This window comes from Triplophysa rosa, unplaced genomic scaffold, assembly GCF_024868665.1.
Source record: "Triplophysa rosa unplaced genomic scaffold, Trosa_1v2 scaffold438, whole genome shotgun sequence".
In the NCBI taxonomy this organism is placed as follows: domain Eukaryota; kingdom Metazoa; phylum Chordata; class Actinopteri; order Cypriniformes; family Nemacheilidae; genus Triplophysa; species Triplophysa rosa.
Genome location: NW_026634441.1, coordinates 3,329 through 74,677, shown reverse-complemented (window position 1 = coordinate 74,677; position 71,349 = coordinate 3,329). Strand labels below are relative to the sequence as shown.

The 71,349-nt window shown below is 36.8% G+C and overlaps 7 protein-coding genes across 13 annotated transcripts in view; 4 read left to right on the top strand and 3 right to left on the bottom strand.

Annotated features, from left to right (window-relative positions):
• LOC130550830 (uncharacterized) overlaps positions 1-1,475 on the bottom strand; it is an 8,562-nt gene extending 7,087 nt beyond the window's left edge. For both annotated transcript variants that reach the window (XM_057328331.1, XM_057328332.1), the window contains exon 1: positions 1,124-1,475. In XM_057328331.1, the coding sequence (XP_057184314.1) occupies positions 1,124-1,166 (43 nt within the window). In that variant the 5' untranslated portion in view covers positions 1,167-1,475. The remainder of the gene's footprint in view (positions 1-1,123) is intronic.
• Positions 1,476-2,427: 952 nt separating this feature from the next.
• Positions 2,428-14,679, bottom strand: LOC130550829 (uncharacterized). 3 transcript variants are annotated; one of them, XM_057328329.1, is made up of 11 exons: positions 14,380-14,679; positions 13,749-14,072; positions 11,542-11,874; positions 9,992-10,306; positions 8,825-8,980; positions 8,509-8,607; positions 8,290-8,424; positions 5,996-6,298; positions 5,039-5,341; positions 3,812-4,124; positions 2,428-2,851 (listed from the first exon to the last, which is right to left on the bottom strand). In XM_057328329.1, the coding sequence occupies exons 1-11, from the start codon at positions 14,423-14,425 to the stop codon at positions 2,827-2,829; spliced, it is 2,352 nt and encodes a 783-aa protein (XP_057184312.1). In that variant the 5' UTR covers positions 14,426-14,679; the 3' UTR covers positions 2,428-2,826. The 3 variants fall into 3 exon arrangements, with proteins under 3 accessions (XP_057184312.1, XP_057184311.1, XP_057184313.1); XM_057328328.1 differs by having other exon boundaries at positions 8,290-8,607; XM_057328330.1 differs by lacking the exon at positions 5,996-6,298 and having other exon boundaries at positions 8,290-8,607.
• Positions 14,680-15,320: 641 nt separating this feature from the next.
• On the top strand, positions 15,321-22,886 carry LOC130550827 (elastase-1-like). The gene is made up of 5 exons (XM_057328325.1): positions 15,321-15,324; positions 15,631-15,725; positions 22,184-22,348; positions 22,486-22,635; positions 22,805-22,886. The coding sequence occupies exons 1-5, from the start codon at positions 15,321-15,323 to the stop codon at positions 22,814-22,816; spliced, it is 426 nt and encodes a 141-aa protein (XP_057184308.1). The 3' UTR covers positions 22,817-22,886.
• A 1,943-nt stretch (positions 22,887-24,829) lies between these two features.
• LOC130550831 (uncharacterized) lies at positions 24,830-40,396 on the bottom strand. The gene is made up of 7 exons (XM_057328334.1): positions 40,035-40,396; positions 33,198-33,518; positions 31,229-31,570; positions 30,296-30,400; positions 27,026-27,337; positions 26,206-26,517; positions 24,830-25,604 (listed from the first exon to the last, which is right to left on the bottom strand). Exons 1-7 carry the CDS (start codon positions 40,108-40,110, stop codon positions 25,522-25,524), a joined length of 1,551 nt encoding a protein of 516 aa, XP_057184317.1. The 5' UTR covers positions 40,111-40,396; the 3' UTR covers positions 24,830-25,521.
• Positions 40,397-41,409: 1,013 nt separating this feature from the next.
• LOC130550828 (uncharacterized) lies at positions 41,410-47,426 on the top strand. 2 transcript variants are annotated; one of them, XM_057328327.1, is made up of 4 exons: positions 41,410-41,536; positions 42,035-42,361; positions 42,545-42,829; positions 44,522-47,426. In XM_057328327.1, the coding sequence occupies exons 1-4, from the start codon at positions 41,491-41,493 to the stop codon at positions 44,680-44,682; spliced, it is 819 nt and encodes a 272-aa protein (XP_057184310.1). In that variant the 5' UTR covers positions 41,410-41,490; the 3' UTR covers positions 44,683-47,426. The 2 variants fall into 2 exon arrangements, with proteins under 2 accessions (XP_057184310.1, XP_057184309.1); XM_057328326.1 differs by having other exon boundaries at positions 42,032-42,361.
• A 2,979-nt stretch (positions 47,427-50,405) lies between these two features.
• On the top strand, positions 50,406-54,784 carry LOC130550824 (natural killer cell receptor 2B4-like). Of its 3 annotated transcripts, none has more exons than XM_057328322.1 (6): positions 50,406-50,551; positions 50,874-51,203; positions 51,431-51,724; positions 51,912-51,937; positions 52,044-52,111; positions 53,621-54,784. In XM_057328322.1, exons 1-6 carry the CDS (start codon positions 50,506-50,508, stop codon positions 53,661-53,663), a joined length of 807 nt encoding a protein of 268 aa, XP_057184305.1. In that variant the 5' UTR covers positions 50,406-50,505; the 3' UTR covers positions 53,664-54,784. The 3 variants fall into 3 exon arrangements, with proteins under 3 accessions (XP_057184305.1, XP_057184304.1, XP_057184303.1); XM_057328321.1 differs by having other exon boundaries at positions 51,836-51,937; XM_057328320.1 differs by having other exon boundaries at positions 51,797-51,937.
• Positions 54,785-58,888: 4,104 nt separating this feature from the next.
• On the top strand, positions 58,889-60,376 carry LOC130550826 (vascular endothelial growth factor receptor 2-like). The gene is made up of 4 exons (XM_057328323.1): positions 58,889-59,019; positions 59,199-59,504; positions 59,727-60,005; positions 60,141-60,376. The coding sequence occupies exons 1-4, from the start codon at positions 58,959-58,961 to the stop codon at positions 60,308-60,310; spliced, it is 816 nt and encodes a 271-aa protein (XP_057184306.1). The 5' UTR covers positions 58,889-58,958; the 3' UTR covers positions 60,311-60,376.
• Positions 60,377-71,349: the final 10,973 nt, after the last annotated feature.

Genomic DNA, 71,349 nt, shown 5'->3' with positions numbered 1-71,349 from the left:
AATACAAATCCAATGATATTTAACACATTTAGTTATATAATATCAATGTGCTTGCCAGCGGCGTTGCGAGGGTGGGCTTTGGCGGCTTAAGCCACCCATCTTGCCAAAAGCCCCTCATCTTTTTGAAGAGTTAAAACGTTTCATTTCACAAATAAGAAGAGTATAATTAAATGACGTTTAATATGTTTTTGCGACGCTGGTTTCATTAAATGCATCTGAAGCGCTCGTTGTTTTGAGCTGGTAAACAGTGCCTGGTCCTGTCAGCAGGTGGCACTGTTTCAACAAACGTAATTTATTCACTGAACGGTGGTCTGCGAAATTAACAACTTCTTTCTAAATTCTAATAATACAATTTTACTGTTCTCAAGGTATCTTTGCAGTTTTGTAGTTTTTGTGCAAACTTTAATCAATACAGTGTAGGCCTTTGTCATGGAGTAGGCCTGAAGTGGGGCTTCCCTTTTTGATGTATACATGAATAAACTGAATTAACAACTAATGTTGTTAAACTGGCTCTTTAGTTGGTATAAACCATCTGATATAAACAGATAATCTGCAGATGATCCGCTGTGGAAAAAAGTAAGAGACCATTTCAAAGACCAATTACCTTTTAGTTTTATAGGTAGGCTATGTGTTTAGGTAAAGTGATTATCTTTGTTTTATTCTGTGAACTACTACATTTCTCCCAAATTTCAAACAAAAATATTGTTTCTATTTGCAGAAAATGAAAACTGGAGAAACAGGTCAACATAACAGAAAAGATGCTCTGTATTTTTTCAGACCTCAAATACTGCAAAGAAAATTCATATTCACTTTTAAGCAATACAACAGTCATATTTTTACATGTATTTAGGAAAAGTTCGAACTGTATTTTTTAGGTCTCTTAATAACAATTTTTTTTTTGCAGTGTAATGACTTAGAGAATTGTGCTTAAAGTGATGTTTTTTGTAATGCAAGATGTAATACTCTTTAGGCAGTATTGAGAAAGCAGATGTATACGTGTATATGTCAGGAGTTAAAAGTTCTTTTCAGCTAAGCCCCCTATCCCTTCCAATCGTAGCAACGCCCCTGGTCCTTGGTGTTTCCGGGTTACAATGTGAAAGTGAAATTAAACTGACACACTTACCGCACAACAGCAATAAAAACATGCTTTTAAAAGTGTTCTTCATTCTGCTGTTGTTTCCATGAAGAAATTCAAAATAAATGTTGTCAGAATCTAAATCTCTCGGTGTGTTGTCTGTGCGCCGCACTCACTCCCTGAAGGCGTCGAGCCTACTAAGAAACTCACGTTAACGGTCATAGTCACTGACTGCACTACTCCCAATTATTGTCCTCGATTATCCATGTCAGATAAATAGTCACTGCACTATTCCATAATTATTGTCCTTGATTATTTATGTCCGATAAATAGAAACAGTAACTTTATGTTTCAACCCAAAACAACAGCAACACTTAGCTGCACTTCCGCCTAGTATTGAGAAAACCTTTACTACTCTTTTTTGTCGAATAAGCTTCGGAGCGCGCATCAACTGGCCAAGTCACGTGCTTTTAGCAAACGAGAAGTGTCTTCTATCGTTTTCACTAATATGTGGTCAATTTTAGTATATACAGGTGCATCTCAATAAATTAGAATGTCGTGGAAAAGTTCATTTATTTCAGTAATTCAACTCCAGTCTGTGTGCATTGAATTTATTTAATACACGAGTTTCACAATTTGAGTTGAATTACTGAAATAAATGAATGTTTCCACGACATTCTAATTTATTGAGATGCACCTGTACATTTATAAAACATTAATTATTTTTGTAGACATCTATGGTCAGTTATCATCCTAATTATTGCCTGACATGAAATCAACAAATTGTACTATAAACACAAACAAGGCTGATTAATGGCAAAATTATCATTTGGCTTTTAGATACATAAAGATTTAAGATTTAAATTTTGCATTCAGATCTGATCAGAGAACAGATTTTATATGAGAGTAACAAAATATCTAAGCGTCATTTACTTATATACTTATATTCAACGTCATATTACTTATATAGCGATTTATAATGTAAAAGAAACACTAAAAGAATAGTAACTTCAACAATAAAGACAAAACAGAGATCACGATGATGTTTCTCAATGACGTGTACAGTATTATTAATACACACTGAACTTCTAAAAACTTCTTCGCAATGATAAAGACAGATTGTCATGTGATCGCAGCTGAACATCAACATAGGTTTTGGTGTTAGTTGTTATATAAATGTGTATAAAAGCTTGACAGGTTAGAGAAAGACTGTATAGATATTCACAAAGATCATCATGTATATCTGACATTTCTCATCATCAGATATTAAATCAATACTGTCAACAATCACACTATATAAAACATACGAGAGTCAAACTGATAATATGCTATGAAATAAAATGTGAGAAAAACAAACTTTAAAAGAACTAGATCTCAACAGCACACATGCGTTTATTTCTCATTTGAACAGGACAGTTCATGAAAGCAGCCAAATAAATGTGTTACTCTACACTGTAAAAAAAAATTGTACTGGTAATTTCATGCCAGTACTGTATCCATTTTTACAGACATTTTCATGAATGCTAAAACGCAACGCAATGCAGTGCCACATTTAAAATACAGATAAAACAACTAAAAAAACAATCCAGAAAATTCTTTGTATAATACAGTATGTTGTGCCCTGTTTAAACAGATTTTACAGTGAAGGTGTTGAAGTTGTTACACACTTGTGGTGTTATGCATTTATCAGCTCAGCATCTTATGCTTCATTCAGTAAAGCTTCATCTTCTTGAATCACAGACGTTGCTGATTCAGTTTCTCTGTTTTCGACTATATCTGTCAGAAAACGCAAAGAAAAATCTTGTGTGACTGAGGCGTATGTCTGGCAGTGTATTTACTTGTAGCTAATTACTTCATTACTATTCTTTATTACAACGTTCACTACCTTTTTTGCCATAAAAAAATACTTTTTACTCTTTAAGTGAAATGATCTACCCTCGCTCTCTCAAGCATCACTTCAAAGTGACGTAAATGAATGAAATAGGTGTACATATACAATAATATAATGCTAAGATTAATTATCACATTTATGCATGTTTGAGTATGATTTGAAGATGTGCAGGGGGAGGAGATTTTACACATGCGACAGGTTTCTGGAAAAATGACACCAGTGTATTCTCGCTCATGACTCCTCAGAAAGCCTCCTCACTCTTTGATTCTCCCCTCCTCTCAGTGCAATTATAGAATTGAGATGTCCTAAAAGATGGCTGAACCTATCTAATGTCTGGGTCACTGTTGGCTGGAGGACGGGGGAGCAAGGAATTGAGGAAGCATCGATTTGAGTACTGAGAAGCACTCCAGGAGTCGCTCCTACATCCTCCAGCCTTTGACCCATGCAGAAGCTGATCGAGCTTGTAGGACAGTGAGGATCGAGGAGTGGTGCTTCTCAAACTGAAGACTGCATAGTGTATCTCATATGATTTAGGGACGGTTTCCCAGACTAGATTAAGCCAGGATTAAGCTGTTTTCAGTTTAGACAGCTCTAACATTTATTTTAATCTACCTTTATACATTTCTTTGTTGTAGGATAAATGACTACTATGGGAGTCAATGGTGACCCAAAAAACATCTGTGTTCAGCACAACAAAGAAATGTATACAGGTTTGTAACAACTGGAGGGTGAGCAAATGACAACAACATTTTCTTTTTTGGGGTGAACTGTTCCTTCAAGCCCCGTACAGGAAACCAACCCTTAAATTTTAAATGTAAAATTGAAATTCAAGCCCTGGTACTTACTTACTGACAATAACCCTAAATCGAGATTTTTCCTGTGTACCCCTGGTGCTGATCCTCAGGTGATAAAGTCCAGAGTGTTCAGTCGTGATGTTTGTGATGGTGAGAGATCCAGTCTGATCGTCCACCTGCAGTCTGTCTCTGAATCTCCCATCAAGAACATCAGCATGTGATAAGAACGTGTCGTCCTTTCTGCTGAATTTAGCAATGACCTTTTTATCTCCAAACAGCCACTCGATCAGATCATCTGACTGTAGTTCAGGCACATCAGTGTCTAGATTAACAGAATCTCCCTCCATTACTGACTTCACATCACCTGTACCAACATCACACAGGAGAGAAACAGGGCAATTCCAGCGTTATGGATGTTTTTATCATACAAAGCTTGTAAACATATAAACTCTAAGAGAATGTATTTATTACAATATACTGAATCATCTGTTTATATTTCACAAAATTATATATATACTGTATCTTTATATACTGTATATTCTGTTTACATTTCACTATGCATGAGTTTTTTTAGTTTAAAAATAGGAAATAAACATGCATTACGGATAAGGCAAAAAAGGTTATTATAGTTTTGATTTTAGTTTTATTCATATTTTCAATTAGCTTTTATTTTTAGATTTTTATGTTAATTTTTAATTATTTTTTTAATGTAAAGTTTTAGCAATTTTGGTATATGCTTTTGTCATTTTATGATTTGTTTGTTTATTTTTTATGTTGCTATTAATTAATTTTATTTTTTGTTTATTTTAGTTTGTGTTATTATTATAATTGTAGTGCTTTAAACCTATTTCAGTTTATTTTTAGGCAACATTTCAATTTTTCATTTAGTTGAAGTTTTTCCAATAATTTTTTACTCATTATTTGATTTGATTTGATTTTAATGAACAGAAGCATTTTCAAAGTTTAAATTTTAGCAAACTAAAATAACCTTGCAAACCAGAACCAATAAAAACCTCAGGGCAGACCTCACATGGGTGTTTAAACCACCAGCTATTGAGCCTAAGCTATCAGTATGGTGAAAACCTTTTGGCACTGGCACACAGATAGAATTCTATTGGAGGAAAAATGTGAATGCATTGCTCATTAATTGGCTGTTGGCAAACATGTCAAATCAAAGACTGCAGATTTTAGCCTAGGATCATAAAAATCTTTTAGGATTCTTAGAATTAGTCTCAGATGGCCAAATGATGTGTGCATGGTGCACCCCACTTTACTCACAATTGACATAAACACTGAATGTCCTGTATGAGATTCTTCCATCAGAGTGGATGTGTTTCAGTGTGTAAACTCCCTCATCTTTCTGTCTGATGTTTGTGATGGTAAGATCTCCGGTTTCAGGGTTCATCTCCAGTCTACCTTTCATTCTCTTATTATCTGTATATATGGTGTCGTTTCTCTCTCCATTCATTCCAGTTACTAGAGTAAGTTTTTTTTTTTTCTCTGAGGTCCATTTCACCCAATCACCTCTCTGTATCTCAGCTTCAGTGTGTAGAGTGACCGATTTTCCCTTCTCAGCTTTCACTGTTGCAGCAAACATATGAAAACAAGCAGAAAACACTAGTCACATCTCAGATCTAATACTCCATGAAGTCCAGTAGAGACATCTGAACAATTTCAGTTTGACCAGGTAAGTTTACTAATGAAGATGCAATATGAAGTTTGTAGTTACTGCATGACCACTAGCATACTTTTAAAATCAAACATTAATTCTAAAAGTACTGTTTAACCTCTTTCACACATGATAATATAGCCACGATTTTGGATTCTCACAGCTGCAAAGAAACGAGAATGCTGGAGTCGTTTTCACCCAAGTGACATTTTTTAATTGGAGACATTTTTTACTAAGATATTTTAAGAAATGTTGGTAACAAAAAACTTTTGCACACATTGACTTCTGGACACAAAACCAAAGACAAATTAATGGATACCAACGTTTTTTGTTTCACTTTCATTTGGTTGCAGAATGCTGTTGTCACTTCAGTGAATTACTGCAATGTCTGTCTTCAGAACGGAACTAAATAGATTTATAATGTTTAAAAGTAAATATCTTGATTTCACTTTATTTTGATAGCTCACTTTAGACATTATAATGACTAAAACAAACTTTGCAACCACATGTCAACTAACTCTTATTGGAGTATTAGTAGGGTTGGGTATCGGCTTAGGACTGCTTACCATAGATGGTAACATTGTATTTCCTGTTTTTTGTCTCTCTATTGCTATAAATATGGACTTCATAAAGTCCAGAGTGTTGAGTTGTGATGTCTGTGATGGTGAGAGATCCAGTGTTATGGTTCAGCTGCAGTCTGTCACGGAATCCGTCATCAGTATAGCTATAATATAAGGCCCCTCTGGTAAATTGAGCTATAAGATTGTTTTCAGCTGTAAATGTCCACAGTATCAGATCGTTTGTCTGTATTTTAGTAACACCAGTATATAGAGTGACAGAATCTCCCAATTTTACTGGCCTTTCACCGTCTTCGTTTATAACAGCAGCACATAGAAGAGAAAAACACAAAACATCCCATCGCCTCACTAAATGTGTATTAATGGAATAGTTCATTCAAAAATGAAATTTACTCCACAGCAGAGGTTGCCTTAGACTTTTTCATTTTGACAGACAGGCTTCGTCATAATCTATTATTACCCGTCACTATGGTCAAAATCCGTTTTTGGAAGTCGTGCCACTTGGCGGCCATGTTTGCAACGCCTCCGGGAAGCTATTTACGTCATTGCAAGCACAGTCCTACTTGAATGGGGGAAGGCAGATGTTTTTAAATTGCTGGCAAAAATCACAAACAACATACTGTTTAAAAACAACATTTAAACATGACATCAACTGTACCATAACTTTTGTTTCCTGTGCTTAAATTGCACTAAAAAACATTTTTTTCCAGATCACTTTAGATACTATGCATGCGCAAAGCTTGGCAAGTACTTCACAACACTAATTTACGGCTCCTTTACGGCTGTTTAAATGGTAACCGGAGGACGTGGTCACAGCCTGACCCTGTCAACACTGCCGTTTTCACACCCATCTCCCGCCACCCTCTTGTTTTGTTATTTCTCCCATGAAACTCCCGAAACGCGACCGCGGGTCTCCCGTATTTTGGTAGCCAAATGTTGACAGGTGAGACAGCACAGAAGACAGGACTGGAAAGACTCAAAATAAACTGGAGCGTCAAGTGGAAGATTTGATTATTATAACTGATAGTAAACAAGTTTATGCCATTTCATATACCTATGTAATAAAACTGTAGAAATCATTGTATATTCTGTATCTTTTATAAAACAAATTGATGTCAGTCTGTGACGATTGGCTCTTTTAACAGGAAGGCGGGACTTCCTTCGCTTGAGCGGCCATATAGGGAGCCGCAGAGATGACCTGTTTTGTAGGCTAACCCGGAAGTAAGCGCAACGCTGGTTCCCTCAACCGAAAGCCTGTGCATTTTCCCCATAGACTTTTGGAAGATTGCGCAAAATAAGCTCTGTGATTAACAAAGATTTATGATGTTTAGACGTTTTGCCTATCAAGATAATCTTTACAAATTAACAAGACATTTGTTACTTTTGAAGCCGAAATACAATCGGCAGAAGTAAAAAGCTAATAATGAATGCTATAACAGACTACACTTAAAGGTCGCTCGATGTCAACGTCACCACCACCAAGCCTCCGACAGCTCTTTCAAACTTTATTAAAAATGTGTTCCCTGGTAAATCATCACTCCGTGAATGAATCTACGTCTCCGCATCTATGTTTTAAGAGATTTGTGCCCATGTAGCATTTTTCGTGAGCTTTATATGCGCGATGACGTCTAACGTCCCTGCCAAAGTAAGTAGTCGCTTTTAGCACTTGTTAGCAACCGCCCTTTTAAAGAAACAATAAAGGTTTAAAAAATCACAAGGTTTTTTTAACCACAGAACTTATTTCAGGCGATTTACCAAATACCAATTCAAAAAAACCATTGACTTTGGAGCGATGGAACCGGAAGTCCTAAAATGCTAACTCGCTTCGGGGGTTTGCATACAAGAAAACGTCATCTCTGCGGCCCCCTATTGAGCATTGCATTCCTCCCCATTCATTGTAATGGCAGTGAAACACCTTGTTCATATTAATATCTTTGCTATGGTGCAAGGTGACGTTACTTGCTAATTAGCATGTTCATGATGTCATCACGCTGTACTTTCGTTTACTCTCTGAACTTACTGTATTTTAATACAACTGAATGCCCAGTAAAGCCGTTGTCTTTACAAATTTAATGTTTCTGTTGTCAGACATGAAATAATAATTACAGACAAACGTTTATGTTCATAAGTCCAATCAGTAACAATGACAGGTGCTTGTAAACCCTGTTTTGTATTCATTCAATCATTCACTCACTCACAGATAAGCTGCAGTTTGGTCATGTATGTGCGGTTTGATCGTCATGTTATTATGAGAAGTGTAAAAAGGTTCGTTTTATACATACCTATGACACTAACAGTGAACAGAGAGTATGATTTTCCTCTGCTGGTGCTGATCTTCACTTCATAAAGTCCAGAGTCTTCAGTTTTCATGTTTGTGATGGTGAGAGATCCAGTTTGAACATCCAGCTCCAGTCTGTCTGTGAATCTCCCATAAGGCTTATCGTTATCATAGGTACAGATCTTGTTCTTCTTTCTATTGATTATGGCTATCCTCCCAGTACCTTCAAAGCACCACTCTATCTGATCATCTCTCTGTATGTCAATATCATCAGTGTGTAGAGTGACAGAATCTCCCTTCATCACTGACACTGACTCTTTACCTGCACACAGAAGAGAGGAACAAATGAGTGTAATATACACATAACAAATTAACGTTCACATGTAACATTTTTGTGATTAACACTATAAATGGTTGATTTATTAAAACAAATTGATAACACATTAACTTTGTAGCTGGTGTAGCTATTTTGTATTTATCAATAATGTGATGATCAATAATGATTTCCTATTGCTGTATCAACTGAAGCTTACACTCACCCACTAGTTTCCTTTGATCAGAGATCTTGCATATCGAAACCAAGCAAAAGTATATCACAGCACCAACACCAATAATAGCAGCAGCAATACCAGCAGGAATAACATTCTGGAATAAAATGCAAAGGCCCACCATTTCACCTGAAGACCAATCCGGTTCTGTAAACATAGAGAGAGATACTTGAGATCTGTAACACCTGAAGAAAGAGACACACTTCTGTAGAGAGAGAGAGACTCATATTAAATATGAAAAACACTACATTAAAATCCTATTAAATAGGATGGTTGAAACCAAGGCCAGTATCGATCAATTCGTGTGGTGTGATGATTTCCTTAAGGAATGGTTTATTATACGACACAATAATGTTGACAATAATTGTCAGTTACAGTAGTGTTAGGTTTGTGTGAGTTCAATGATTTAGAATGAAAAAATGAACTAAGGTTAAAAATATTTAACACCTAAAATCACATCTGAACCTAACCCTACACGATGCATATCTTGGTGCACAGATCACATACATGTACGCACACGATAAAACTTGGTACGTATGTAGTTCTCATTGACCTGAACAACATTTGCACTGACACCTAGATCCGCCCAACAAGAAGTCGGCCATTTTTGAGATTTAGCAAAAAAGTGCATATGGTTAACTTTTAAATACTCCTCTCGGCGGATTCATGCAGTTGTCACCAAACTTGGTGAACATGATGCCAACACGATGAAGATGCTAAATTGCAAACAAATTCCCCCTCGTGGAAACAGAAAGTGAGTGATTTCAATCAAATTTAAATTGTATGTTTGGTTTGTAGTAGGGGTGCACAAATAAATAACATCTGACACAGACGTGTGCAAAGCATGGGGCTGAGGATGCACTTCAAATATGTATCCAGTATAAACAAAAATGGTGCATTTACACTGCAAACAAACTTACACGGGAATAATGAATTGTTTTATGTTTGTTGAACAGTTTAACAATTTATATTGGTTAATTGGTTGGTATTATTGCAAATTGTTATGATATATTGTAATTTTAGGTTTCTAGTACTGACAACAATATTAGAATAATATATACCTAAATAAATAATATACTTCAAATGAATAATTGACAGTTTCTGACAATGTAACATGTATTTCAGTTCCATCAGTGTACATAGAGAAAAATGACTCACCCCTGACATTAACTGTGTATCTCCTGTGAATGGATCGTCTTCTGCTGCTAATGTTCATGCGATATTCTCCAGAGTCTTCAGTTGTCATGTTTGTGATGGTGAGAGATCCAGTCTCACCCTTCAGCTTCAGTCTGTTTCTGAATATCTCATTATCACCATTATATACAGTGAACAGTTTGTCTGCTTTTAATACTTTAGCTATCCAAGTGCCTTCACCTCCAAACATCCACTGTATCAAATAATAGGTCTGTATGTCAGTATCAGTGTACAGAGTGACAGAGTCATCCTCCATAACTGATACTGACTTTATTGCATCTGTATCAACATCATAAAAACGATAAAGAACAATTATTAAACCCAGTTATTAAATACATGGAACTGAGGTATTAGGAATGACTAGGTACTAGGAATCAGTTAAACAATCAGGCAATTCCATGCAAATGACAAGCTTACCACGCAAAGTGTTTACCAAAGATTTTCACCATTGATAGCACGTTAACATTTGGTGGTTTAAATACCCATGTGAATTGTCTCTTACAGTTTTTAAAGTTTTATTTCTTTAAGCATGGCTTTCTATAGCCATGAAGTGCCACTTTCAGAAAGGTCACATGAGTTTAGTACAAAATGAAATTTCACCCTGTCGCTAACACACCTTGATCCTTTTGCGAGTCCGTAACTTTAGGTCAAATGTCTTCTTTCGCTTAGTCTTTCTGAATTGATGTTAATGTTCTTTGATTTTTTTCTTATCCTATACTTTCTAATTACAATATAATTGTCTATATTGTATATTGTTTTTTTGCTGATTTGTACATTGCCTATTTCTATATTATTGTATATTATTATTATTTTTTTATCATCTGTGTTCTGTCTTGTTGCTGTCTTTCTGTTGCACTGTGGAGCTTCTGTCACTATAACAAATTCCTCGTATGTGTAAACATACTTGGCCAATAAAGCTCATTCTTCATTCATTCTAATTATTGGTAAGTGTTACATTTTGTGTAAAAACCCAAAACTTTAATCCCACTTCAAACAATAATAGCATTCAAATACAATGTATATAAATAAAGTCAATTAATAATAAAAACATCAATATCTATTAATAAGAAAGTGATAAAAAATGTTGAATGCTCTTTTTCTTAATATGCTTTCACATCAATATTTTTGTGCCCTCCCTCCTTTCTTCCCTATTTTAGAAGATGTCTTCCTTGGGAAATCATATAAGTGATCTAAATTAGATTGCTTAAAAGGTTTCATTTACCTCTTTAAAAATCTGTTGCCACCTTTTAAATCAGTTTTTAAATATTCATATACTGTAAAACAGTTTTAAGATCCCATAAAGTTTTACCCTTACAAGTCAGACTGATTACAAACTCTTTCTCTCTACCACCTTACATGCATACTTTCTTTTGTAGTGTCCAAGAACAGAACAGTAGTTACAAAACTAAACATCACACATTGGTTTCTTAGCCTTAATATTGAATTCAGAATGTTCACAGACTGATAATATAAATAAGATCTCTATATTATATTGATGGATTGAAGGCACTCACCACTGACAGTAATCCTGAATGACTGGTGTATGGTGTGTGTTCTGCTGTTCGTGATCTTTACTTCATAAAGTCCAGAAAGATCAGTTGTGATGTTTGAGATGATGAGAAATCCAGTCCGATGATCCATATGCAGTCTGTCTCTGAATCTCTCATCATATGCATTATATTCAGGGACGACTGCAGTCTTTCTGTCAAGCTCAACTAGAGGAGAGTTTTCAAACCTCCAGCATATCACATCATAGTTCTTGATAAGAGGAACATCAGTGTGTAGAGTGACAGAATCTCTCTCCATCACAGACACTAACTTCATTTCATCTGGAACACCAAACACACCTGAACAACACAAACAATCACTTCATTGTTTACACGTTTTTTTGTCACTTTGGAGAGAAGTACCTAAATGTAGGGGTGTAACGGTGCGTTCATTCGTACCGAACCATCATGCCCTACTCCCTTTGAAGGGCAGAGCCCTTGGAGTTTAGACTTTGGAGTGAGCAGGGCACGTGCGCGCCATTATGTAGACGTTTGGAATGCACTTGGCAAAGGAAGCGACGTAATTTTCTCATTATCTTCAGCTGTCATGTTCCTGTGACAACGCAGCATGGTGTCCATCAGCATAAAGCATACTGTTGCAAATAAACATACATTTTAGATTTTAAAAAGTTTGATATATACATTAGTGTTTATATATTATATAGCATATTTTAAAAACTTTTTAAAATCTAAATGTATGTTTATTTGCAACAGTTATGCTTTATGCTTAAATGATGCCATTAAAATATCGCCCTGTGACGGTTCGGTATGAATACACGTACCATTACACCCCTACCTAAATGTAAACAGAAACTTTGAAAACAGCATCTCTAAGGCCACATACAAGTCTTGTAGATGTATAAACAAACATCTAGAAGAGAATGTGTTCATACAATCTAGTAATTGTTCAGGTGAATATCTGAGTTTAATAAATACTAGTAACAGTTACTGCAGACTGCACGAATATGGCTTGTTTGAAAGGGTTGCACTGACATAGCTGCACATATCTCAACAAACCACAAGAATTCTGGAACAATGCCCTGTGGACAGACAAGACTAACGTGAACGTTTTTGGCCACCACCATACAAAGTGCCACTTGACGAAAACCAAACACAGCATATCAGCACAAATACCTCATAACAATGTTGTGTGAGGTTGCAGTGTTTGGAAGAATCCACCAGCAGAACCCGTCTAGCGGAAAGGTGAAGGTTTTAGCGCGTTCTATCTTTTCAAAGGTTTTGTTATTGTTTTAACATTACCCACCTTTTTTGACTCCAATAGATAAAACCTTGATATTTCTAATATACAGTAATTGGATTGTGATTGCATTTTGACTATCTGGAAATAATTTAATATTCATTAATCAATTTGCATACAAATCATTTTAGAATAACTCTTGATTTCAAGTAACAATTAGGATGAGATGAGACCTTTGTACCAATCACACTGAGACATGTCAAATGACACCAAACTTGAATATTTAGCCAGATTGATATAATGTGGTATTTCATATATAGTTTACATGTCAGTTTTAAGAGAATGGAAACAGATGTGAGGGTTTGAATTCACTGGGGCAGGGAAGTGCATTGAATTTTAAGAGGTTCTGTGTCTTTTAGAATGTGGTGCCCTTTTGGTGTGGACACCTTGCACCGGCCTTACAGTTGTGAGCAAGTTATAGCCACTAAAAGTGTCTCTACAAGTGTTTTTTCTACAAAAGTGTGAAAAGAGTTCACTGTTGGAGATTACATGCATCAACTCACCACATTTGTGTAAAATGCAACAGACTTTTCACATATAGATGTGAATGCCTTGCGACCCTGCCAGTAACGGATGATGTAGTTTTCAGTAGCTCATGTGGACTGTCATGTCGTACAGTTCACTGAAGCTCATCGTACCACTGTTTTGCCTGTTGCAAGTGCTTTGTCCAATTTTATGTTTTTGTGTGTTAAAAGTCTAGTAGTAATATCATTATATATAAATAACAATTTTATTCATTAGTCATTTTCTAATCATTTTCGGATTTTAGCCAAGAGCATCCTGAGATTTTAGTATCAAAGTTCAATAACCACACATGTGTCAAGGGATCAAGGAAATGTTGATTTCTCAGTTTATTACCCCCTTACATCAGAGTGCTGGATAATTATGTAAATAAGTAAATGCTTGAGATACTTACCCTGTACATTAAATATCTTTGTTGTAACCCCTCTGCTGTGGATCTCTAGTTTGTAAAGCCCAGTGTGTTCAGATCGGACGTTTACGATTGTGAGATCTCCAGTCTGATCATCCACCTGCAGTCTGTCTCTGAATCTCCCATCAGTGCCATTAGAGAAAACCTTATTTGTCTCTCTGTCAAATTTAAATATGACATCCTGTTTATTTCCAATCACCCACTCGATCACATCATCTCTCTGTAGTTCAGTAAGTTCAGTGTGTAGAGTGACAGAATCTCCCTCCATCACTGACACTGACTTCACTTCATCTGCATCACCAAACACACCTGAACAACAGAGAAACACTGTCAGTACAAAGATTCGATTGAGATCATTGAGTGATGTCAGGTTTTCATTAAATATCACATTAAATATGAAGTTAAGATATCTGCTGTATTGTGTCAATCTGCCCATCATGTGATCGTTCAAAAACAACTTGAAGCCATTAACAGGGTTACAAAATATGTGAGCAAAAGAATGGAAAATTATATCTGCATCTGTCATAAAATGTCACCGAACTAATCTAAATCGTACACAAAAGTTTTCGCCTTGTGGGTAAGTGAAAGCAAATGTGTTGTATATAAATGAACTTACCGTAGATGAATAAAGAGACAATAAAGAGTAAAGAGATTGTCTTCATGTTGTTGGTGGTGTCTAAAACGACTTTGTTTCAATAAAAATTTAACGCGAATCGTGCCAGCCTAAACTACGTTCAGTATACGTCTCCGTCGTGATACAAAAAAGTACGCCTGTCAGTTATCATTTATAGCGCATGACACCACGATCTCAATGCATCATTAACTGACTATTTATGTGCTAGCCTATGAAACACAAATTAGTAACTTTACGTTGCTTTTCCACCGTCGAACCAAACTGTTCTCCTAGCTTTACTTTCATTCAGTGTCGAACCGGTCCAGCCGGTGCAGTGGTTTCATTTTTACACTGTGGCATGTTAACCTAACCAGCTCTTTGGAATGTAATACAAAGTTGTTGTCTTGGTAACGCAAGAGTTTACAGACAACATGAGATGAAAATTGGGTTATGGAGGACGATCTGTTTCGACCGCATTTTTGTTTTGTCTGTTGTTTGCACATTGTAGTTGTACGTCGTTAAAGCTCTCCAGACTCGAATGACTGAAAAATTAACCTTAATTAAATTACAGCACATTTAAATTGCATTTTCTGAATCTTTTGCTGGATGATTTGATGTTTACAGACATGTGTCATTATTTGCTGCCTTAATTTGATCATTTACAATCAACTAGCTTTGCAAGTTATTTTAGCTTTTTACATCACTTCAACATATCAAAATAAGTGAAGCCATTTCAACTTTTTATTTTTATTTTAACCTTTTGCATTAATATCCACCTAGTGGAACCAAAAATCTCCAGTTTTATGTTGCTCATGTTTCATGAAGAACCCTCTTTAGAGTTGTTGGTGTCAGGACCAGGTCATCTGTAAATGATTGACAGTTATTTGAAACTGCTGGAGAAAATGTTTCATGTGATTTTACTCTGTTGGTGCTGGTGGAGTCTGATGGGTGAGTGATGTGTGTTTTACTAACTTCACCAGTGATTGTAAATCAGTCGATATGAGGCTGATGTAAACTGTGTGATATATCAGTCGATCTGCTTCTTCATCTCATCATCTTGGTTTTGTGATGAAACATTTTTAAATATCATCAAAATTATGTTCCTCCAACTTCATTCATTTATTCTCTAGACCTACTGTTACTGTTACAGCAGAGAAAATGTTTGCATCTTGTTGAATAATAGAAACTCTACAAGCTTGTGTTGATATAAATATCTGCCTGCAAGACTTATAATTCTTCTTGTTTTATTTTCAGGTGTGTTTGGTTTGGAGTCTGTGTCAGTGACTGAAGGAGAGTCTGTTACTCTCCACATGAATATCACTACAGAGGAAAGACGGAATCTGGTGGAAGTTTGGACCCACAGATAGTTGGCATCCCAGTCCATCATGCTTGGGTGTCACACTCCTCTATTGAAGGGCCTCATCCTTCAAGTGGTCAGTGTAACGGAGACCAGAGCTGTGCAGTGTGTAAACCTCACTCCCCGACCTCAAGAGGCGCTCTAGTGACAGACGCTAAAGGCTCTTCTAAAGATATTCAGTACTATTAATTCAATGGCCAAAGAAAACAACTCGAACCGTCCAGAATCCCAAAAAAATAAAATTTTTGATTTATAAAAATGTATATTCAGTGGCTTTCCCTGATCATTACACACTTTAAAGTATCTTCTCAACTTTAAAGGACATTAAACTCATGGTGTTAAAGTCACAGTTGATCAAACACATTCAGTGTGAAAGACGACGGCAGCAGAGCTGTGAAGACCAAACTGACCACGACCACAAACCCCCGAAGACCAAAAAAAATATGAGAACTTGAGTCCTGTCAGTTCTTCTTTTCATTTTCCACACACATCTTCTGCTGATCTTTATCTCACAGATGTTCATCTTCAGCCTCACTCAAGAGGTGCTCTAGCGACAGACACCAGAGGAACGCTGGTTTGAGAACCGCGAGTAGAACCGGTTGCACATGGGCCTGTATGATAGACAGTTATCTTGTGTTAGGCACTTAGTAAAGTGTTCTCAGTTATGACCAGGTGGTGTTTTTCTAGCCCAGGTCACAACAGCCCACAATCAATTCTGATAAAGAGAAATAAGATTGTGAGATAACCATGAGATCAAGTTTATATGAAAGTTGGAGTCTCAAAACACATAGATGAGATTTGATCTTATTTTGAACACGCATCGTTTATATGCAGTCTTTAAATAAAAATAAACTAAAAATAAGAAGAAGTAGAGAAGAAAGAGGAAGTGTGTTTGTGGTAAATGTGTTGAGCGTCTGTTTAATGAGAAATTATCTCATGGAAAACTGAGGCCTTCAGCATCTCAAAGTGACACATGACCCTGACAGATCATTTCTACTGATATGAATGTGAATATGTGAGAGAACAGAGGTGAGAAACAGCACACCATCTGAAAAATAACCTCAAAAAACATCATAAAAACATTTATATCACATCACTTGTTTCATATTATACGTGGATTTGACATGCCGATATATTCACATTACACGTTATGTCACAATATTGTATTTTTGTTCATTAGAACGCAGGCTTTTTATAGACAGCTCTGTGTGCTCTTTATACAGAAGACGTCTGTAAGAGACAGCGCCTGTTTTATTCAACTTATTCAAAGTACAACAAAACATGAAATACATTAAAGCACTCGCATGTTCATTTTTGTTTTTATGAACTGTACGCATCATCAGTGATCAGAAGTGACCAGTCAAGGGTCAGTCCTGTTTCTCCAAAACCACCTACAGTAGTGTTTGCATCTTTATGAGGGCCTGTGATCCCTCACCAGCTCAAGACTGTTCAGTGCTGTGGAAAACTCATGTGGAGTGATGTGGAAGTGTTTGTGTGACCATCAGAGGCTGTATAGAGGAGGCCTGACCTTTGACCTTTATCTCTCAAGCTTTCCCAACATGACTGGCCTTTCAGAGGCACTGCAGTGTTTGCTGGAACTTACAGTCTTCAGCAACTGAACATCTGCTCATGACATTATTCATATATAAAACTGATTAATTACTGACTTTTCTAAAGAAAACAACTGCAGATTGTCTTCTTCTTAATTCAGTTTTATGGCGGGTAGCACCAATGTAAAGATGCATTATCGCCATCTACTGTGTTGGAGTGTGAACCAGAGTTTGCTCTTCCCAAAAACAAATAAATAAAACATTTTCATATTAATAATATTTAGATCTTCTAAATTATCTTAACCAACTGTTCTTTTAAGATAAAGAAATAAACTCTCTATTCCATAAGTGTATATATTTTTAAGCTTTATAAGTTCATCCACTCCCCTCCTTCTTTGCTCTTCATCATCTCTCGCTCATTGTAACACGTTTGACAAACGCAAATAACATGTTCTTCTGACTCTTCTAATGCACAGTGCTCACATAATCCTGTTGGGTGTTTATTTATTATTTTTAGAGTTTTATTAAGTTTAGTATGTCCAAACCTTAACCTTGTTAGAATATTTTCCTCTTTAGTGCTTCTTTTATTTTCCTCCCTACGCCTACTTCTTGTTGGATTTCATAAAGTTGAAGTCCGGTATTACCTGTATCCCATTTATGTTGCCATTCCTTATTGGCATATGCTTTAATTACTGCTTTTGCTTCACATTTACCAAATGAGATATTAATGATCTCCTCCTTTTCAAAAGCCTTTTTTGCTAATCCATCAACCTTTAAATTTCCCTTAATTCCCTTAAACTGGAATTCACATAAAAGTGCAGTTTGTCCTCATGGGGCTCAAAGTTAATGCCTTGCAGTGATGTCTGTAGCGCCATCTAGTGGTTAAACGTGTAAAAACAGCGAACTCGGCCAGGCAGCGCTGGACTTCTGGTGTTAAAATGGCGGCTGGTTAAAGAGCTGCATTACCGGAATCTCACCACCAAGAACAGTCTTTTCACACATTTATAAATCAGTAGAAGAGATCTGTCAATGTTCTTTGAGTTCTTAATGGTTCTGCTTTTTGTGTTTAGACAGTTTTTTTCAGCGGAGAGATGCTGAACACATTTATATAAAAATATGTAGTTCCTCTTTCTTATTTTCTTTCACCTCGTTTCTTTTTTTAATCACTTGACTGTATTATAATGATTTTTTTAATGTGCATTTTATAGAAATAATCATTCATTTCTGTTTTAAGAATGTTGGTAAAAGAAAAGGAAACACTCTTTTCTGAAATGATTATTGTTTCAGTGTAAATGAGCCAGTGGCTTTATTTCAGTTGTTGTTCTGAAAATGACCACAAGATGGTCGCATATGCTTATGTTTATTTTCTCCTTAGTCACATGTTTAAAGAAGACGAACTGTAATTGGATAACTGAGATTTATGTACAAGTTTTTCAAGTAAAACGGCTAACATGTTTTAGCAGTAAAGAAAAGTCTCGTGTTTTTATTCAAATACAACACAGAAGTGCATGTGAATAAATGGACGTATGTAAAACAGTTCATGAAATGGTCTGGTCATAAATATGAAACAGTGAGTGTCATGAGTATTATGGGATGTATAATCTAAAAAGCGAGTACCACTTGAAAACACACCTAGAACACAGTAGGTGGCGGTAATGCACCTTAACGTTGAATGCCAACTGCCATAAAACACGAAGAAGAAGAAGAACGACGTGACTTTCATTTCCGTTGTTTTCGCTCCTGTTTGGTGAGCACGTCTTTCGTTTTATTTATTTAATATAACGCTTAATTCTAGTGGTGTCGAGATGAAGACTCATGCCATAAAACAAAAGTTAAAAAAAAGTTTATACAACTTATTCTGTCAATTATATTTCATTCATTCTGCTGTATATAGCACATACCTTGTACTACAATAGTCTATTCTTATTTTTTACTTGTACATATTTACATACATACATAGCTTTACACTCTCTATATCTTTATTCTTATGTTTATTGTATTGTATTTCTTATTTTTTTTATACCCATAGGACCTTATTTAAATCATTGTGTACTGTATTCTATTGTGTTATGGTCTCTGTGTACTGTTGTTGCTGTTTCTGTGTACTGGATGCTCCTGTCACCAAAACAAATTCCTTGTATGTGCAAACACACTTGGCAATAAAGCTCTTTCTGATTCTGAAGCTTTTCAGCCAAGTGCTTTATATAAAAGGGTTCATTTCCCGAGGCTTCATCTGCTCACAATACCATCTGGTGGCCAAAGAGTGTAAAACAAGCAGGTATATGGGATTCCTTTTGTGCCAATAAAAATGAACGTAAACTTTTAAAAAACGAACAAAATTATACAATGAGAAAGAAAAAAAAACACTTTGATAATGAAAACAATAAACTCAATTGCAAGAAAGTGACATGATTTTCAAATAAACTGCTATTTTTCTTAACAATTTTCTAAGTTTCGTTTTTGCAAATAATAGTTTTGAATTCGCTGCTAGATTTTTCATTTGCGCTTTCCGAGTTTTCGTTTACGCTTCTCACTTTTTCGTTCGCCTTTCTGGCACAAATCTCATGTGTAGGCAGGACTTATGGCCGCTTTACGCTGATTGGCTAGTGAGTTTTTGATTGATAGCTCCCTGACAAGCAAGTCGATACTGAAGACAGTACAGTGCAACGAATCTTAGAGAACGATCTGCATGCTGTTATCTTTATTGTTTGTACTTAAAACTACTTTCTTATTCAGTTAGTATATAAGTAATTGGTATTTGAAGTTGGTAAGTCATGCGCGGTGTGGATCCAAGTGTCCTCCTCACCCTCAGGTAAATGAATGTAATTCAGATAATAAAGAAAATCACTAAAGTTTTATTCCTGTACAGTAGAAATTCTGTCTTTACTAAGCGCATTCATTGTGTGCTTTATATTTTTTGTCAGGTATTATTTTATGGCCTAGTAAGATAATTTTCTTAAAAAGGAACAAACAACTTGCATTATAACATCCAATAAAGACACGTTACAGATTATTGGGTTGTGAGAAATGAACGTGCTAAATGAAAACATTGCTGCATAGTTACTGTACAGAGAAACTTTTAGCGATTTTATTATCTCGGTTACATAAATGTACCTGAGGGTGACTTGTGTCCAGCTGAGGAGGAGGATGACGATGTCGCTCTTGCATACAGTCTCCTTTTAAATAATTAAGTCCACGTATAAGTTAAGTACTGTATCATTCTTTTTAAACTCATGGTGAATGTACAGTATTACACCCCTTTCTTTACATTCACAGAAAGTACACCTCATAAAACACTACCAATACATTCAAATGACATTTATGTTTTTTAAACGCTACAACAAAACAAATTCATAAGGTGACACAATTAAGAGGCCTTCAGAATGTTTTATTAATTTTAGTCTGCCTCTTGCAAACAACAATTTCATTATGTATTTACACACCTACATAAAACAGGTTAAAGAAAAGCAGAAGAGAGACTTCTTAAACTATAAACAAACATTTAAAGATAGAAACGATACATAAAATGCCACCACGATTATAATCTATAAATTAGAAATATGAACTGGAAGAATAACACTTTATTGTATATCTCCTCAAAACTCACTAGGCATGTCGTGTTCCTGATATCATTGTAATGATCAATTATAGACTGCTGTCTTGACGGCCTCTAAACCCACGTAAAGTTGCATGTGAATATGGCTATCTATCTATCCTGTATTTGCTCGACGTTGGCTTGTTGTTACGCCGTCATAGAGCCTGGAAGCGTGTCCCACTTTTAAGTGCGTGAAAGTTGGCAACCCTGCTAATATACTTACAAAATAAGAAAGTAATTTAAGTTCAAACACTAAAACAATACAATACAGAAAACCGCAAGCATATTGCTCTTTAATCCGCTGCACTGTCTTCAGTATCGTCTTCCTGGTCAGGGAGCTGTCAATCCAAATCTCACTAACCAATGAGAGTAAAGTGGCCATAAGTCCCGCCCACACGTGAGATTTGTGCCAGAAAGGCGAACGAAAAATTGAGAAGCGTAAACGAAAACTCGGAAAGCGCAAATGAAAAATCTAGCAGCGAATTCAAAACTATTATTTGCAAAAACGAAACTTAGAAAATTGTTAAGAAAAATAGCAGTTTATTTGAAAATCAAGTCACATTCTTGCAACTGAGTTTATTGTTTTCATTATCAAAGTGTTTTTTTTCTTTCTCATTGTATATTTTTGTTCGTTTTTTAAAAGTTTGCATTCATTTTTATTGGCACAAAAGGAATCCCATACAGGTACAGTACAGATGTGCCTGATGTTGTCTGTGATACACTGTATTTTGCGCCAGTTAAGGCTTAGAAATAACGGTGAAGAAATCCATTTCCACATAGACTAATTTAATTCAAAATATTTAAGTGTAATAATTTATTTGAATATTGTCTGGTGATATCTAACGATTGTATAACATAACTGTGTAATAAACGTATTGGCTTGAAATGAAAGGGGCTTTCAAATGTGTGTAAATAAATTATTTGATCATAATAAGCAGAAGGGGCAATATTATTATTCTAAAACTGGAAAGTCTCTGGGTTTAACTGGGCAGAGGGCAGTGAATGTGCTTGTGTAACTTTTATAAGCTGTCAAAATGTCGCGGCAAGATTCGAACCGCTTACTGAACCACTCAGGCGGAAGCGAGGCTTCAGACGTCATCTGTGACATCATTGGTCTAAAGCGATACGCGCTTCGCTGAAAGCATCCAGACTTCTCGACACACGCTCCGAAGCCTCTGCACAGAACGTAACTCATAACCCAAATACTGACCATGATAGAAAACTTCACGCATTTTTACAATGAAATATTATAACAATGAAATAATAAAAATATAATAACGTTGTGACAACTTGCCCCGCCTTTAGACGTCATGTTGTTTGTGTTCAGCTGGTGGTTCTCTCTCTGCTGTGCTGAAACAGGCCTATCTGCCCAGTGTGGATTATCAGACGTGTTCTCGCAGTGACTGGTGGGGCAGCACCGTGAAGAACACCATGGTTTGTGCTGGAGGTGGAGAGAACTCTGGATGCTTCGTAAGAACATCACATCACACCTGTCAGGAGGATCTGAAGAAATAGTTCAATCAAATATAAGCAATGAATCATATTTTCTACGAACGTTTTGCAAACATTCCCAAAACGTTATGAAAACGTTATTTGTTGTTTCTCAGGGTGACTCCGGCGGTCCTCTGAACTGTCTGGTCAGTGGAAGTTATTCCGTTCACGGTGTGACCAGCTTCGTGTCGTCTTTGGGCTGTAACACCAACCAGAAACCAACAGTCTTCACTCGTGTGTCTGCTTACATCAGCTGGATTCAGGGTGTAAGTGTTGCTCCATTACATCATCATCATGTAACTCACAATCATTCATTAACCGAACACATACACAACTAACACGAATAAAACAACACGTGTTTTAATAAACTGTAAACATGATCATATTCGTCGCATCTTCATATCTTTTAATAATGTTTTACTTTCTTCATTTTAGATCATTGGATAAAGTGGATCAGAGACAAACATCCTCCATTTTACCCACAATGCATTTCTGCCTCTGTAATGAGACAATAAACGTCTTATCTTCATCTGGTTTTGAATCAATTTATACATTGTGTTCATATCTGACTCAGTTTGTTCACTTAAAGCAAATTCAGTGGGTCATTTCATAAGGAATGAGTATAACTGAAATCATAAATAATTCAGTTTCTCTAGGACAGCTTCAAATGAGCTTCAGTCGGGTTGTGGTGACATGACTGTTGTGTGAGGCTTTTAAAATGTTTTTAAAACATTTAAAAACATTTTAAATGTTATTAAGGACAGATTGTCATGTGATCTCAGCTTTTTTGTTCTGGACACAGAAGTACATCCACATGAACTTGTTTTTGGTGTTAATCTTGAGTACCTATTCAGTAGTATTGCATACGTCGTATGTTCGAAGAGTATTTAGTTTGATCACATTTATAAAAGAGAGACACAGCTGTTCGATTATTTCCGGAAAAACACGAGCATTTCTATCGTCAAGGGCCATCTTACTAACGACAGGGTCTGTATAAAGGGTGAGCCCATACTAACGGTCACAGAAAATCCCATCTCCTGTCATGCATAAGGCGTGGGAAATGTCCTCTTGGGCAATTCAACCGTGCTGAAATAGTGGGATCATAACACCTAGTCCTATTAAACGAATCTTAAAAGACATATGTATATTCAATTCGTCAAAAAACTTGTCTAAATGATTTGCTGCATCTGGGTTACCGTGTGTTATTAGTTTTGAGGGCTTGTTATCTGGGAATAACGAACCTGCAAATGTTGCGACAGGCCAATCAGAATGAAGCATTCCAACAAGCCGTGTAATAACTGAAAATAACTTGCCCTGACACATCTTAAAATACCTCAGTGCCATTGTTTTGTCTTAAGATGCACACCAGTAATGTTTGTTTTCATAAGTGACTGAAATTAAATTAAATGAATTGAACTAAGGTCTAGTCGGTGTCTGTGAAACAGGGCCCAAATGTTTTTGCTGTTTTCGGTATACAGTTTAAGATAAATTTTAAACACTTACCAGCAATAAAACCACATTTTTGATAGTGTTCTTCATCTGCTGTCGGTTCTCGTAACAAATTACTTAATAAAGATTTTGTAATAAACATGTTATGCTAACTGTAATGGTTATAGCAGTAAACATGTTTGTAGCATCGTCATATCTTTTAATAATGCTCCCTGGTTTATTTTCAACATTTCAGATCACTGGATAAAATAACACACACACACATTTTACCCACAATTCTCTTCTGCCTCTTTAATGAGACAAAGCACAAACTTTACATAGCTTGTTTTGAATCATTGTATATTGTGTTTGATCAAATTTAGTGTAAATATTAAATGTTTCATTAGGGATCTCAGACTAATTAATAGGAAACAGTGTTTGCACCCTGAACATTTTTATTTTACTGACATTGTATCATTACAGTTTGGGGTACGTAATGGAAATGACAGAGGAAACTTGTTTGGGGTGACATTGCTGAGTGTTTGTTGTGTGCTCACTAACTCAAGTTTGATGTCTGTGTTTGAAAACGGTTTATGATCCAACACAAATAACCACAAATATGAATTGACATTTTATTATTTTATTTATAATGATAATGAAATGCATTGTATATACTTGGTAAAGCTGAACTCAAAACTAGCAGGCGTGTATAGTTAAAACATGCATTCAGAAAACAAAACAAGGAACAATTCAGGCACAAAAGACTCCCAATATTTTTGTTTACATGTTATTAATTCAGATGACGCTTATATGAAGTTACTAAGTAACTTAAAATTACATTAATACAGTCAGAAGAGATTCATCCAAAGCAAAGCACGATTCAAATATTACTGTATCACATCTTATACTAGAGTGCAAAGCAAAAGCTCAAACATCAGTGCAGAAAACTCTTTTTGCACAAGTCGTCACGTTATTTAAGTGCTTTATGATGTTTTTATACAGTATCTGTACTGAGAGTGAATTCACATTTACAATTTTACATTCAGATCTGATCAGAGAACAGATTTTCATTTTCAAGTTACACAATATGAGAGTAATAAAAACATTTAAGCCTAATTTACTACTGTAGCAATTAATAATGTTAAAAAAAGACTAAAATAATATGAATTTCAACAATAAAAACACAGAACAGGCTTCACACACTGATGGTGAATGATTGTTTCTTGAACTTCTAAAATCTTCACGAGAACAACAATAGGCTGTCATGAGATCTCAGCTTTCTGTTCTGAACACAGATTAACATCAACATCAACTTGTTTTTGGTGTTAGTTCTTATATAATATGTATATAAAAAACATATAATATAGGTATATGTATAATCTGTATATAATAAAATACAGATTAACAGGTTGGAGAGAGACTGCAGGTGATCACACAGATCTTCATGTGTATCTGATATTTCTCATAATCAGATATTAAATCAATACTGTCTACGGTCACAAAATATCAAACACATGAGAGTCAAACTGATAATATGCTATGCAGCGAGTAACAGATATAAAATATAAAATAAAAAGATAAACACATTCTGATCATTTGTTCATGATGGATCATGAAAACAGTGAAGTAGGTTTGTTACTGTAGATGAAGATGATGTAACAGCTGCTACACGCTTGTGATGTTGAGCATCTATTCAGCTGGCCACACAGCAGAATTTGCATCATTCACAACAGAGGATTGTCAACATTTGGTGATTCATTTCCTCGGTTATCAATTGGTGATTCTTTTCGTCTGTTTTTTGCCGAGTCTGTCAGAAATCACAGATGAAAAGAAAAGAGAGGAGATCAAGATTGTCAATTGAGCAACACAGATAGCACATGACCACTTTTTGCATGACGCATAGGGTAATTTACTCAAAGTAAATTATTTTTTTTAATATGTTTTGAATGAACATTATTATATTTATGCACTTTCCACTAAACAGAAATTCACACGTGTTACACATGTTCATATTAAACAGCATGCGTGTTCTGACTTTCAAATATAAATACTAAAATTTAATAAAATATAAACGTTACGATTAAAATGGCATATACTGCAGCTTTTTAATTATATTAAACATTTAATAAATTTTCAATACTTTTTGCACAAAACAGTCATAGTGTAGATTAGCTGCCAAATCTAATTAAAACCAGCTCAATCAAACATGTAGAAATGTTTTATGCATGCGTCACGTCGTGTAAGCAAAAACACAGCACATATCTTCAGTCAGCTGTAGGTTTATATTCTGACATGCTGATGTGAAAGAAATGGTCGTTGTGTCATGATACATCACCACTCCACTTCATACAAACACTGAGATTTAAAATCAGTACTTGAATCATTAAAATGAATACTCAATTACTCACCAGATGTGTTAATCGTGAATTTCTTGTATCTAGTTTCTCCTCTTACGTAGGTCTGTACTTCATAAACTCCAATGTGTTCAGTTCTGATGTCTCCGATCTTGAGATCTCCAGTCTGATTGTCCATCTCCAGTTTGTCTCTGAATCTCCCATCAGTGTAGTAATAATATGAAGGCTCATTGATCCCTCCAGTGATTCGAGCGATACGAGTGTCTTCAGGTCCAAATGTCCACAGTATCTCATCAGCGGTCTTTATGTCAGTAACACCAGTCTTTAGAGTAACAGAATCTCCCAAATGTACAGATTTGTCCCTTGCTTCATTCATAACAGCAGCACATAGAAGAGAAAAACACAGAAAAACATCCATCAGATCAAATGAGTGTGCATTCAGATGATTTTACACAATATTTAATAAAGATATACTGTCTTCTGACACAGGGAGAATCTTTTGCACACTAAGTTTCAGTTTACTGACTGTAAAGCAAACCAGAAATAGATCACAAGTTCATTTTCTTTTTTAGTAAATTTACAGTTTAAATTCAGTTTTTTAAATCTGAACAAAATTGTATTTCCTGTGATCCTGTAGCTGAGTTGCTAGATCATTACACTTGCAATGCAAATGTTGTGCGTTTAATTCCCAGAGAACACATACGATGATAAAAGTGTCCATGTAAACGATTCACTGAGGAATATAGAATAAAACTAGCAAAGCATATCTACAAAAAGCCTCTATATAGTTTCCATAACAGTTTGGCATGAATGAACATATACTATTAATATAAAATGCAGCACTGTCACCATCACATATATGTGAGCTACTTACCCATGACAATAACATTATAATGAATGAATGATGGTCCTGATCCGCTGATGATCTTCAGTTTATACAGTCCAGAGTGTCTGGTTTTGATGTTCCTGATCGTGAGAGATCCAGTCTGTCTGTTCAGCTTCAGTTTGTCTTTGAATCTCTCATCAAGAACATTATCATATGTAGTGAATTTGTTGTTCTTTTTATTGAATTTGGCTATTATCTCTTTATCTCCAAAGAACCACTCTCCCTCATCAGCCGTCGGCATGTCTTTAGGATCAGGAGGTAGAGTGAGATCTTCTGCCTGGAACACTTCAACTGGAACTGCTGCACAGCACACACAGGACAGAAACACAAGAGAGAAACACAGTCATTATTCACATCAACATCTCTTTAATATGCTCTGTTAATAATTATTATTATTGATCATTATTAAACATGACATAACATGAACTAACAAGGAACAATACTCGATGTTCATTTGTAAATGTCACGATCCAATCTGTGTTTTGCCCTTTGTATTGTGGACTTTTAGTTTGTATGCCTTATGCCCCGTTTACACTGCCAGTTAAATGTGACCCAATTCTGATTTTTTCCTCCAATGTGACACAGTTCAGATATTTCGAGATCAGTTTCAGGCCTCATTCATATGTGGAAATAAATCAGATATAAATCAGATATAAATCAGATATGTGTCAATGTTACTGTCATGTAAACAGGCAGATCGGATTTTCTGAGGCATTGCGGTCTGTATGTAACTAAAACGGCGACAATTTGGTACTTGTCCGCAGTTTTATGACGCATGATCAGGAGGAAGAACGTGTGGATGCGGTTAATTGACAATAACGACAATTTAATGTTTGGCGAACTCGTCATATATCGCAGAGCTAACATCAAGCACATTTCGCGTTCGTCCATCATGGCTAGAGAGTATTCTTGGCTCAATAACCCGCGTTCACGCATGCACGATGTTTCAAATGGTTTGGCAAGTGTAAGCACGTAAATCGGATATGTGTCACAATTGAAAGTACGTGTAAACGGACAGTCGAAAAAATATATAGGCATATAGGCTATATATCGGATATAGGCAACAAATCAGACTTGAGCATCAAGACCTGCAGTGTAAACGGGGCCGAAGTTCCTGTTTCCTGTCTAGTGTTGTAGTTTGTTGTAGTTCTTTTGTTCATTGGTTTTGCCATGATCAGTTTCAGGTGTGTCTTTTCAGCCTTTCGTTACCCTGTGTATACTGTATATATCCCTAGTGTTTCAGTTGTCATTTGTCAGTGGTTGTTTCAGAGTTCCTGTGTCTTTTGGTTTTTCTTTGTTACTTGTTCTTGTGTTGTTTTTATTAAAGTGACACAGCTTAGTTGCCCAATAGGACGTTTCCACATTTTATCTGTGATATGGGAGCAGTCAGTAATATAGATATAGGTAACAGCATTTGTATTGTTTTCGTCAGTTGTGTACCTCAGTGTCATTGGGTGTTTCAACCCTTTATCACAAGACATCCTCAGCCAAGGGAAGCCCACCACAGGCTGATCAAACCAGGGTGTGTCGCATTGTTATATGGTCATTTGGTAGCCCATATTGTGTCCATTATTTATTTAACAAAAACTTAGTAAGACAAAATGCCACATAAGCCAGCCACATAAAAATACTGTAGTATAGAGTACTTGGGTATAGAGGAGTTCATGATTGTGCTATGGTCCTGTGGCTGAAAAACAAGTCCAAACTCATCACCTCTCCCCAATGTGCCTGACAGTTGGTATGGATAAACCGTTGTGGCCTAACATTTCCACTGTCTGTTTAAAGGACTCTGTTCCTGAAGCTTTGTGATTTGTTCTGATGCAACTTTGCAAACTTAAGATGTGCTGCCAAAGTGACAGACCATGGCAACTAACCTCAACGTTGAATTGCATTGATTCAAGGACAGGCGAGAACCAAGGAGATTTGACGTGGCAATTTTGTGAGCAAATTTTTTTCTAAATAATATAATAAAAAGTAATCAAATAAACAAATATTACTATAAAAAACTATAGTGCTGCTAGGCAATGTACCGGTTCAGACGCGTTTTGTCTGTAAAGCGGGAGCTGTGCATTTATTAAGTCAGGTGCGTCTGCTCCATACAGCGGGAGCTTACAGGCTCAGTGGTCTTGTTTATATTTGTTTAAAGCAGGAATTGCAGCCACAGCACAGAGAAGCGAGAGTCACATGACGACAGTGACAATCATTGACAGGACGATGGGTGAGTCAAAAGGCAAGAGAATGTTTGTCAATAAGGGTTTGTGTTTAATATGAGCAACAACATTTATTGTGGTGGTATTTTCAATTAAAAATAATAATGAACCACAAACTAAGCATCCAGTTTAAAGTAAGCAGAAAGAATATATGTCATCTGTCTTTTGTTAAGGAATAGCCTAATGTTCATAATGATTTTTGTTCAAAGAATTGGTGGGAAAATTCACATCTCTAGTGAGTAAAACTCAATACTTGTTTTATTTAGATTTTGGACATTTGTTGCCACATTAAAAAGGGGAAAAAAGTTAAAAACCGTGGAACCAGCAGAATCCAAAAAAACTTGATACAGATTTTCGGTCAAACAACCCAGCACTATTACTATAATATATTTAGAGAGATTTTCTTGTTTTTATTTTACTGATTATGAACACAAATTATGCATGACAAACCAAACATATCTTGGCCACTGATGATAACAAGCTGGCACAGAGGTATTTCGGCCTTTAAATTGATAATATAAAGTTTCATTAAAAATCACAATTGTCATAAATATGTAATTTTCAAACATAAGGTAAAAACTTCTTTCTTGGAATACTTTAATGATGGAATACTGTCATTTTAACTGTCCAATGACAGCCCAACATATATCTACATTGAATGGCATGTGAGAGAGAGTCAGATCCTGATTGGCTGCTGTTTGTCAGCTACACAATTTAAGTTTGAACGTTAGAAGTTGCATTTCTTTAACACGGATATATAATTTCACATGGCTTTTTTGCTCTCTGAAAAAAAATATAATATATTACATCTGTCCAGTCTCTGTCTTTAAAAAAACAGGAGCTACAACAGAGCTTTTTTTAGGCAGAGATGATGAAGAGAGATGATGTGTTAATGTACAGTGGGAGAGAAATACAATTTATAAATCATCTAAAAATATTTTCAAGTCACAAAAAATAAAAATGAACCTAATAGGGACTCTTTAAACTACTCTAGTACAATAAAGATATTTGATTTCCTATTGTTGTATTAGCTGAAGATTAATCTCACCCAGTGGTTTAGAGATGCAGTGTCGATAGTAAATCACAACAGCAGCAGCAGCAGCAGCCAGCAGGACACAAACAACTATTCCTGCTATAGCAGCTGGAGACAGACCTGTAATAACAGAGAGACTCTGGATCACATTAAACACACACACACACACACACACACATTCCTGTCATGATGGCTGTAGATATGAGACATATCTGCATTATATCACAAATAAATGAAAGATCTTTGGATTTTCTCCTTACTTTAAAATTAATTCTTATTTTATGGTTCATATTTTTATGAAAACATCACAAAGAAACAGACAAATGTCTTTAAAACTTTAAAACTGCGCAGCTCGAAGAGACGCATGAACAGAGACGCGTCTGAAAAAAGGGGCACCTTGTGCTGCACGGAGGGACTCGTTTGACTTTAAAACTGGGCACCTTGTGCTGCACGGGAGATGTTTCTGACTTTAAAACTGGATCTCATGCTCATGCTGCACGGAGAGACACGTCTAACTTTAAAACGGAAGTATAACTGCACAGCTCCCAAGTGACATCACAGACCAACAAATCCATAATGAAATTCGTTGACTCGTTGACAACTATTTTCATTATTGATTATTACCAATTTGATCGATTAGTTGTTGCAGCCCTACATTAAACACACACACACACACATATTCCTGTTGTAACTGTTATCAGCCAATAATAATGTGTTCAGGGAAAAAATGTGCTAAGGTATTTAACGCATATGATTTAAGTAAGTGTAGAATTAGGAGAATGTACACTTGTTTTAGTCAATAAATTTTGTAAATTTCAATGAAACTCTACATAACCTCTTTAATCTCAAATGGAAGCAGGGTGAGGGGAAAATTGGATTCTCATCATATGATCTGAATTATTCTCACAGTTGATAGATGTTTGAATGAGAGAGTTGAGATAGCCTTACCATCACTGACATAAACACTGAAGGTCTTGTATAATGTCTGTTTGTGGTTGCTGCTGATCTTCAGTTTATAAAGTCCAGAATCTGATGATCTGACATCACTGATGGTGAGAGATCCGGTCCGATCATCCAGCTTCAGTCTGCCTCTGAATCCCTCATCATCATCATATATTGAGCTCTTATTGTCTTTATCATCTTTAGCTATGAGAAGACCTTCATCTCCAAACCTCCACAGTATCAGATCACCTCTCTGTGTTTGAACACCAGTGTTTAGAGTCACTGATTCTCCTTTTGTCTTCAGCACCGTCTCCTCATCTGTACCACCACTGTCAGCATGTGAAGATTCTACAAGTTTCACAAAAAGAGATTCATTTTAAAATTATAGATGCTGTTAGTGGCACTCAAGGCAAAGGTGTTCCAGCCTGTTAGTTTTGCTCTTTATTATTACTATATAAGATACACTTTACACAATTATAAGTGTTTTTTAATAATAGATTTATAAAAACAAATTTGCACAGATTTGACAAAGTTAAGAGTTAGGTTTGGTTCAAAAGCATGAATGAACACGCAAATTTGTATGAATAGTCAAAGCTAAATTTATTCAGACACCTTTAAGAGTTCAACTGTGTCAGAACAAATTCATCTTGATGATGTCATCCATCTGTTAGATTGTCTCACAAATGAACTCAAGTTCACAGCTGACAGCTATTTACCCTAAGTACACAATTAGATAATACCTATTTAGTGTAACCAATAACCAAGCAATGCTTCATTTTAGGGATGCACCCATACCATTTTTTAAAGACCGAGTAACAATATTTTTTTTCTGATACTTGCCGATACCGATGCCTGTACCTTTTCAAAACACAGTTTTAGAGACTAATAAAAATATAATAGCTTTATAGTTACAAACAACTCCAACTTAAACGCATTATGAAAAAATACATAATTTGATGTGCTTTTTACAACTTTCAAAGCAAATTTCACAACAAATTTCTGTCAGTTCTGTCAATTATGTCACATGAGGTATCAGTCTTTAATATCGGTGCATTTTTACAAGTACAAGTACATGAGCTTAGTATCGGGCCCATACTGATACTGGTAATACTGGTATCAGTGCATCCGCAGTCTGCGGTGTAAAAAATTCACATTAGCAATTAAAGAAGAAACACTTAAGCAAACATGGTCAGGTCAAAGTTCCCGAATAATTCCCAAATATTTGGCAATTTTACAGGTAGTTGAGTGAATGAAGAATTTTGGGGTATAATGTCACAGTTTACTTTATTTTGCTATCCTCACCTACATAAATGAACTACAGTGTCTTGACCTGCACCCACTAGTAAAAAATATCAAAAATTATATATATTTTGGTTTGACTGTATATGCTGTAGAAGCTATTGACACATACTGTGTCTTAATCAAATGTAAACATTTCCCATCCTTTATTCATTTTCACATGTTAAAGGGTTAGTTCGCCAAAGAATGAACATTTATTAATTAATCATTAATTAATCACCCTCAACTCATTCTACAACCACAAGACATCCGTTCATCTTCCGAACACAAATCAAGATAGTTGAGGCAAAAAGACAAAAATAGCGACTTTATTCAACAACTTCCTGACTTCCACATCAACGTCCAATGCGCATCCAGGAGAGCATGTGATGCATACGTGTGGTGCTGATGTAGAACCCCAGCTCCTGAGTCAATTCCACACGCATGGGTCACATGCTCTCGTGGACGCGCGTTGGACACTGACGTGAAAGAGGGGAAATCGTTGAATAAAGTCTTATTTTTTAGTGGGTAAGTAGTAGTTAATGAGAGAATTTTTATTCTTTGGTGAACTTTCTTGAACTTCCACACAACAATTGAATAAAAACTGAATAGCTGTACTCTTGCAATACTGCTGATCTAAAATCACTTGCTTAATTTGATCAATAAAAGCAAACTTAAAACAAAAATGTAATCTTACCGTTGACCTTTACATCGAAGTTAACTGATGTCTCAATATTTCTTGAGATCACTGCTTTATAAGGTCCAGCGTACTTAGTTCTCATGTTCTTGATGGTGAGATCTCCAGTCTGAATATTTAGTTCCAGTCTGCCTCTGAAACTTTCATTAGGTTCTTTATATATTATCTTCTTCTCGTCAATCTCAGCTATAGGATGGTTGGATGGAGACTTCCACTGTATTTTGTCATCTTGCTTTATTTCAGCAAGATTGATGTGTAGAGTGACAGAATCTCCCTCCATCACTGACACTGACGTCACTTCACCTGCATCACCAAACACAACTGTAGAAACAAACACAGACAGATTTTAGAGATAGGAACATTACTGCCATGTTAGTAAACTGATCTAACCAGTACATAACTCAAGTAATATGAAATGCTAGTCTAGTAAAAGTAATAAATGTTCCTTTATTCAACTACAGTATGTTTTTACTTTTACTCAAGTAAAATAAAGCAGATTGTGACATCTTAAATGAGGCTTTGAGTAACAAGTAAACATTTATTTCACATACGGTTTCTTTAAATGCGACCGAACTACAGGACCCATTTAACAAATTGTTTAATTAATAAAATGAACAGACAACAAAATTATGTTATATTATACAATAGAATAATAATATTAATTAATAAAATAATTATATTATTAGACAGTAGCCAAACACAAACCGGACGTTAACTGAGGGTCAGGCACACGCACGTCTGATGACTATAACTATAACTTGAATTTGAAAAAGCAACATCAGTCAAACATCATCTTTATAAATATACTTTATTATCATGAAAATGCCTGAAGAGTTATGAAGAACAGTGATAGAAATGTTTAGCTCATGTTATTAAAAAATATGAATAGATTCATTCATTTTTATAATGTCATGTACCATATTTATATATCATTATACATAATTACTGCATTTGTTTGTCTTTTATTACATAAATTATGTGAAGAAGTGCTGACTGGATTCTTGCTATGTTTTTGGGAACGTGTGCAAAGGACTGTGGGTGATTTGAGGTCGCAAAGAAGGATACACGTGTATCCTTCAAAACAAACTGAACAAAGGACACAAAACAAAGGCTGCCTTCCAAGCATCCTTCTGTTTGAGATGTCCTTCGATGACACTTGATGACGTGGCAGCAGAGATATGCAACCTTCCCAGGATGCGTCCTTGCATTTGAGAAACAACCATTTTTGCCACGCCAAAGCTTTATTGGATCACTGAATGTGATTTATGAGTGATGTAGATAACTGCCGTGCTACTGATTACTGAAGGAAAGGGCATGCCCCCGTGAACTCTCTCTGTGTCCAAACTAAGACAGTTTCTCAATTCCAAGAACACAAAGAATGGACTTGTGTCTTTACTAGTTCGGACTTGGAAAGTTCAGACTTGGGAGTTCAAACTTGAGAGTAGGGTTGGGCAATTAATTGAAAATAATTGTAATCGTCAATTTTGGCCTTCAACAATTACAAAAACAAAATAATCGACGTAAAAAGATTATTGTACCGCATTCCGTTTTGCAAGGATCCTCTCTTTTCTTGTGGTATATATCCACAGCGCACCCCCTTATTTTACAGTTGTTCAGCTGTGCTATTTCTTTACATTTGTTTTTCAGTTGAATTCACAGTGGTTACCTGCAAGGAAACACGTGCAGTCATCATTGCTTTGCACTAAAAGGGCTTCACAGGCAAGGCTATTGCTGCTAGTAAGATTGCACCTACATCAACCATTTATGGGATCATCAGAAACTTCAAGGAGAGAGGTTCAGTTGTTGTGAAGAAGGCTTCAGGGCGCCCAAGAAAGTCCAGCAAGCGCCAGGATCGTCTTCTACAGTTGATTCAGCTGCGAGATCAGGGCACCACCAGTGCAGAGCTCGCTCAAGAATGGCAGCAGGCAGGTGTGAGTGCATCTGCATGCACAGTGAGGCGAAGACTTTTTGAGGATGGCCTGGTGTCAGAAGCCACTTCTCTCTAGGAAAAACATCAGGGACAGACTGATATTCTGCAAAAGGTACAGGGATTGGACTTCTGAGGACTGGGGTAAAGTCATTTTCTCTGATGAATCCCCTTTCCGATTGTTTGGGCCATCCGGAAAAAAGATTGTCCGGAGAAGAAAAGGTGAGCGCTACAATCAGTCTTGTGCCATGACAACAGTAAAGCATCCTGAGATCATTGATGTGTGGGGTTGCTTCTCAGCCAAGGGAGTGGGCTCACTCACAATTCTGCCGAAGAACACAGCCATGAACAAAGAATGGTACAAAAACATCCTCGGAGAGCAACTTCTCCCAACCATCCAAGAACAGTTTGGTGATGAACAATGCCTTTTCCAGCATGATGGAGCACCTTGCCATAAGGCAAAAGTAATAACTAAGTGGCTCGGGGACCAAAACATCAACATTTTGGGTCCATGGCCAGGAAACTCCCCAGACATTAATCCCATTGAGAACATGTGGTCAATCCTCAAGAGGCGGGTGGACAAACAAAAACCTACAAATTCTTGCAAACTCCAAGCATTGATTATGCAAAAATGGGCTGCCATCAGTGAGGATGTGGCCCAGAAGTTGATTGACAGCATGCCCGGGCGAATTGCAGAGGTCTTGAAAAAGAAGGGTCAACACTGCAAATATTGAGTCTTTGCATAAACGTAATGTAATCTTTGCTGGTCTTCCTGCAAAGGCTATCAAACCACTCCAGCTGGTTCAGAACGCCTCATCTTCCAACAGCCCAAAAGCGCTCATGTGACGGCCCTTTTCATCTCTCTCCACTGGCTACAGGTTGAAGCCTGTATCAGATTCAAGTCACTAATGCTTGCCTACAGGACTATCACTGGATCTGCACCGACATACTTTCACATCCTCCTACACCCCATCAAGAACCCTGCGTTCAGCAAACCAGCGGCGTCTTGTACTGCCTTCTCATAAGGGCAGTAAATCACTTTCCCACTCATTCTCCTTCACCACTCCTTCCTGGTGGAACACTCTTCCAAACTCGGTCCGGTCAACCACATCTCTAACAACATTCAAAAACTACTTAAAACCATCTCTTCTGTGAATACTTGACAAATGAAAAAAAAAAACTAACCCTCTCTCTTTCTCTCAACAGGTAGTGTTCTAGCTTTTGTTGAAACCAGTAACTTTGTATTAGCACCTATTGCATTATTGCTCCTGTATGACATATCGCTTAGTGCTCCTTAAACTCTTTGTAAGTCACTTTGGATAAAAGCGTCTGCTAAATGTAAATGTAAACGTAATTGTCAATAAAAGCCTTTGACACTTATGACATGCTTGTAATTATACTTCAGTATACCATAGTAACATCTGACAAAAACACATAAAAATCATTGAAGCAGTAGACTTGGTGAAAATTAATGTTTGTGTCATTCTCAAAACTTTTGGCCACGACTGTATATATTGTAACTTAGGTATGATAATACTGGTTAAATGTTCCAACAATCACTTCAAAAAAACTTCAAAACTGTAGTACAATTTATTATTATTTAACATAATCTCAATCTCAATGTCAAAACCAGCCTACCAAAATTTTATTTTATAAAAACAGACTAGAAGCTTTTCTGACTGATAGCATTTTAATGGTGTCTTCAATTCACTCCTGATCAAATACGCTTTACACGTATTTGGCAGCTGTATTATTGACATGTTATGTAAAAACTTTTACATATTTACACCTTAAATATAAGATGACCCCATTGTTTAAGAGAAAGTAAAACAGTCTTATATTAAGAACATTATGATCATTTCCAAGCTGAATCAAAAATGTGTGAGAATTAAATGTCACAGCCCTAAAACAGACAATTAATCATCATAATCCCAATGATTTATTAGAGAATTAATCGTCAGCCAAATTTCATAATCGTGACAGCCCTACTCGTCGCTTCAAAAAAATTCAACTGAGCCACTATGCGCGGATGGACCAATTTAACAATGTCTTTAGTTAGGGTTGCACCGATACCATTTTTAAAGACTGAGTACGAGTACAGATACTTTTTTTCTGGTACTCGCCGATACAGATACCTATAACCGATGCGTGTATAATGTACAATTATGTTAATAAACCAGTATCTTACTGGTACATTTGTTTTCTTTTGTTTTTAGGTCTACTTAAATTTAAGTACTATTTTTAAATTAAGTTCAATTTTTTTATGATAAGTAGCTCAATTTTACTAGCACATTTACTTCAGTTTGCTAAAGTAAACAATATACTCTGTGGTTGAATTATAAAAAATTCAAGGGGGGTGGTGTGGTAAAATGTGAGTGTATTATAACTTGTTCAAGTCAAACGGACTTTTATTTTGACGGATAGCCGCAAATGGTGTTTGTTATGTGTTCGTGTCCTCGTGCAGTGAAACGCTGGCTCTGAAAGCTCCACAAGCACAATGCGTTCAGGTTCAGTACACGCAACCACACCACTCTTTCACACACAGTCACGCAAAACAAGCACAATACATATCGTCGCTATCGGGCGGAATCCTCATATCTCCAAAACCATTATTTTTCAGGAAGTTAAAAAAACTGCATATTTTTTGAGTTATTAAAACATTGTATCGTTAAAGTTGGTATTATACCTTATATTGCTATCATATACTGTTGTGTACCAACATTAACACAACATTTCCCCAAAACCATGTTTAATCGGAGATACAAGGTTTATAACTTGGGAGCAGGGAGATACGAGATTACGCTGTCATTGATAAGAATGGTATGGACACAGACGTCGCTGCTGCCAGCAGTGTTCATCAAAGTCTGCGGTCGCGTTGAGCCTTTTGACAAGAGACGAGGCTTTAAGAGCTAATGAAAGCTAATGATTGTGGTTACATACATCTTCCTAAACTCTATTTTAAACGTTAGAGCTATGAGTGATGCAATACCAAAATAAAACGTTAAACAGGCTGTCTAATATAGGCGGAAATTAATCTGCACGCAAATAAAGTCGGCGGTCGCGTTGAGCCTCTTGACAAGAGAAAAGGCTTCAATAGTTAACCAAAGCTAACGACTGTGGTTACATACATCTTACTAAACTCTATTTTAAAGGTTTAAGAACTATAAGTGATGTAATACAAAAAACGATGAGTTGACTAGGCTGTCTAATAGGCGGAAATTAGCCGAATCTACTCGCAAACTTACCTTCGTGGCTCACGGGCTTCCTTCTGCACTGAAGCATTACAGCTATCGATTTTTAACAAAACAGACCTACTCAAATGTATCTAACCTACATATTTTCACTCGTTATTGTCTAAAAAACTTTCAATCAGGAGACGTAATGCCGAGAAGCTCCCGCGGAGTGAAGAAGAGGTGGAGTTACGAGACTTCTCAGACTTGAAGTGTCCAATGGAGTTAAGAGATTTGCTCTCAAGCTATTTTCAACACTTCAGATTGGTTAATAATTTGTAAAAATAACAGATCCACATGGGGACTGACCAATAGCATCGATTTGTGAAAAAATATGAAATTGACCAAATTTGGACATAGGAGGTTTCCGCCCGACAGCGACGATATTTAAACAGTATCTGAATATTTTGTTAGCCGTTAGTAGTTCAGCGCTAATTTCTTGTTAGGAAATAATACATTTGCCAGATTCCGTGCCATTCTGTGTTGTACAGCAAATTCTGTTTTTATGCCTGGATTTCTCAATTCCGTCCGTGTTTTCCACATTGCGGAAATCATAGGGCTCTATGTATGTCACGTGAGGTATCGGTCTTTGGTATCGGTGTTTAATTACGAGTACGAGTACATGAGCTTGGTATCGGGCCGATACCCGATACTGGTATCGTGCATCCCTATCTTTAGTACTTTTCTGGTAGTGTTGTCACGATACCAAACTTCAGTACCAGTCGGTACTAAATGTGACGATACTTGCATTTCCCGCTATCATTTTGAGCGATGTTGAACAGATTATGAAAGACCTCTGATTGGCTATTGTATTTCCAAGGTCTATCAAAGTAAAAATCAAACGCTTCCGTGTGAATCTGTGTAAGCGCTCGGTAGAGAGTGCAATGCAATGATCATTTCACACGCTTCCGGGTTTGGTTGCGCAAGCGCTCGGTAAGGAGCCATTCAAAGACATATCCGATGACCTTGGAAACACAATAGCCAATCAGAGGTCTTTCATAATCTGTTCAACAGCGCTCAAAATGATAGCGGGAAATGCAAGTATCGTCACATTTAGTACCGACTGGTACCAAAATATGGTATTGTGACAACACTATTTTCTGGACCTTGGCAAAAACTGACACCATGATGTCTATGAGGAGGCCTGGAAATCTCTTGGATGTCACCTAAATATCTTCATTTGTGCTCCGAAGACGCCGAAAGTTCTCTAAACATGTTTAACGTCACGTGGGTGAGTAAAAAAAATCCACACAAAGTTGATTTTTGGGTGCACTTACCCTTTAACTGTTTTTTTTTTTTAATTGCGGTATTGAAGTGCGCATGCTCAGTGGTGGTAGCTGTAACCTTGAATCTAGCCAAACCCCAATTTTTGAACCTGTTTCCACAGTTATTAATTAATAAAAAAAATATGACCTTCAACAACATTTTTAAACAGCCTAGATATGAAGAGTTCAGATGCAAATGCCTCCAAGTACCATCTCAAATTTTCTTCTAAAATGAGCGTTTTTATCATATGTAATGTTCAGTTATTTAACTTGAATTGTAATAAAGAAAAAACGAATCATTGCTATTAAAGTGAAATTACTGAACTGGAATACACAATAATATTTTAGACGACACTCTTCTTATACATCGTTACAAAATCGAAACCGAAAGTGTTTTTTAAATAATCGAACTTACCGCATCCAAGTGTAACGATTATAAAAATGTTCTTCATATTGCTGTTCGTTTTAATAAATGTCGTAAAAATATTCATGCGAGGTTACAGACTTAAATCTTCTCGGTTGTTGTTTTGGAGCCGCACCCAGTGCTCCTGTCGCTAACAAACAGCTACTGTAACTTACTGAAGACCAAAAAAAGGAACATATAAAGCGACTGTGATTTAGTTGTTCTACATTTCCACTGAAATACGGTAGCAAAGAGCTGAGAACTAACGACGGAGAATGCGTCTGTCTAGTACGATCGATTCCAGAGACCAAACCTTGTTCTTATCCTCTATCCTGGAGTTAAAATGGCGGTTGCTTAAGAGGCGCATTACCGCCACCTGCTGTTAGCTTGCGCTTTATTTAATAACATATAACTAAAAATTAATAAAAGACAATAATTACAAATCATTTTAAACAACACTTTACACAACAAAAAACACATCATTTAGCAGCCCTCGACTCGATTTCCACTGAAACTAGTGGTCTCTCATGGTCTAAGTCCAGTTGAAAGAGGTTTGATGTAGACAGCAGGGGGCGCTCTGTGTGTGTGTGGCCAACAGTCTGATGTTGTGTTGTGACCAGCAGAGTGGCCAGAGAGAAAAATAAAATAACTAAATGAATTCAAAACATCAAAAGTATAAATTCTGACTGTAAACATAGGTGAGGAATCGAAGCGAGTGAAATGGGATACCTTTGCTGAATATACAAAGATCATTCCCTTATAACAAATATCAGAAGCATTCATTTGAAACATTAAAATATAAACGAATTGAATACAAAGTTAAACACCTAAATTAATTTAAGAGTCATAGCCCTACTATATTTATAAGGCATAGAGATGTTTAAAATGTTCTTAAATGTATGGTTTATGTCAGATTTATGTTACACATCAATATTAAATATTGAAAATATTATATATCATGAATATTTACATTTTTACATCTCTGAATATGATGTCAAGATGTAAGGATGTGAAGGGGCTAAGGGATTAATATGTGCCGCCATACTCTTCGTTCCTTGCAGTGCAATTAAAGAATTAAGATGTTCTTCAAGATGGCTGAACGCAGGCTGGAGAACAGAGAAGCAAGGAAATGAGGAAGCATTGATTTGAGTATTAAGCACCTTGGCGTTCATATGAGACCAATGGACATTAAACGTACAGGTTTTTAAAAAGTAGGGATGTTACCCCTATAGTCATTGTGCATTTATTTTTCTTATCCATACTATTATAGGCTTTCACTGAACTGAATGTAGGCGTGTTCACTGGTGTTTAGCTGCAGTTTCACTAAAGCTCGTCACTACAGAGCAGCACTTCTGTCTTCAGCTCATCTATCATGATGAACCCTCTTCAGAGTTTCTGGTGTCAGGACCAGGTCATCTGTTATGTTTTCATGTAATTTATGGACAGTTATTTGAAACTCCTGTAGAAAATGTTTCATGTGATTTTATTCTGTTGGTGCTGGTGGAGTCTGATGGGTGAGTGATGTGTGTTTTACTAACTTCACTGGTGATTGTAAATCAGTCAATATGAGGCTGATGTAAACTGTGTGATATATCAGTGGATCTGTTTATTCGTCTCATCATATTGGTTTTGTGTTGAAACATTTTTAAATATCATCAAAATGATGTTCCTCCAACTTCAGTCATTTATTCTCTAGACCTACTGTTACTGTTATTGTTACAGCAGAGAAAATATTTGCATCATGTTAAATAATAGAAACTTTACATTAACTTTAACTTTTGATGTAAATATCTGCCTGCAAGACGACCACATAATGAACATTTACATTACATTTGGCAGACACTTTTATCCAAAGCGACTTACATTGCATTATGGTATACATTTGTTTCTGAGTATATGCAACCCCTGGGATCAAACCCATGACATTGGCATTGCTAGCGCCATGCTCCAACCACTGAGCTGCAGGAAAGCTAAGAACAGACTTATAATTCTTCTTGTTTTATTTTCAGCAGTGTTTGGTTCTGAGTCTGTGTCAGTGACTGAAGGAGAGTCTGTTACTCTCCACATGAATATCACTGAACAACAGAGGAAAGACGGAATCTCATGGAAGTTTGGACCCACAGATAATAAAAGTCTCATAGCTGAAATCAAGGATGGGAATAATGCAATAAAGTTATATGCTTATAGACCTGATGGGAGATTCAGAGACAGTCTGAAGCTGGATCAAACCGGATCTCTCACCATCACAAACACCAGAATCACACACTCTGGACTTTATCAAATAACCACCAGCAACCACGAGGAGCTACTCAACAAGATATTCAACATTACTGTCTATAGTGAGTCCTGAATTTATCCTCTTATATACGTATATATAAATGTTAAATTTTATCGTCATTATTATTCACAATATTAGGGAATAACCACGTTTATGGAATTGATATATTATGGAATTATGCATGTTTATTTTACAAGAACATTTGTTTCTCTAATGCAGTAACGTTTTTTTTTACATTTTCAAGCTCGTCTGCCTGTTCCTGTTATCATCAGAGACTCTTCACAAAATTCTTCATCATCTTCAGTCTCAAATTGTTCAGTGTTGTGTTCAGTGATGAATGTGACACATGTGAGTGTCTCCTGGTACAAAGGAAAGAGTTTATTGTCCAACATCAGTGTGTCTGATCTCAACATCAGCAGCATCTCTCTTCATCTGGTGTGTCTGGATGATTCTTACACATGTGTGATCAACAATTCCATCACAAACCAGACTCAACATCTCAACACTGATGTCTGTCACAAGTGTTCAGGTGAGTCACCCAGTGCTCGAATTGAATCAAGGCTTCTGGGGGGTCCCCACCATAAGACTTTTTTTTGGTGGGGCTGGGGGTTATTCTTGCAATATACAATTTATACAAAATACACAATATATTTGATCATAATATGCATAACTATATACTATTCAGGGCTCAACGCTAAGGTTTTTTTTCACAATTCATTATTTTGTGGGATTGTATTCATTTATGCGGAAATTAAATCTAACAAGCAGTATGTTTCAACAAATGTTATTTGTTCACTGGAAGAGCTAATAATAATAAAGCTGGTCCGTAAAATTAACGACTTCCTTCTAAATTCTTATCTTAATAATTGTTCACTTTTTACAACGTATCTTCTAATTTTGTATTTTGTGTGAAATTCAGTGACTTTTATCAATGCAGTTTAATGCGTGGAGTAAAGTGGGGATTACTTTCCTTTTTAAAGTCCCCTTGAACTGGAAGTTGTGATCGTTTTTACTTCCATATTCTGATGCATTTCTGAGTGACCCGATTTCTAACCTGTCTTTTGCCGAAATCACTCTTCTAACTTTTCCCATCACATATCCGATCGTGGAGGTATTTATTTTCAAAAATATTCAAGAAAATATTTGAAAAGTGGCAAACAAGTGTAGTAGTAACAAGTAATGAAGTGTAAAGGAAGGTGTAGGGATTTATTGTCCCATAAGTTAGCATCCATTTAATAATTGTTATACATACACTCATTTACATTCTGTCATTATTGAATCATGCTGAATGTTCAACAACACTGAGGTGAAAATAGTATATGCAACTAATTATAAGTATCAATAGCACCCCAGACAGCAACAGGGTTTGGTCCAGATGGAAAAGGCCGGTGAAAGAAGCTTGAATTTCCAGTCTGCCACATTCGCCGCAAGTATGAATGGAACTCAATGGAGCTACGAGTGCTTTTCCACCATTGCACCGAACCGTTAACCGTTCCATTCCATGCTTATCCATGTCAGTCGGTACGGATATGGTTTCATTTTCCACCGCGGGGCTGACGGCACTATTTAGAATACAGACACAAACGTGTCACTCGCTGTGCAGACACTGAGCTGTGACTTGAAAACCTTTTTCATTTCTCTTGGTACCCTCCAACTTCAGCTGTTCTTAACTTTAATTACTTTTTTAATAATGCGCTATTTTGTCTACAGAGAGAAACTGGTCTAGGCAACCAACAAGGGACCAATCCTGAGTGGCGACGTCACTACACGCATTACATACCCACTAACCGTGACGAACATTCCGGGCCGAGAACGGTTTGTGATTGTGCCGTGTCGAGCCAGGCCCACATGAAAACATAACTGTAACCGTTCCAGAATGTGCTTCGATAGTGGAAAAAAAAGTCTAGTGTGTCTGCCACTTAACCCCCCTATCTCTTCCAACCCTAGCAACGCCCCTGGTCACCCATCATGTTAGTGTTTATTTAATGAGCTGATTAAGAAACCTTTCAAACCGTTTTTTTAAATTGTGTTCTGAAGCTAGTCACAGAAATTACACCTCTTCACATTTATTAGAAATTATTATATAAAAAACGCTTGCAAAGAATATGAATCTTATTTACACTACTACACATTTTTTTCCTGGTAGTTTGTGAACCATAAGTTTGTTGAGGAAACAATGAGGGTTTGTTTAAAAGATTGTAATTCAGTTTTATTGTTGCAGATGTCTCAGAAGACTACATCTGCAGTTGTGGTTTTACTGAAGCTGTGATCCGATTGGTCATCTCTGCGCTGGTGGGTGTGGCTACTGTTGCTGTTCTGGTTTATGACGTCAAATCCAGAGGAGATGAACAGAAGAAGAGATCAGACACTCAAATTAAATGACAGACGAATATGTTGATCTAGTTTAGGGCCTACAGTGTTTTAAATGTGAAAAAAATCAAATATGAAATAAGGAACTTAATGTAATAAAGTTCATTAAGGTGCAATTCTTAGCACCTCAGACCTCGGTACACACGTCCCTCACTTCAAACATTGAACTCTCCTCTTTCACCCCACTGACTGACACTGAAGTCACCAGACTTCTCTCCAGCCACCCCACCACCTGTCCCCTTGACCCAATCCCCTCCCATCTCCTTCAGGCCACATCCAGCACACTCACACCTGCACTCACACACATCATCAACACCTCCCTGCCCACCAGCACTTTTCCATCCATATTCAAACAGGCCCAGGTCACGCCCCTACTGAAGAAACCCACATTAGACCCCTCTACTACCGACAGTTACAGACCTGTCTCTCTCCTCCCGTTTATTGCAAAGACACTTGAAAGGGCAGCTTTCAACCAGGTTTCGTCCTACCTATCCCAGAACAAACTGCTGGATGACAAACAGTCTGGCTTTTAAACAAACCACTCCATTGAGACTGCACTGCTATCGGTCACAAAAGCACTGCGGCTAGCCAAGGCGGAATCTAAATCCTCGGTCCTGATTCTGCTAGACCTATCTGCAGCGTTTAACACTGTCAATCACCAGATATTGCTTGCCACCCTGTCATCTCTAGGAATCTCAGGCTCTCCTCTCCGCTGGTTCAAATCCTACCTCTCCGGCAGATCCTTCAGGGTGTCATGGAGGGGCTCGCTGTCCACTGCTCACCACATGATCACTGGGGTCCGTCAGGGATCAGTGCTTGGACCGCTGCTTTTTTCCATCTACACGACATCCCTGGGACCCATCATACAGGCATACGGCTTCTCCTATCACTGTTATGCTGACGACACCCAGATTTACATCTCGTTTCACCCAGACGATATCACTGTAGCAGCTCGCATACAGCCTGCCTAGAGGACATCTCGGCTTGGATGAAAGAGCATCACCTCCAGCTGGACACTGCCAAGACAGAACTACTCGTGTTTCCGGCACACCCCATGGAGCAACGCGATCTCACCATCCAACTTGGCAATACCACAATCACTCCTTCCAAAACCGCCAGGAACCTCAGAGTCATATTTGATGAACAGCTGTCCTTCAATGATCACATTGCAAAGACAACGCGGTCATGCCGATATGCCTTATTCAACATTAGAAAGGTTAGACCCTATCTCAGAATCAGAAAGAGCTTTATTGCCAAGTATGTTTGCACATACAAGGAATTTGTTTTGGTGACAGGAGCATCCAGAACACAGAAACAGCAACAACAGTACACAGAGACCATAACACAATAGAATACAGTACACAATGATTTAATAAGGGCCTATGGGTATAAAAAATTAAGAAATACAATACAATAAACATAAGATAAAATCTCAACTCCTTGTCCAGGCCCTGGTAATCTCAAGGTTGGACTACAGCAATGTTCTCCTTGCTGGTCTTCCTGCAAACCGCTCCAGCTGGTTCAGAACGCAGCAGCACGCCTCGTCTTCCAACAGCCCAAAAGGGCTCATGTGACGCCCCTTTTCATCTCCCTCCACTGGCTACCGGTTGAAGCCTGTATCAGATTCAAGTCACTAATGCTTGCCTACAGGACTATCACTGGATCTGCACCGACATACTTTCACACCCTCCTACACCCCATCAAGAACCCTGCGTTCAGCAAACCAGCGGCGTCTTGTATTGCCTTCCCATAAGGGCAGTAAATCGCTTTCCCGCTCATTCTCATTCACAACTCCTTCCTGGTGGAACATTCTTCCTAACTCGGTCCGGTCAACCACATCTCTCACAACATTCAAAAACTACTTAAACCCATCTCTTCTGTGAATACTTGACAGACAAATGAAAAAAAACACTAACCCTCTCTCTTTCTCTCAACAGGTAGTGTTCTAGCTTTTGTTGAAACCAGTAACTTTGTATTAGCACCTATTGTATTATTGCTCCTGTATATCGCTTATTGCTCCTTAAACTCTGTAAGTCACTTTGGATAAAAGCGTCTGCTAAATGACTAAATGTAAATGTAAATGTAATAGTCATTCAGTTTTTTGTCCTGCCTGTTCACTTTTACTGCACTACATTTACCAGAATTCTGTGCATGCTGTCAGCCATCTTGATTATCACCCACCTGATTATCATTCACTTTTTAGTTGGACTCTATAGAGAGGGTATGGACGTGTTGTCACTTTACCACGTGAGCATGCCAGAGCGCTCCCCCGTGAGGGGCATAACATTCAGCAAAATGACAGCTTACGATATCAGGAAATGCAATTCTGCACAACATTTCAGTGTCCAGGAACACCTGATTCCTTTGTAAGTCATAGGGAATTCGTAAGGATCACCGTCGAGTCCAGCTGCTTTTAATTTCAGCAAATAATTGCATGTCTTAGTCCTGGTTTCTTTGTTTCTCCTATTCTCCTCTGCCATTTTGCTGCGTGTTTTGCCACTCAGTGGAATGTGTCCTTGCGCACAAGTGTTCACGTGGGAAAGTGACGTCAATACCCTCTACTCCCCCACGCCACGTGCTCACAGTCAGGCCTTGATGTTGTTGTGTTATCAGTTTGTACGCTCAAATTCTTGACTGGATTATTGGCTGCAGTTCGTCCCATGGATTATACATACCTGTTGTCTGAGGAACATTATACTGTGCATTATACTTACCTATGTTTACTCACCCGTTGCCTTACTGTGGTGTCACTCCTCTTTTCCGGTTTTTAATAAACCTTTTGTATTTGCATCTTCGCCTATAGCCTGGTCAGTGTCTAACACTCACATTCTAGCAAAATGCTCTCGCACTTAGTTTTACTACAATGATTGCTAGTTCTCATGGGTATGTAAGTAGGTATGTAAGTAGCAGAAGCAGAGGGTGTTAATATTATATATATTAATATATTATTTACACTGATGTGTTGCTTTAAAATCCCAGTGAAACTCCTTGAAACGCGCAGCTTTATTTGATGCGTTGACATAATTTCAAATGAAAAATGCAGAGAGCGCCAGACAGAACAAGTGGCCCCGCCCTGTTCCAATATGGCGGACGACCTACGCCATAGAAACAGATGCTAATGTGGCATCTAGTTATTCATATCTATGGACAGGACAGCTGTTTCAGTTGTTGCCTAGCAACATTTAAAAAAAGGCTGCACACTGCTGTTTTCAAGTCAACTGAAAAAGCTGCGCAGCGCATCTCGCATTTTGAAACATGAAAAGTGTGTTCTGTGTCATCGATCACTAACAAGACATAAACATACATTGTAAATTCAAAAGGTATTGTGAATAGAAAAGTAAAACGCACAAAATGTAATTTTCACCACTTGAGGCAAAACAATAACAAAGGAGTTGCTAATGACAATGTGAAGGATATAGAATGATAGGAGTTGAAGTCTTCAGCTACACTGCTGATGGAAATCAATCTGACAAGACTCACAAATCATGTTCATGGATAACATAAAGTTGAATAACTAAATAACTGGCTACGGGCCGTTGAATTCTTAGAAAATAATGCACACCCCAAGGTGGTAATGTTACACATTAGGGTGTGCATTAGGGCTCTGTATTGGCAAGGGCCTCATGGAATGATACATATCACGATGCACAGGTCACAATATGATATTGCAATACTTTTTAAAGTGGCTTAATAATTCCAAAATGACTTTTCAGAGCAAGTATCACAGGCCTGAGCCTGTATATGCAGTTAGCAGAGAGAAAGAGAGCGCACATGCATATGCATTTGCTTCTTTGAGACAAGCCAAGTATCTATTTTTTATTTGTTGTATTCAAGATTGCCTTGACAAGCTGAACACAGCTGAAGCAGCTAATCAAGAGTGTTCAGGGTTGCTTGATAATTACAGACAGGTGTGCTGAAGCAGGGTTGGAGCTGCAGTATGCAGGACGGTAGTCCTCCAGGAGCAGGGTTGGAGATCCCTGCTGTAAGTATCACTTATCTCTGCAGAATGGCCCTGATGTGCGATGCATGGACCTCTAGAGCAGAGGTTCCCAAACTGTGGTGGGCAACCCACTAGTACGTAGCATAGGGGAATAAGGTGGGAAATGCAAAGTCACTTGGCTGTTGCGGTGCATAATGTTTAAAAATGACCAACAATGAGCGTGGCCAGTACGAAGCCCCTGCTTTATCCGCACTAAACACGCCAGGTGCGCATCAGTGAATGCACAATAAACACATGAATCAATGAACGTGTCACTGTTAGTCATTGGAATATTTTTGTGTAAAGCACCACAACAGTCAAGTGACTGAGTGGGTCAAAAGGCATTTATTTGTCTAATTCATTACTTACTGACATATTTTTTAAACCAAAGTGCACCCATCCACGTCAGCCTTGAAAGCTGATTGTGCTCTTATTTTGCGCTCTGCTAGCTTCTGTTTATAAGACAATGGCCCTGTCCCAAATGGCGCACTTCATGTGGACTTGCGGTCTCGTGGACTTAAAGTGCGCGTTTTCGTCAATTCTACGATTCCGTAGGGTGTCCCATTTGTCTTTTTAGCACTCAGAAGTCTGCTCGCGAGCACCTTCTTTGTGCCCTCGATGCGGTCTTCGGCAATGCCCGCATTGATGCGGACTCCACTGAAGTCCCTTACCCAGAAATCCTTGCGAACGCCCAATCACAGAACGGACGGGAGGAGTGTCGTGGATGTCAGACATGTACGTAAACATGACGGATACATTTTTAAATGTATGTTTTGATAAAATTCTAAATTAATTTATTAATTGGTTACTTATTCATATTATTGCTAATTTATTTTCTAATAAGCCAGCTATTCAAGAATAAAAACTTTGAATGCAGTGCATTTTCTTACTTAAGGTAATAAGTCATGTTTTGTTGTAGTTCTATCTACTACATATCTAGTTGTCTCTGGGCTCTGTAAAGCTGAACAACACAGCTTCTGTATTATAGAGAAATATTAAATAACAACATATATGCATATTAAGAGGTGTATACAGAAGAATATTGTATACAAATAAATACATATACATAAGCAGTTGCATTCACGTCATGACAAATGAATGCATTACAAACATAAGTATCTATTGCATAATGCTCAGGTTGCATATCAACATATAAAATACAGAACAATAAAAACCGGCAGCTCCAGTCCCAGTTCTCCCAAATAACTTCAATGGGACAACAAGTGTGGTCGACTTCACGCGGCGCTGCGCAGACTGATCAGCGATTGACAACAAAGTAGCACGAGAGTGATTAGAAGGCACCGCTTGCTCTTTCCGGCGTGATGACCTCAAGTCTGTCCCAAAATGCACTCCCATGTACCCTTGTGGACTCGTGCCTAGTGCCCTATAGGTCTGCACTTCCTGACGTCACCAAGTGTGGACTCAGAGGAGGTCCTCAAGACCGGAGTGCGCCATTTGGGACAGGGCCAATGGGCGTGACGTTTAAAGTCACCATGAAATCAAACAGGAAAATTCTAAGTGTTTTACACAGTGTCGCAGTGATTATTATAAATGATTTATCCGTGCACACCATTATGTGAAAAAAATAATTTGCACTTGTAATCTTTAATCAAAAACGTTAAGCTCCTTCTCTCCCTCTCAACAACAACTCTTCACCACATGACGTCAGCAAGAAAAAAGAGGTAGGACTATACTGACTGTCCAAGACTGTCCACGGAGTTTCACTAAAGCACGTCACTACAGAGCAGAACTTCTCTCGTCAGATGAAGCCTCTTCAGAGTTTCTGGTGTCAGGACCAGGTCATCTGTTATGTTTTCATGTAATTTATGGACAGTTATTTGAAACTCCTGTAGAAAATGTTTCATGTGATTTTATTCTGTTGGTGCTGGTGGAGTCTGATGGGTGAGTGATGTGTGTTTTACTAACTTCACTGGTGATTGTAAATCAGTCAATATGAGGCTGATGTAAACTGTGTGATATATCAGTGGATCTGTTATTGCATCTGTTTCTTCATCTCATCATCTTGGTTTTGTGTTGAAACATTTTTAAATATCATCAAAATGATGTTCCTCCAATGAAGTAACTTCAGTCATTTATTCACTAACTGAAACTGTTACAGCAGAGAAAATGTTTGCAACTTTACACGCTTGTGTTGATATAAATATCTGCCTGCAAGACGACCACATAATGATCAGATGTATAATTCTTCTTGTTTTATTTTCAGCAGTGTTTGGTTCTGAGTCTGTGTCAGTGACTGAAGGAGGGTCTGTTACTCTCCACATGAATATCACTGAACAACAGAGGAAAGACGGAATCTCATGGAAGTTTGGACCCACAGATAATAAAAGTCTCATAGCTGAAATCAAGGATGGGAATAATGCAATAAAGTTATATGCTTATAGACCTGATGGGAGATTCAGAGACAGACTGAAGCTGGATCAAACCGGATCTCTCACCATCACAAACACCAGAATCACACACTCTGGACTTTATCAAATAACCACCAGCAACCACGAGGAGCTACTCAACAAGATATTCAACATTACTGTCTATAGTGAGTCCTGAATTTATCCTCTTATATACGTATATATAAATGTTCAATTTAATCGTCATTATTATTCACAATATTAAAGAATAACTTTTTTGAACGATTTTAACATTGTAATGACAAACAGATTCATTTTTACCCGTTCTTTCATGCATTTTTAAGACATTTGTTTCTCTAATGCAGTAGTTCCATTTTAAATATAAGTACACAAGTTTTGTATGTAATGTTTTCAGCTCGTCTGCCTGTTCCTGTCATCTCCAGAGACTCTTCTCAATGTTCTTCATCTTCAGTGTCAAACTGTTCTGTGTTGTGTTCAGTGATGAATGTGTCACATGATGTGAGTCTCTCCTGGTATAATGAAAGCCGTGTACACTCCAGCATCAGTGTGTCTGATCTCAACATCAGACTCTCTCTACCTCTGGAGGTGGAATATCAGGACACAAACACATACAGATGTGTCATCAACAATCCCATCTCAAACCACACACAACATCTACACATCACTCATGTCTGTCAGCCGTGTGCAGGTACATCAGATGTGATTATTAGTGTTTATTCACTAATCTAAGATCAGATCTACTGTACATTCTCAATTACAGTGAACTCTTCATCAGATCGAGTATCAGACCTTTTTGCAGGTTATATAATCCCTCTCTCTTGTGCCGCTGGATCTCTGATGATTGTAACTGCACTTCTGATCTTCTGCGTCTACAGAAAACATAGAAAAACAAATCAAGAAGGCAAGTGTGCATTACAGCAGATACTTGTGATTTTGTCCAGAAACTAGAGAAAAGTGTAAATAATTCTGAAACATATTTCTGTCTTCTGTCATTATTGTTAAAGCAGATCAGTCCGGTGAAGAGGAGATCACATACGCAGATCCAACATTTTATAAAAGACAAACACACAAACAGGTGAGATCATTCACTGTGTGTGTCCCCTATATCTGTCCGTCTAAAAAAAAAAATCATCTTGTTCATTCTTTCCTTTGCTGACTCCAGCTTTAATCCTAGTAGAATGGCCTTGTGAACTAACGGTACTGTTTAGCGTGTAGACAAAATGTTTATGTGCTCTCCTACTTGTAAATCACTTTGGATAAAAGCGTCTGCCAAATGAATAAATGTAAATTGAGCGATAGATTAGCTGTATATTGTTTAATCTGTGTGTCTACAATCTTCTGTACTTAAAAAGCTCTAGACGTGTTTTATTTATTTAGTTTACATGTTAATTGTTTATTACAATAATGGAAAATAACCATTATTTTGGACTTTGCACATCCAAAAAGTTAAAATAAAGTTTAACACATATTTTAGCTTGAGGAAGCATCAATTTGAGTATTGAGTATATAATGAAGGGCACGACAAAATAAGATGGCTGACAAACAGGTGGAGGCAAGACATGTTTTCAATTACACATTAAATATAATGCCAGACCAATTGGATTACATTAACAATCTGATATCTGTGCGACATCAAATCTATAGACATACACTATAATGTTAAAGTTTATAGTTTGAAAGACAGAATTATCTATCAGCACAAAACCAATCTAAACTACTATGTGTAATCTAACAGGAATCCAATTCTGAGCAAAAAACAATGCAGAACAGTCACAAAGGCACAAAACCAGACCATGAATCAGAGCAAACACAGGGGTATAGTGCTGCGTTCCAGACGACTCAGATTTCTGATATTATTTTATTAAATATCCAACCCCAGTGCGTTCCAGACAATCACGAGTCACAGCACATTAAAGATTATTCATTATTTGAGTTCATTGGGAAAACTCATGTGGTTTCATATCATTTCGTGCTGTGAAAATACTTGAAAGTGTTTTTATATTGTCACATACTGTAGCCTTGCACTAATCTCACTGGAAGCATGTTGGGCGTGATGTCAAATGACACGTCTCACTGAGGTCGGGGTTGATGGATCTGCCCCGAGTTCAGAAGTCAGATGACCGACTTTGTTTGGCGTCCCAGACGTTTACTTCTGGGATTGAGGTTGGGAATACCCGAAATCCAAGTTGTCTGGAACGCAGCATAAATACACAGGATAAACTCATTAGGGTAACGAGACACATATGAACACAATGGTTACAAAATGGCTGACAACAAAATGGAGGACATACATACCATTACCATGGTACCTTATGATTATGCTTAAACAAACACTGTTAAGTTATTTCACAGAAAACCCAAAGTGACAATCTGTGAGAGAGAGAGAGAGAGAGAGAGAGAGAGAGAGAGAGAGAGAGAGAGAGAGAGAGAGAGAGAGAAAATGTGAGAGATAAGTAGAAAAAGAAAGTCTGCTAGATTTAATTGTGCTTTTTATTCATTTTTTATTGTCATAATTTTTAAACAATTTCATAGATATATAACTTATATAACCATGTTAACACATGTTTGTGTTTCTATCTGTCAGAGATGTGCAGTGGAGGATGAAGTGGTGTATGCAGGTGTCATGAGAAGATGATCAAACAAGCTCTCTGTAATTGGACATTCAGGTTACAGTAAATATCTGTTAGTTCATACAACAATTATAATTTTGACATTTCTTGTCACCCTTTTGTTGTCCAAACCTCTTATCTTAACAAAAACACATTTTAAGTGTTGTTTTGGGCTTTCTAGTTACAATATGAGTAAATACATAATCAATGACCCCCTTCTCAAATTTCAAAAGGACACTCGAGGCTGGAAATAGGGGCGAGTTTGGGGGGACTGAGTCCATTGAGTAAATGTAAAGGGGGCCGGAGTTCCAGTTCAGAATATAGAGGGATTCCATCTTTATTTCACATAACAGCCCCATAACAGCAAATTTCATATATTGACATTTCTTCTGAGATAATATAGTAAGAGAGATACTTGTATAATAAAAATGGGTTATTTTTTGTCAACTCATGCTGAGTCCCTGGCTGAATACTTTGATTTTGATCAATCTTTTTTAGAGAAAGAAATACTTAAATCATAAAGAAAAGGCAAACTGTTAAATGCATGTATAAATATTTACAGAATGACACAGAATAACCGAGATGCATTGATTAAAACATACATGAATGATGTGGGAGCAGATCATTCTAAAATCTTGACTGTTGTTATTTTTATGACAGTAAAAACCTTAAATTGTTTTTATATCACAGACTTTTTACTTTTAACATTATACGATTCTTATGATAAATCTTACATCAAATCTGGGCTGTGTTTTTATCTGCTGTTAGTCTGGAAATGTAAATGTCAAACATTACAATTAGCTAAATAGTATTGTCAATCAGTGTAGCAAGAATAAAGGCATGTACAGTATTTGGGTTATTAAATGTTTTTGAACTATCTGTTTTATAAAAAGCTAGGGCTGTTCTTGGCGAGCAAAACCATCTGCTGTCTGATAAAATGTTACTGCTTCCTTCTTTTAGTCGCTTCAGAATACTGCAATCAGCAATCAGTTTTTACTGCTATAAGGTTTTGAAAAGTGAATGTTATGTTAACCCGTTTACTTTCGGTTTCAAGGAAAGAAACGATGTTCAAATGCCAATTTGGTTTTAATCATTTGTAAATATAATGTTATTAAAAGTGTTGTGTTTAGTTATATGGTATGTCATGAAATTGTTGTTGTTGTAAATAAATGATATTCTATAGTGTGTTGATTCCTGAGGTTATTGTTTTAGCAATTTATTGATTGTATAAAAGAGCATTTAAGTTTCACAAAATCCAGATCTCCATATGGTACATCTTTCTGTATTGTACAATTAAACACACACACATTCTTTGGTTTCATTCCTGACATAAAATAACAGACATTTGCTTGTCTGATCCAGAATTCAGCTGTAGCTTCATTGTTTTTTCACTGTTTTTGTGGTTCTGTTTTTACTCTGTTAGTGTTGAAGAATAAATGTTCTGAGAACGATTAGAGAGCGCACACACATCTTCCTCTTTCCGGCATGACAACATACACTGCAAAAAATGACTTTCTTACTTAGTCTTTTTTTCTTGTTTTCCAGTAAAAATGTCTAAACATTCTTGAATCAAGAAGCATTTTCTTGATGAGCAAAATGACCTAAGAAAATAAGTCTTGTTTTTAGTCAAAAAATATGAAATTTCAGGGAATTTGTGCATAAAACAAGCGAAAAAAATCTGGCAATGAGGTAGAAAAAATAATCTTGAATTGAGTGACTAAGAAAAAGGTAAACCTTAATTCAATGAATTGGCTGATTTTTTTGTAAAAAAATTATCACATAATACCCGTGTTCGTGTGGACAGGGCTCCAGTGACCCCACCATAGTTGTCTTCACCTGTGTGTTGTTAGCCCTGATAAATGTCCTATATATACCTTTTTTGTTTCTTGACTGGTGTTGTTTGTGTCCTCGTTGTTCCTTGCATATTGTTTGTTTTTCTTCCCTGTTGTATAAAGTTTGGCCCAGAAAGATTAATTCAGCAAGATTCAGCAAGCAGCTGTCTTCTCTTTATCAATGATCCAAGTCTGTCTTTAAATTTTCCTCAAAGTTTGGGAGTTGGCATGGCATCCCAGTCCACTATGCTGGTCATACTAGTCTATTGAAAGAGTACAAGGGCCTCATCCTTCAAGTGGCCAGCAACATGGCGGCTGCTTTTTCTTGAGGTCACCAACAAAATGACCGCCTCCTCTAAGGCCTTTGACATCATGGCTACTTTCCCTTACAGAAAAGACACACGAAATTCACATGTGCAAAAAACACGTGTGATCACATGTGAAATGTGTATTTTTGGAACATTTTGGTGTGAATTCCATGTGAAACCCATGGGATAACATGTAAAAACCCATGGGATAACATATGCACCACATGTTGCACATGTCATCCCATGGGTTTTTACATGTTATCCCATGGGTTTCACGTGGGAATTCACATGGAATTCACACAAAAATGTTCCAAAAACACACATTTCACATGTGATCACACGTGTTTTTTGCACATGTTAAACACGTTGTATACATGTGATCACATGTGAAAAACATGTGAAATTCATGTGTCTTTTCTGTAAGGGATTGCCATCACTACTACTTCTGAGGAGGAGAGGGAGAAAGGTTTCTACTCTAGTTGGGGACATATTGTATATTTTTAATCTGTAGATGCAAAATATACCACCATATTTATGTCAGAAAGGTCACACATAAATATATATGAATTAAAATGGAAATCCTCTACATTTGAGGTAGAACTCTGTCCCCCAAGAAATTCACACATGCTCCCCAAACTTTAATTCTAAAGATATTCTGTACTATTAATTGAATGGCCAAAGAAAACAACTCGAACCGTCCAGAATCCCAAATTCATTTTTTTTTAAATAAAAATTATAAACATTTACAGTATATTCAGTGGCTGTCCCTGATCATTACAAACTTTAAAGTATCTTCTCAACTTTAAATGACATTAGACTCATGGTGTTAAAGTCACAGTTGATCATGAAACTGTCTGGACATCAGCGTGATAAACACATTCTGTGTGAAAGACGACGGCAGCAGATCTGTGAAGACTAAACTGACCACGACCACAAACCCCCGAAGACCAAAATAAATATGAGAACTTGAGTCCTGTCAGTTCTTCTTTTCATTTTCCACACACGTCTTCTGCTGATCTTTATCTCACAGATGTTCATCTTCATGGCGGCTACTGAAACTCATGAGATTCATGTATCTTCAGATATTCTTTTTCCTTTGGTTCTTTAACTGTCGAAAGCAGATTCAGGTCTGTGGTTTAGTGGTTAATATCTCACTGAAACCTACAAACCACCTCAGTCACCTGCTATCAGTCCAACACCTCCAGGTCACAACACATCACATTCAATTCTCTGTGATAATGAGATATAAGAATATGGGATACCTTCGAAATTAATGTTTAATAGATGTTTGTTTAAATCCCTAACGCTGTGTGTCAAAAAAATGGAGTAGCCTTTAAATACATATTCTGAACTAACAAAACTATGTTAAAATCCCAGAGAGGAGATTTGACGTTATTTTCATGCAGTCTTTAAGATAAAATTAAACTAAAAATAAGAAGAAGCAGAGAAGAAAGAGGAAGTGTGTTTGTGGTAAATGTGTTGCGTGTCTGTTTGATGAGAAATGATCTCATGGAAAACTGAAGTCTTCAGCATCTCAAAGTGACAAGAGACACTGACAGATCATTTCTACTGATATTAATGTGTTAATGTGAGAGAACAGAGGTGAGAAACAGCACACCATCTGAAAAATAACCTCAAAGAACATCATAAAAACATTTTATATCACATCACTTGTTTTATATTATAAGTGGATTTGACAGCACAACTGAGGCCTAGTATATATTCACATTACACATTATATCACATGATTGTATTTTTGTTCATTAGAACGCAGGCTTTTTATAGCTGCTTGGTAGGCTACAGACAGCTCTCAGTCAAGGGTCAGTCCTGTTTCTCCAAAACCACCTAGTGGTAGGCCTAGTGTTTGCATCTTTATGAGGGCCTGTGATCCCTCACCAGCTCAAGACTGTTCAGTGCTGTGGAAAACTCATGTGGAGTGATGTGAGAAGTGTTTGTGTCACCGTCAGAGGCTGTATAGAGGAGGCCTGACCTTTGACCTTTATCTCTCAAGCTTTCCCAACATGACTGGCCTTTCAGAGGCACTGTGGTGTTTGCAGGAACTTACAGTCTTCAGCAACTGAACGTCTGCTCATAACATTGTTAATATGAAATGCGGATTAATTAATGACTTTTTAAACTGCAGTTTGTCCTCATGGGGCTCAAAGTTATGGCCCTGCAGTGATGTCTGTAGCGCCATCTAGTGGTTAAACGTGTAAAAACAGCGAACTTGGCCAGGCAGCGCTGGACTTCTGGTGTTAAAATGGCGGCTGGTTAAAGAGCTGCATTACCGCCCCCTGCTGGACTAGTGATGCTAATGCTTCTCTCTTAAATTGCCTTGTTTAGACAGATGAAAAACACTCTCTATTGTTCTTTCTGAGGAAATCAAAATCATCCTGTCCAACTCTATGAGTTTGTCTTGCAAACAATTAAATAATTAGTTTTCTCTTTCTGTATTGTGGCATGATATTTAAGTGTGAAAAATAAAAAATAGTCTCGTGAAGGTGGCAGTGAATATTATTGGTGTAGATCAGACCGGTCTTTTCTGTAAGTTTATTTTAAGAAGGTTCCGATTATTCTCTGCATTACCACCTGAATTTCAAGTTTTGCTGTTTGGCCGTCATTATAGAAAACCAGCATGACAGAAGGAACTAAAGCTCATATTTATGTAGTGTAAATACATAATATAAATGATTGTTTGTAACTTTGAATTGAATTCAATCTTATAGGCATTACATGTGGTTTAGATGTCAGTCCAGCTGTAAGTGGTTTAATGTGGACAGCAGGGGGCGCTCACACTGCATTCTGTAATGAAGATGACAAATATACACACACGCACGCACGCACGCACACACACGCACGCACGCACGCACGCACACACACACACACATGAGATCTGTGAATATTAACATTTATCAGAGTGTTTCATAAAAACAATTAAATGTCCCATGTGTCATCTTGGTTTTATCTTAAATCTTTAATCTTTTAGTATCATTGTGTTCTTCACTGCACTGAAAGAGGTGTGATCACTAAACAGAAAAACACTTCCATCTTCAGCTCATCTGTTGTTTTATCATTAAAAACCCTTCATCAGAGTTCTCAAGAGTGTCAGGAGCAGATTCATATCACATTTCTGATTGTTTTCAATATCAGTTCTCAGAATTGTGGAGTGTTATATGAAACTGCTGGAGAACATGTTTGCAGTGATGTTGTGTTTGTGCTGGTGGAGTCTGCTGGGTGAGTCAAGTGTGTTTTATAACTTCACTTCTTTCACTTTTGTGAAACTTGAAATGAGTGCATGAATTTTACACACGCTGTCAGTAACTGTCATTTCAGCGGCAGTAGCAGTTCTCATACATGACACAGTGAACTGATGAGCCTTAAATGAGTTTTAATTAGTGTTGTGTATTTTTCAGGTGTGTTTTGTGAGTCTGTGTCAGTGACTGAAGGAGATTCTGTGTCTCTGTCTGTGAGTCTCACTGAACATCAGAAGAAGGGGATCACATGGAAGTTTGGAGCTGCAGAAGTAGCTCAACTCAGTTCTGGCAGTATGATCTTACCTGATGATCGACGACCTGATGGGAGATTTAAACACAGACTCGAGCTTCACAAGACTGGATCTCTCACCATCAAGAACATCAGAAGCTCAGACGCTGGATCTTATCAAGTGACTGAAACCAGCAGTGATCAACAACTCCATATATTCTATATAACTGTCTATGGTGAGTACAGAACAACTGACGCTGAACATCTCTACATACATTTTAATGTAAAAATACAACATTTTTAATGTTTCTAATGCTTGAAGCTTTTATCTCACATTATTGATTGTGTTTAGTGTGTGATTTAATACTTTAATTTTACTTTCTGAATATAAACTGACAAATAAAACAGCCGACTTATTTACTGTTTCTTTAATTTATTCATTATTTATTGTTTTCTAGCTCGTCTGCCTGTTCCTGTCATCTCCAGAGTCTCTTCACAATGTTCTTCATCATCAGATTGTGTTGTATTGTGTTCAGTGATGAATGTGACACATGTGAGTCTCTCCTGGTACAAAGGAAAGAGTTTATTGTACAGCATCAGTGTGTCTGATCTCAACATCAGACTCTCTCTACCTCTGGAGTGTCTGGATGATTCTTACAGCTACAGTTGTGTGCTGAACAATTCCATCACAAACCACACACAACATCTCAACACTGATGTCTGTCACAAGTGTTCAGGTACATCAGCTGTTTATTCTCTGATCCACACAAATGAACTTTTTCATGATTTGCTGTAGTTGAGTAAACACAGAGCGAATAACACATTCTGTTTGATAGATTGTGATGAATCATTATTCTGTTTTATTGTTACAGATCCTGTCTCAGAATCCTTCTGCTGCTGTGGTTTTACTGAAGCTGTGATCCGATTGGTCGTCTCTGCTCTGGTGGGCGTGGCTACTGTTGCTGTTCTGGTTTATGACGTCAGATCCAGAAGAGATGAACAGAAGAAGAAGAGATCAGACATTCAGTTAAATGATCAATGAATGAATCTGTAATTCTGTTATCAGGATGATGAGGAGATTTTCTGCAGTGAAGCACTTTACAATCCAGCATCTGAAACACAAGCGCACAAAACCTCTTCAGTTAATGCTGATAGTTTACATATCTGTTTATATCTGTATGTCTAAAGTATACATTTGCCTCTGCTTCAATATTCCCATCTGAATTTCTATTTTTATATCTGTCTTCATACATGTAAGTGAACTTTTACTTTTCAAAGTACTTTCTGCATTAATTCAATCTCAGTATTGCATTGCATTAGGGCTGCAACAAACGATTATTTTGATAGTCGATTAATCTAACGATTATTAGACCGATTAATCGACTAATCGTCTATTATTTCAATGACTAATCGGTAAGTTTTTAATGATTATTCAGCTTTTGCAACTAGTTAAAACATTGAGTTATACATAATTTACGTAATGAATAAAATCCATACAATTCAGCTTTTGAAATTTGTTTTAATGAACTTGAACCAACTGGTTACTCTCTTTAAGTTTGCTGATTCTGTCCAACTCGAATCACACAAATACTCTCTACAAACTTTTAAATACAAATAAAAATAAATAAATAAATCAGGTACATTACAACCATGTGTAAACAAATCTCTTGACAGAAGCATTAAGCAGCATTTCTATGACAACAGTTCAGTTTAATGAAAAAGAGCAAGTAACATAAGAAAAAAAAGCACTGTCTTTTTTGGATTGTCAATTAAGTGCCGAGTTAAAGTGGAGAAAGGTCAGCATGTCAACGTGTTCACTTGACAAGCTTGCTCTTTTTTGTGAGCAAATGTTTCCTGCAGCAGAGAAGATCCGTTCAGCTGGAGTGGATATGGCAGGAATGCATAGAAAAGATCTTGCAAGCTTTGACATGCTAGGAAAACGTCCCTCATTTTCCTTCCACCATCCTAGAGGATCTTCTTGTTTGGGTATTTGTGATTCTGAGAAGTACATTTGTACTTCCTTTCTCACCATCTGAATCTTTTGGTCCTCATGCGACTCCACTTCTTCACTGAGGCTGTCCGTGTCAGACTGGAGAAGGTTTTCTAGCGCTGACTCTCCCTCTCTCCTTGGAACAATGACACCCTGATGCTGCCCTTCTTCTGTAGGTTTCCAGGACTCTTTTTCGGATCTCATTGCAAGGACTTCGACGGTGCTTTGAACCTCTATTCTCTGTTCAGCAGGCATAAACTTGAGCTTTCGAAATCTTGGATCTAGGGCTGCAGACAGAAGAACTTTGTTGTCTTTCTCTTTGAAGAAAGTGCAGAAACTCCCCCACCTCTCTGTTAACTCTTTAGAAGCGTTGGTTAAAAAGGCTTTTCCAGGTGCCGTTTCAAATCTAAGGGACTGCTGCACAGACCTCTGTAGCCCTTTTGCAAGTTGAGGAAGGCATGATAGTGTTGCATACTCTTGTCCACTAAGAAACTCAGTGGCACATTGAAAAGGCTGCAGGCCCTGGGTCAGCTCTTCAAGCAGTGACCACTGATCAGGCTTCAAATCAAAGTAATGTTTGCCCCTTGGTGTCACTTCAGGATCAAAAAGTGTGGCCGTAATGGGCCAGCGCTGCTCCAGCAGCATCTCCACCATGAAATAGGTGCTATTCCATCGGGTACTAATGTCTTGTATGAGCTTATGCTCTGGTGTGTTCATCTGGTGCTGCTTTTCTTTCAGCTTAGTAATGGCCAACTCACTTCTTTTAAAATGTTCCACCAGAGTCCTTGCAGCTCACAACGCTTTGCTGATGCTGGTGTCTTTCAGAGAACTGTTGACAATAAGTTGAAGTGTATGTCCAGCACAGCGGACAGAGACCCAATTATGTTTCTCTGCCAGCAATTTCATTGCAGCCACAATATTTGATCCATTATCATGAACGACTGCTTTGATGTTGTCAACGGAAATGTTGAATTTTGCGACAACCTCTTCCAGCCATGTTGCTATATTGGCACCAGTATGTCGTTCATCAAGAGGCATTGTTGCCAGTGTGAGAGTCTTCATTTTCCAGTCCTCAGTGATAAAGTGACATGTGACACCAAGGTATGCTTCTGTTGCAAGGCTAGTCCAAATGTCAGCTGTCAGTGCAATGAAACTTCTTCCTTCCTGAATAGTTTCCTTAACCTTTCAAAAGATATCAGACGATTTTAGTTGAAATTTTTTTTTTAAGATTCTTAATTTTAACTCTCTTAATGGTTAATCTGTTGTTCAGTCATCTTTACTGTGTGTTTAGTTTAAAAACTAGATTGGGTAACACTTAACAGGGTTTCATTTGTTAACATTAGTTATTGTATTAATTAACATGAACTAACTGTGAGCAGTACATTTGTAACAGTATTTATTCATTTTTGTTAACAAATAAAAATACAGTTCATTGTTTGCTCATGTTAGATCACAATGTTTAAATTGTTAACAAATGTATTAGTAAATGTTGAAATTAACCTTAACAAAGATTAATAAATACTGCAGAATACAATTAATTATTCGTTCATGTTAACTAATGAAACGTATTGTAAAGTGTTAACATAGATTGTTCCCAAACATGTATTTGCAATTCTACATTAGGTGTATGTTTACCTTTTGACAGGTTTTTTCATATTTTTGTTCCATTAAGCTTGTAATGTATGTTCTTGATGGGAGGATATATCCAGGGTGGAATGCAGAAACCATTTCCCGAAAGCCTGCGCCATCAACCATGGAGAGAGGTCTCATGTCTTTAACCATCATGTTCAGAATTGACTCTGTAAGAGCAGCGGCTTGCTGAGGAGTACAAGAATTCCTCCTCAAAAGAAAGTCATCAATAGGCCCACTGCTTTTCTTAGAACTGAAACGAAAAAGGTGCATTTACTTCAGGACACATAGAATGGTAAAATATTTATTTGCAAACAATTATTAGAAAAATAAAATTATTTAAAAATAATAATTTTACACTACAAATGAAATGACAAGAAGAGAAATTCAGATATTATATAATTCTTCCTAATATCTCCTTTTGTAAGTTGTCATTAATGTGGAACAATATAAAGGACTCCTATCACTTAACGTCCCTCTCTTATAATCATTTTCCTCTCATGTAATACCTAATAGTGTTATAATAATCAAAACAGGCTTGACTCCTAAGCTCGATCAAAGCTTTATACTTTGCAAAACAAATAATAACATTACTGTAATTATATGATTATTGTTGTTATTATCATTACTATTATTATTGCATTCTCTCATAAAAAGATTTACCGCTAAGTTAGTTAGTTAGCTCTAGATGGAGAACACTCACCTCTCTCCTGCTCCTGCTCCGGGAAGTTTCCTTTTTAAATGCTCCAGCATGCAGGTTGTGCTGCCGTGAAAGGCAAGTTCCGCCTTGCATGCATTGCACACAACCGCATTTTTTGTTTTCAATTTGGTAAAGCTTTCCCACACTTTACTTGTTCGCATTCGTTTGTACTCCGCCATAATTCTCGCTGTGTGTCCTTCTACTGCGATAGCATTCGGGAAGGCTGCATTACACTCTAGCGCTACAGTGCCGTAGCGGTCAAATTGTGATATTGCAGGCCCTTAAATTAAGTCACGTAATCAAACGACTACTCGACAACAAGAATATTTGTCGACAATTTTTTATTGTCGACGTTGTCGACAATGTCGACTAATCGTTTCAGCCCTCCATTGCATATTTTTTTATTGTTGATTTGTGAAACTGGATTATTATTTTTTTTATTGTTGATTTGTGAAACTGGATTATTATTATTTTTTATTGTTGATTTGTGAAACTGGATTATTATTATTTTTATTGTTGATTTGTGAAACTGGATTAAATAGTTAATAAATGCTATTTGGGAACCCAGTGTTTTCAATGTGCATTGTTTTTCAGTAGCCAAGATCATAGTTCACTGGCAAAATGAGTTGAATTAACTGATCAATTTATTAGCAACAGCAGCACAGCAGATGTTCATAAAGCTCTAGGTGTGTTTTAGATTATACATCCCATAATACTCATGACACTCGCTGTTTCATATCTACGACCAGACCATTTCAAGAACTGTTTTATTCACATGTACTACTGTTCATGATGAAAACAGAAATGAATTGTTCTTTCTATCAAATGCACATCAAAAACTAATTATAATCCAGTCAAGTGATTAAAAGAATCAACAGAGAAGAGTAGCAGAGAAGAAAGAGGAACTACATCATTATTCTATATAAATGTGTTCAGCATCTCTCCGCTGAAAAAACTGTCTAAACACAAAAAGCAGAACCATTAAGAACTCAAAAACATAGAAAGATCTCTTCTACTGATATATAAATGTGTTCATGTGTGAGTCACAGCCGTCCATCTGACAACTAACTTTAATATTGTACAGTGAGACATACACTTGTTGAATTATTGTGAATTTCACTAAAATGTGTTATTGCAGTCTGAATATCAGATTAAATGTGCCATGAAAAGAACAAATTTGAACACTGTGGATGTTATATCTGTTCAATAAAGCTTCATGTTTATTTATCATGTTATAAACATGTGTGTAAACACCACAGTATATGTAAAGAAAATTGTGGATTTGGGCAGGTTTTGTTTATATGGATATAGACTGCAGTTCATAAGAATTTGTCACATTTAAAGCCCCACTGTTCTAACAGAGCTCCTTACACACACACATATCTTCATATTTAAAACAGTATATTTACAGATATTTAAAGTAACACATCTGATCTGTGAACAGCTGCATGGCTCTGGTTACACGTCCGTCCGCCATCTAGTGGTTCAACATGGAAATACTGAATACATTTACTGTACACATCTGTCATCAAGTAATCAGGCATGCGCTCACCAGTGTTGGGTAAGTTACTCTCAAAAAGTAATTAATTACTAGTTACTAATTACATATTCAATAGTGTAATTAGATTACTGTACAAATTACTCTCTCCAAAAAGTATTTAATTACTTATTACTATTTACTTTCTATATCCTATATCAACCTTGATTAGTTAAGTGATTCAAGGATAGGCATGAAAGGGCTCTTTTAATTAATTCAAATAAATAATATTAAACTACATAAAGTAGTATTATAAGTATTACAAATGTGAGAATTATACATTAAAGCACAGATTTTAAAGTTAGATTTTGAATTTTGATGTCAATTCCACTATTACACACACATTTATTACACAAAGTATTTAGTTTAATTACATCAAAAGTAACTGTAATTAAATTACAGAAAGAATAAGAGTAATCCCTTACTTTACTTTTTCAAGGGAAAAGTAATTAAATTACAGTAACTAATTTCTTAGTAACTAGTTACACACAACACTGGCGCTCACTTATGTATCCAGAACAATGAATTAATTTGAATACATTAGAAATGCAGTTAATACAGACACTGACCTGAGAACAGCTCTTCTATAATAAATATACTTTATTGTGTAAATGTTTCTGAGCACCTGTCTTAATTGTCCGTCTTAACAATTCATATGTATATATTATTTTATATAACACAAAAAGTGAAAAAAAGTCAATAGTTCAGTCTGTTATTATTAGTTATTATAATGTTATAGTTATTATAGCGTTGACCATCATATCTACCGTTCGGTCGTTAGAAATGAGGCAATGGCGCCAACATGTGGACATTAGATTGTAAATACATCTCATTTGTTTTTGTCAGGACCCGCCCCTCACTCTGGTGGGCTTAGCTGCTCTTCTGATTTAAGACATCAGAACCAGAAGAAATGAACAGAAGATGAGATCAGACATTCAGTTAAATGAAACAATGAATCTTATCAGTTCTATCATCATCATGTTTAGTATAACACTGTTTTACACTTGCTATCATGTTATATGTTGTTATTGTCTCTCAAATACTTAATTTAGTTGAGGTTTTCTTAACAATTTACCCCGTTTAAAAAATTGTAGTTCGTCTTGTGGGCTCAAAGAAAAATACGCGCAGGCGGCATGACGTCATGCTTCACATTCACTTTTGAAGATGTAACCTAAAGAAAAATTGCCGGTAGTATATATCATAAGATTATTTTGGTTGTGGTTTCAACCAAAATGCGACGTATGTGAAATGCTTTGCGTTTACTGGGCGGATCTGAGTGGAACTCGACACTGAGGAGTTTTTCTCCACAGATCAACATCTTTGATTCACATCGGTCTGTTATTATGGTGATGTGTTCTGTGAGCTGTTGAAGAAAATGTCTGCTGACATCTTGTTCTGTTTCTCCTTGTGGAGTCTGTGTGGTAAGTTAGGCTGTATCTGTATTTTTATATCTTCGTATATTTCGATGACTGATGTGACTTTATGCATTTATATGTGCTGTTGAGAGATCAATCAATAGAATTGATTTGACTAAGTCATAGATGATGATCATTTGGATCTGCTCAAAAAAGATTTGACTTTAAACATAAAGTATGAATATTTGAAGACTGTTTAGTTTACATGAGTTTGAGCCCTGATAGCACACACACATCTGACAGACGTCTATTGGATGTCTGCATTTACATCTGCAAGATCGTTTGCTCATCTTCAATACGTCTCAGAGACGTCTGCTGTCAGACGTCATATAAACATCTAGAAGATGTCTGTAAGATGTTTATGATTCAGAATGGATGTAAAACTGCTCTTTCTAAGATGTTTAGCAGATGTTCTACAGAGCAGATGTTTTACAGATCTCCAGATCTTTAGCAGACGTCTTACAGACGTACCTGTGCTAGCTGGGAGTGACATTTGTCTAAACATAACGTCAAAGCACATGTTGTTGTGTATTTTTCAGGTGTGTTTGGTTGTGTGTCAGTGATTGAAGGAGATTCTGTTACTCTACCCGTGAATCTCACTGATCATCAGAAGAAACAGGGAATCTCCTGGAAGTTTGGAGCTCGAGGATATCTCATAGCAGAAATCACCAGAGGAGACAGTAAAGTCAGGACATATGAAGATCAAGCCGATGGGAGATTCAGAGACAAAATGACGCTGGATCACACTGGATCTCTCACCATCACAAACATCACAGCCAACGACTCTGGACTTTATGAAGTGACCAACACCAGCACCAACACCAAACTCAACACATTCAACATTACTGTCCACGGTGACGGTGAGTAGAGAAGAACTGATGTATATTATACAGTATAGAATTGACTTGTTAACTGATTTGATTTCATGTCTGCTAGCTCGTCGATCTGTTCCTGTCGTCTCAGGTGAGTCACAGGTGATGTTAGTGTTGAATCCTGATTCAGTTCCAGTAATGTCTCTTATCATTCACAGACACGAGTTTCACCTTCATTCAAAAAGTTGTGATGTGTTGTGCTGCTGCTGTTGGATGTGTGATGATTGTAACTGCACTTCTGATCTTCTGCATCTGCAGGAAACACACAAACACACAACAGCAGGGTAAATGTGACTCACATGTCAAACTCATCTGACACTCGTTGTATTGACATTTGTGTTGTGTTAACGTGTGTTCTCTCACTGTCGTTGAAACAGATCAGAGTCACGTGACTTACGCGGAGCCGACATTCTGTAAAAGACAAACACAGGAACCGGTGAGATCATTCACATGTGTCACGTCTCACAGATATTTCTGCTGCTTGTGTTTGTGGGTAAATGTGAGAGAGTTTTACTGTTTTTAATGGTACGACATCACAAAAGGTGATATTTTGAGATGTATTTAGAAAGAGGAAGATCAACATTGTTCATATATAATGATGTTTAAAGCATGTGTGTGTGTGTGTGTTTGTTTGTCAGAGATGTGCAGGGGACGAAGATGTGGTGTATTCAGCAGTCATGGGATGATCATCAAACTCTCGGCCAATCAACATTCACATTAGTTTTAAATGCTTGTGTCCACATGTCACATGTCAACATCCTTCAACGACTAAACTATGGTGAACACGAATAGAAATGTTGGTTAGTTAGACCAACACCAAACCATATTCCAGTATGAACCAGCTCGGACATTCATGTTGTTTGTATTGTGCTGGTGTATGTAAAGTATGCTTCGTGTTTTATATTTAGTGTTTTTATTTAGACTCATCTTTTAGAGAAAAGGTCAAACATCACACGCACAAAGAACAGACTGGGGCCTTAAAGAAATGTTACAGAGGATTTGCATATTTTTGAAGATCATTAATCCCAAATTGATGTCCCATGAATCATTGTAGTGTGTATGATAAACTGCTTGTATCTTGAATAACAAGCATCTGCTGAATGACTAAATGTATAGTGATCTACTCTCTTAAAAATAACGCTGCTTAAAAAGTTCTTCACAGGATCTTATACAGCAGTAAACACATCTGTGTATGCGCAGATTAAAGCGTTACAGGAAACTCGCTGGATCTCAAAAAGACCAAAAAACATTCAGCGTCAGGTTATTTGTGTTAAACATAATGGGACTATAGGCCTTAGTCAAATTAGGACAAATAAATAAAACTTGTGCATTTTGAGACAAAACAATGAAGATTTGCTTCTGTTTTCAGCGTTGAGAGCTTCAGGAAGGTTAAAACGACATTTGACATTATATCTCAACAAAAGGTTATTTCACAACTCTGTGCATTAGGGGCTCAGTGCTGTACAGTGTTGGGCAAGTTACTCTGAAAAAGTAATGAATTACTAGTTACTAATGACATATTCAACAGTGTAATTAGATTACTGTACAAATTACTCTCTCCAAAAAGTATTTAATTACTTATTACTAATTACTTTCTACATCCTACATCAACCTTGATTATTTAAGTGATTCAAGGATTGACATGAAACGGCTCTTAATTCATTCAAACAAATAATATTAAACTACATAAAGTACTCTTATTAACTGACCGAAGTATTACAAATGTGAGAATTACACATTAAAGCACAGATTTTAAAGTTAGACTTTGAATTTTGATGTCAATTCCACTATTGCACACACATATTACACAAAGTATTTAGTTTAATTACATCAGAAGTAACTGTAATTTAATTACAGGAAAGATTAGAGTAATCCCTTACTTTACTTTTTCAAGGGGAACGTAATTAAATTACAGTAACTAATTACTTAGTAACTAGTTACACCCAACACTGGTGCTGTATAAACCCATCACTAGGTTAACTGTTGGGTCAAGTTTAACTCAGCTGGTTTAGGTTAGGGGTGTGAAATGAGTAACAAGAAACTGAGGAGTGAAAAAACCAACCGTGACCACAAGCCTGAAGACAAAAATAAAAGCAAGAAGCGGCCGTTTTCCGTACAGATCATCGGTTGATCTTTACCTCACAATTGTTCATCTTTATTTTCATGAGATTCCTGCCTCGTGCGTCTTCAGATATTGTCAAGTTGATCCTTGTTAAGTTTCTGTGTTCTGTGCAGATTCATGTCTGTGGTTTAGTGGTGAATGACTCTCTGAAGCCTGCAAACCAACATCCATCTAAACCACCGCAGGCACCAGCCCAACATCTCCACATCAGATCACACAAACAAGATGAATAAAAGATGCCATCTGGAAAACATCTGCTGTGTAGAAACATCTGCTAAACGTCTTAGAAAGCGCAGTTTTACATCCATTCTAAATCATAAACCTCTTACAGACAACTTCTAGAAGTCTACATGACATCTGACAGGAGACGTACTGCAGAGCAAAGTGAGCAAACAATAAAAAAATACGTCTTACAGAAGTAAATGCCGACATCAAATAGACGTCTCCCTATAACGGATTCATATATACTTCACTAAAACTGATCAGATTAAATGTTCGACAAGAAAGACACTGTTGAGCTCCTGCAGTGTCTGACTGTTTGTGTTCTTCATCCAGAAGATGTTTGTTCATGTGTCTGTAGTTACAAAAAAACTGGAGCTCGTATCTGTACATTGATCTGGAACTCTATAAATAACATGTAAAATAACAACCTTTAGAATCATCATGACCTACAGACTTCTGTGATATAAATGAACTTCACCTGTGATGTCACTTCCTTCATCTGCTTCCAGTTCTGTTTGTGTTGATGCCTCGATTCTTTATCGTGTTATAATGTGTGAACAGAATTCATAGTTTCTTAGCATATTTATGCTCATTCATATTTTATGAATATAAAGCTTTCAGTTTAAATTAAGTTGGTTGTGTTCATCAAAGTTACATTTTAATGATCAAAAGATCTCATTATATTTATACACCTTCTTTCATCTTCATATTCAAACTGTATATTTAGTGATGTTTTAACACCGTTTTAGTCCAGCAGTGTCTCTTAAAGTGATAGTAATTTACTCACACTATTGTCATTACAAACTTGACTTTTTTCCTTCTACAGAACACAAAAGAAGATATTTTGAAAAATGTTCGACGGCACCCATTCACATCTATTGCACAGACACAAAAAAGTAAATGTTGTTCAGTTAACATTCTTCAAAATATCTTCTTTTGTGATTTGCAGAAGAAAGAAAGTCATACAGGTTTGAAATGACAGAATTTATATTTTGGGGTGAACTGTACCTTTAATGCAGATTGCACTGCAGCGCCCTCTTGTGCTTAAACATGAAAACACACTGAAAACCATCATGTTGTATCATCTTTACATTTGTGTGTTAAATAATGAGAATTACAGAAAATATTCATCCACGTACAGGTTCTGTGACTGTGTGAAAACTGAACCTTCTGCTTTCTGAAGAGATTTTCCACTGAAATCACAGAATATTATGAGCCAACAAAAAGAAAGACATCTCACTTGACCTTTAACCTTTATTAATAATGAAAGTAAATTACAGTGTATATTTAGTAAAGTGGAATTCAAGACTAGCATTAGTTTATTAAGAAAACCAAATAATAAACAAAGTCAAATACAAATGCTGATGCATTGGTAACGTTACTTAAAAATGATATTAATACAAAGTGAAAAGATGCAACAATCAAGTGTTACTGTATCTTATCTTATACTAGAATGCAAACATAAATCTTTTTCTAATAAGTGCAATAAAGCAGGTTAGTTAAGTGCTTAAGTTTCTTTTTGCACTGCCAATCTACAGTCACAGTTTTACATTCAGATCACATCAGAACAGAGAAAGAATTTTTCTTAAGCAAA

Bases quoted from the DNA above. Each gene is read 5' to 3' on its own strand.
- LOC130550829 (XM_057328328.1), bottom strand. From the start codon at position 14,425: ATGAAGACAATCTCTTTACTCTTTATTGTCTCTTTATTCATCTACG. The intron at 11,875-13,748 runs GTAAGTATCTCA...TGTGTTGTTCAG, and splicing joins AAAGATATTTAATGTACAGG to GTGTGTTTGGTGTTCCAGAT. The intron at 10,307-11,541 runs GTGAGTGCCTTC...ATGTTGATACAG, and splicing joins ATTCAGGATTACTGTCAGTG to ATGCAATAAAGTCAGTATCA.
- LOC130550827 (XM_057328325.1), top strand. The intron at 15,726-22,183 runs GTTTGGACCCAC...CCCCGCCTTTAG, and splicing joins AAAGACGGAATCTGGTGGAA to ACGTCATGTTGTTTGTGTTC. The intron at 22,349-22,485 runs GTAAGAACATCA...GTTGTTTCTCAG, and splicing joins GAGAGAACTCTGGATGCTTC to GGTGACTCCGGCGGTCCTCT.
- LOC130550831 (XM_057328334.1), bottom strand. From the start codon at position 40,110: ATGAATATTTTTACGACATTTATTAAAACGAACAGCAATATGAAGAAC. The intron at 26,518-27,025 runs GTAAGTAGCTCA...TTATGAATGAAG, and splicing joins TTATAATGTTATTGTCATGG to CAAGGGACAAATCTGTACAT. The intron at 25,605-26,205 runs GTGAGTAATTGA...GATTTCTGACAG, and splicing joins ATTCACGATTAACACATCTG to ACTCGGCAAAAAACAGACGA.
- LOC130550828 (XM_057328326.1), top strand. From the start codon at position 41,491: ATGTTTCATGTGATTTTATTCTGTTGGTGCTGGTGGAGTCTGATGG. The intron at 42,362-42,544 runs GTGAGTCCTGAA...TACATTTTCAAG, and splicing joins ATTCAACATTACTGTCTATA to CTCGTCTGCCTGTTCCTGTT. The intron at 42,830-44,521 runs GTGAGTCACCCA...TTATTGTTGCAG, and splicing joins TGTCTGTCACAAGTGTTCAG to ATGTCTCAGAAGACTACATC.
- LOC130550824 (XM_057328320.1), top strand. From the start codon at position 50,506: ATGTTTCATGTGATTTTATTCTGTTGGTGCTGGTGGAGTCTGATGG. The intron at 50,552-50,873 runs GTGAGTGATGTG...TTTTATTTTCAG, and splicing joins GTGCTGGTGGAGTCTGATGG to CAGTGTTTGGTTCTGAGTCT. The intron at 51,204-51,430 runs GTGAGTCCTGAA...TAATGTTTTCAG, and splicing joins ATTCAACATTACTGTCTATA to CTCGTCTGCCTGTTCCTGTC.
- LOC130550826 (XM_057328323.1), top strand. From the start codon at position 58,959: ATGAAACTGCTGGAGAACATGTTTGCAGTGATGTTGTGTTTGTGCTGG. The intron at 59,020-59,198 runs GTGAGTCAAGTG...TGTATTTTTCAG, and splicing joins GTGCTGGTGGAGTCTGCTGG to GTGTGTTTTGTGAGTCTGTG. The intron at 59,505-59,726 runs GTGAGTACAGAA...ATTGTTTTCTAG, and splicing joins ATTCTATATAACTGTCTATG to CTCGTCTGCCTGTTCCTGTC.